We start from the raw sequence: 72,089 nt of genomic DNA, 5'->3' as shown, positions 1-72,089 counted from the left end.
ACCAATTGGCTCTGACTATAATTAATAATGACTGTATTTAATTAAAAACGTATAAATTTAAAATATATATTATTTTTTAAATGTTCATAAATCGATTCATAATTTGTTAACTTATAACGATTTATAAATATTATACATAATAATATTTACAAATAGTGTTTAATATTTATAAATTGATTAATAATTGTTTTACAAATAATTATAAATATTTTAAAATTAGTCATAACCATTTGTAAGTATTCATTTATTTACAATTTAGTTGGTGTAGTTCTATGATCAAAAGCAGTGTTGAAATCCTGTTTAAAAATAAATAAAAAAATTGCTATGGATGTGCATCTGTCTTTCAAACAAATCATTACCAGAGCCTTAAAATAGCACAGCTGTCTGTTTCGAACTAAAGCTGCCACCACAAATTCTCTCTAAAACAGACCTATAGGCAAAAAAAGAAAAGATACATGATTTATAAGCACCTTTAATCCATAAGTGACTTCCTCATGAATCATTTCATTGTATTCTGTGTGTTTCCCCATTCCGTCCCTGTGGGGAGGCAGCAGTAATCAACAGAGCCATATAGAGCAGCAGTGCTCTTACCTCCCATGTGGAAAACAAAGTGCCAATCCTAATAAGTAATGGTGCAGCTATGGCAACTGCGTTTGGCGGCTGGTGCTCGGACTCCATTCCTTCAAGTGCTCACAGCAAGGAGGTGCATTATGGGATGTGTTTTCTTCAATGTCTGGACCGCCTATGAGTTAAAGGCTTCCGCAGTGATTGCTGCACAACTGCCCGAGCCCTGTGTGTTGATGTTGCAAGCGCAGTGCAGACAGCCAGTCACGCTGGGGACTATAGAGGTGGACAATGTCAGGCCAGGCTGAATAATGGGCCCTGCATTAGCCTTAGCTCTCAGCATATGCCAAAAAAACACACTCCCCCTTAGCTATTCTCTCTCATGTTTTTGGAGCACCTCTAGCAAGTCTGCTAACTGGACATGGATGAAAGCAGGAAGGGAAAGTGGAGACTTATATTTAGTTTTCTGGTATGAAGAAAAAGGAAAGGCTTTCTTGCTCCTCAGAGATGTGTCACTGTCATTCTTTCTCTCTCTCTCCATCACTCTTTTTCCTACATTCACAAAATGTATTACACTAGTGTGGCTGAAGGGATTTGATTGAAGTTGCCCTGGATGCTGAGTGTGCAGGATCGTGGGTTCTGAGTATTTAGACTCTGAAGGTGAGGAAGGAAAAATACAAATATAATAATAACAATAACTTACCAGTTTAAATCAGTCAGATGAATTCGAAGCTTTTAGGAAACACATCCTAAAATTTAAAGGGATAGTGCACCCAAAAATCAAAACTACCCTATAATTTACTCACCCTCAAGGCATCCTAGATGTATATGACTTTATTCTTTCAGACGAATGCAGTCAGAGTTATATTAATGAATGTCCTGGCTCTTCCAAGCTTTATAATGGCTGTTGATATTTTGAAGTCTAAAAAAGTGCATCCATCCATCATTAAAAGTTCTCCACATGGCTCCAGGGGGTTAATAAAGGCCTTCTGAAGTGAATCAATGCATTTGTGATGGAAAAATATCCATATTTTAAAGACTTTATAAAACTGTAATCTCTAGCTAGTGCTAAAGGTCCTTGACACAGTTAGCAGGTTGAGGAGTGGAGATGTAGATGCAGGACACCGGAGTAAATTAATACTGATATTTATTAAAGAAAACAAACAATGAACAAGGAGTCAAACAAACAGAAGTAACATATATCGACGGACACTGGGGTGTGATCAGACACAGACGTAAATACACAGAAACAGGGGTGTGGTTACAAACAAGATAACAAGGATAGCGAGGGGGAAGTACAAATATGGGCATGACTGAACCAACTAATACAAAACCAAAAGGGGGAAACACCGGACTAAACCATTTGTACTGGAAACAGAGGGGGGGAAACACAAGGAAAACAGAACAGACAAGACTCAAAACCTGACAGTCATTGCACTCCGAGTCCGAAATTTTGGTATGCGTTTTTGGGGTTTTCTCATATTCGTCATCCTTTCCTATCAAAATGCATGTTACGGATGCAAAACGCAGAAAATCGAACCTGATCCAAATTATTTATGATGGAGGCAGTGTGTAACCTCAATTGACATAAGGTCGTATTTATTTTTTAATGTGCAAAAATGTTGTACTCAGTGTGCAATGGCCTTAACTTTATGCACATTCACAAAAGAGTAGTGTTCCTGCGATGTTCTTTTTTGTTTTATTTTTTTATTTACCACTTAGGCATGTTGACAATAATGTAGGCTACATCTTCAACACTGTCTATGACCAATAAATTTAAGATATGTTTTTAGTAGACTTTTAAATTTTGCTTTTCTTGAAAAAGCATCAACAGTTAGGATGTTTCATTCATTTGATTTAGTCGAGTCAGTTTCGATTCGACAATGTGATTTTCGGCAATTGAGATCTGGCAGCCACAGCAAAACACTGAGGACGCGCATCAATCCTGACAAGTCATTCTCTCAGATGGCTTGGATATGTGGAGCATTCGTAGCTTATATAGATGTAACGCCACTGCCTTACACTCTTAAAAATAAAGGTACTACACAATGCCATAGAAGAACCTATTTTGTCTAAATGGTTCCATAAAGAACCTTTAACATCTAAAGAACCTTTCTGTTTCACAAAAGGTTCTTTGTGGCAAAAGAAGGTTCTTTAGATTATAAAAAAGGTAAGAAAGAGATGGTTCTTTAAAGATGGCATTGCCGTGAAGAACCTTTTAAAGCACCTTTATTTTTAAGAGTGTGTCATCCTCTGAAACAACACTCTCTCATGAACACACGTACGACAGTTAGTGGAAACTAGAGATTACGGTTTATAAAGTTTTAAATATGTATATTTTTCTTACACAAATGCATCAACTCACTTCAGAAGGCCTTTATTAACCCCATGGAGCCATGTGGAGTATTTTTTGTCATGGCTGGATGCACATTATTGGACTTCAAAATCTCAAATCTTCAAAATTGAATAGAACTCTGACTGTATATCTCAAAGAAGTAGTACAAACTCGGGGGCACCACTGAAGTCCATTATATGGAGAGAAATCCTGAGATGTTTTAATCAAAAAACATAATTTCCTTATGACTAAAGAAATAAAGACATGAACATCTTGGATGACAAGGGGGTGAGTACATTATCTGTAAATTTTTGTTCTGAAAGTGAACTACTCCTTTAACATCAGTTAGAACTGAATCACGAATTTATCCTAGACCACAAAAAAAAAAAAAAAAAACACATGCAGAGAAGAAACTTTGACTCCTCAATTCAGAAGACCAGCAAACACCAGTGATTTCAGGTTTTAAGAGTAGCTTCTCTCCCATCCCACAATCACGACTGCACGGAAGGGTTTTACATATGACTCAAAGCACAAGCACACAGGGGTCTCCTTCTCCATTGAGCTGAGGTTTCTGAATTTGAATAGTTCTCTCCCTGCAGTGATGACTGCGCCCCTATGCAAAGGCCAGACAAAATATCTTCAAAGCGGTTTCGCCGAATTTACCACAGAGCACGATCTCCGTTTACCTGCTCTCTACATTCATCAAGAAGCTTTCAGCACCTTCGGATTTCAAAAGGAGTGACTCAACAGTGCTGTGTAGTATGAAATCCTGTTGGAAAACAATGCTGCATTCAGCAGGAAACATATTTATGCATGCACTGATGCAATGCTTAAAGTTGAATGAGACACAGTGAGGCGATATAAAATGGAACAAAGAGTAATATAAAATAGAACAAAGTTCTGCGCAGATGCTCAAACTTCTTATTTTCATGTTGAAATCTGAGAAACTTCAAACTGATAGCAAAGACCCCTTGACTCCTGCAAAGCCTTAAATATGTATGTATCCTATTTAAGAATTTAACGGCACCATTCCTGCACTCACTGTCTCACTAACATTCCCCCTCACCCTTGACACCACTGATACACACACAGACTTTATCCTACAAGTCCATTACCACTAAAACTGCCGGCGATGTCTCACTCCCCTAATGCAGCCCTGCTCATCCGTAAAATTATGTTTTACATAAAGGACCCGTAACTGAATGTGTGGTCGACCCCAAATATCCACAACAGCCACTCTCTCAAATGCTACTAGTTAACTAATGCTCCCCCTGGTTTAATTATTCTATTTAAAGCCACCGACTTTAAGGAGGGCTGTTTTTTGGGGATCTAGTCTGCGTGCATGTGTGCTTGAGACAGCCAATTAATTCAGCTCGTGGAGAGCGGGTGAGGAGGCATAGTAACTTCCAGGCAGTATTAGTCATGCGGCGTGGCACAGAACGCCAGTCATTGGGGAAGCTCTCATGCATTTTAAAGGTAATGGTGGAGATGTGCTCCTTCTCCTCTCTTTGCCTCCTGGCTGCGGTCCTGTCCCGTCCATGCCTCCTCTCACAGTGGCACGCCAGGGCCCCGCATATTCCCAGCACTTAAACTTGTGCAACCATGCAGCCATGTTGGAAAAGTTCAGAGAAAAATGAAACTAACTCCATATTAGTGGAATATTTTGAGAAATTAAAATCATTATTTACTTATCCTATGTTTTATCAGGGATTTGCATAATTCTGAATATAATTCACTTTTTGAAACTGAAATTAAATGCAGGTAATAAAAAGGATGCAATATTGCAATTCAAATCCAAAAGTAAAATTAAAATGAACTGAAATTCCAATTCATTTAATGACAATAAGTGTAATTTCTAATTGAAAACAGTAAGGTTGTCCAAAGAAATTTCTACTATCAACTATCTATCTATAGTTGAGATCAAAAGTTTACATTACTCTTTCAGAAATGTTAATGATTTTACCGAAATAAGGGATCATACAAAATGCATGATACTGTTTATTTATTACTGATCTGAGTAAGATATTTCACATAAAATATTTACATATATTCCACAAAAGACAATAATAGTTGAATTTATAAAAATTACCCCATTCAAAAGTTTACATCCCCTTGATTCTTAATACTGTGTTGTTACCTGAATGATCCACAATGTTTGTTTGTTTATTTAATGATTGTTGTTTATGAGTCTCTTTTTCGTCCTGAACAGTTAAACTACCTGCTGTTCTTCAGAAAAATCCTTTAGGCCCCACAAATTTTTTGGTTTTCTAGCATTTTTGTGTATTTGAATCTTTTCCAACAATGACTCTATGATTTTGAGATCCATCTTTTCACATTCAGGACAATCGAGGGACTCATATGCAACTATTACAGAAGGTTTAAACAATCACTGATGCTCCAGAAGAAAAAACGATGCATTATAAGCCGGGGGTGAAAACTTTTGAACAGAATGGAGATGTGTACTTTTTTTTTTTTTTTTGCCTAAATATAATATTTTTTCATTTAGTACTGTCCTTCAGAGGCTACAGAAGATACTTGCATGTTCCCCAGAAAGCAAAATAAGTTCAAAAAGTTTTCTTTAAGAAAATGTCACATACAATTTTAATGTTATATTTTGTAATATTGACGTTGCTTTATTTTTGTACCACGATTTTCTCATCCAGTATTATGAGAAGCCATATTATAGCTTTGCATCAAGTACAGAGTGAAATTCAGGTAAATATTAGATCCTTTTGTGTTCCATAAAATAAAAAACAACAACATATGGGTTTAAAGCGACGTGAGGGTGGGTGAATAATTCATCAACATGTGCCAGCACCGGGTAGTCATGTGCAATAACACGCATACAAACACCGTGCAATCACTACCATGCCTTGGGTAATTTCACTACTAATATAGGGAACATAAAGCAAACAGCTGAGTTAAAATTAAATTTCCAATCATTCAGGCTTGTTGTGTTTCGGCAGCAGTGTGCGCTGCCCGTAAGGATGAAAACATTGGTAGTTAAATAAGACGGAAGGAGCGCTAAGAGACTACAGCTGCACTGAGCTGTCTTTGGGCTTGCAGAAGTGTTATGAGTAATTAAGACTCGGTTGGAAGCGGTTTTGGACCACTAGAGGACTGTAACTGTACACTTATTGTTATCGACTTCTCTGCGGCTGCCAAAAGGTTACGTGCGTTACACAATACAGAAGATGATCAAGAGCAATAAGACACTGGAAGATGAGTTCAGCATTTCTAGGCCTCATGCATAAAAATTAAAGAAAATAATGAAAGCCATCTTCTTATGATCTATTCAGTTTTAAGGAACAGGCCCTCGTATGAATCAAAAGTGTTTCTCGTTTCTTACAAATATTACTGAGTGCTTCATTGTAATGCCTACGCTCACTTTATTAACACTCCTGTGTGCTTTATGAACACAAATGAAGCTGGGTATTCACTAGGCACTCAGTTGTTGTCAGTGCTCTTAAAAGTGTTTCGTAAGCCTAGTAGATTTATTGCAGTTTAACGCATTTAATGAACATAGCCAGTTGTCTTGATTTACTGGTTGTGACAAACAACAAAGTAGCAAATCATGATGCTAAATACTCACTCACACACATACCAACCGCCTTGGAGTTTTTTTGTAAATGGGTAACTATGAGAACTTAAAAGCCTGTTTTTAGAATGGAATTAAAGCCATGAAATATTTTTTTTATATCTATATTCCCATGACTATATTCACCATGTTTTGCAACACTGAAGTAAGCTATTTTCTGTGAGTATGCAAGACTTCTAAATCAATAACCACTTAAAATAACTAGAAAAAGAACAAAGTGCAGTAAATGGTAAAAAAAAAAAAAAAAACGTTTGATAGCAAATACCAGTTTGCAAATATCAAGCAGGGTTGTTTTTGTACTGAAATAACTGGAAACGGATAACGCCTGAAGCCTCGCACATTTTAGTTACAGATGGCTGCACCCGCTTTTACCTTAAAAATTAGGTAGATACTTTCACATAATTGCAATATATTTCATATATTGTGTGAAATATATTTCAGATGTGTTCCTTGCATTTTAAAATATTACTGAGTGCTTTGTTGTAATGCCTGTGCTCACTTTATAAACACTCTTGTGCACTTTATGAACACAATTGAGTTGCATATTCACCAGGCGGTGACTTTTACAGTTTTTCTCAAGCACTTTGGCTCAGTTGTTTTTGTTTTTGTTTTTTACTTTAAAAAAAACAGTTCAGGTCTCTTAACAATACCGGGAATCTTCATTCTGTGTTCACACAGAGCACATTACCGGTAATTTACAGCTTCTTATACTGGTAAATTGCCAGAACGAATTTGCCGGTATTTTTGAACAGGTCCTGTTCACACATGATCTCTTAATGGTAATTTACCGGTACTTTACAAGTAAAGACTGTATGTGTAAAAGGGGCTTATGACATGGAATGATTGCAATGTCTGTTAAATTGGCAAATGTTGGCTTTATGTCTTACTTTCTATGTACAACAGTATTGACTTTTCCATGTAAAGTTTTACCTAATGTTGAAATATGTAGCCTATCTAAAAAGCTCACTGTGAAACACAATAAATCCTAAGTGAGACAAAACTGATTTTTTTGTACAGTGTAGTAAGTCAGTGTCAATATAAAAATAGTACAAAGCAGTACATAAACATTTCCAGGGGCGAAACATCTTTCTGACAAGTGGAGCTCACAAAAAAAAGAAAAAAAAAAAAAAAGAAATTTAAATACAGTTCAGGTTAAAAGTTTACATACACCTTGCAGAATCTGCCTAATGTTTATTTCACATAAAAGATGTTTACATATAGTCCACATGAGAAAAGAATAGCTGAATGTATAAAAATGATCCCATTCAAAAGTTTACATACACTTGATTCTTAATACTGTGTTGTTCTTCCAAAAAAAATCTTTAGGTCCCACAAATTCTTTGGTTTTTTAGCATTTTTGTGTATTTGAACCCTTTCCAACAATGACTGTATAATTTTGAGATCCATCTTTTCACACTGAGGACAATTGAGGGACTCATATGCAACTATTACAGAAGGATCAAACGGCCACTGATGCTTCAGAAGGAAACACAATACATTAAGAGCCAAGGGTGTAAACTTTTGAACAGAATGAAGTGTTGTTTAAAAAATGTTTACATTTTTCTTATTTTTTTTATTTTGCCTAAATATTTTTTGCTTTTTTTTAGTACTGCCTTTCAGAAGCTACAGAAAATACTTAAATGCTTCCCAGAAGACAAAATAAGTTAAATTTACCCAGCTCTTCCATGCATCGTGTTTCCTTCTGAAGCATCAGCGAGTGTTTGAACCTTCTGTAATAGTTGCATATGAGTGCAAAAGATGCATCCCAAAATCATACAGTCATTGTTGGAATTGTATGATATATAGACACAATATCTTGGTTTTGAAACAAATGTTTTTGGTGAGTTACTACATTTTACAAACATGCAACATTGTGATGTCCCAAAAAACAGTTACTCTTACAGTTTAGAGAATGTTAATATTCTTTAAAAAAAAAAACAAATGAGCCAAAGCGAATGATAAAACCTGTAAATTGATTTAATTCTGTAGTATGATCTCACATTCTCATCCATCGTGCACGGGGCGGATCCTGGCACAAGCAGCATGTTTTCCCGCACACAGGTCTAAGACACCCACTCCACTTTTCTTTTGCTCATTCCTGGCAGTTTTATAGGATTTAGCCCTATTTCTGTTCTGCCTCCAACTTTTATTGGAAATGAATGGTGTCTTAGCTGGTGACTTCCTCTGAGCAGCACCTTGTGCTATACTATAATGCCACCCCACCCATTTATTGTATACCGCTATCTGTTTGCCCACTAAAAAAATGTCCTCAAAGTCACATGAAACAGAAGTTGCAATTGTATTTTCTTCCCTATGGTGACGATTGATTGGATTGTTGTCGCCAAAAAATTTGAATTCATGGTGACATTTACATTTATTTCATTGTTTGATTATGACTTATAATGACAAATAATACAAAACAGAAGCTATTAATATGAGGCAGAATCAAGTGCAACACAGTTTTATCATAATATGACACTATAGAGCAGTGTTGGGAAGGTTACTTTGGAAATGTAATAGGTTACCATATTTAATATGTAATAAGAAGTGTAACTACCTCAATTACTTTATTAAAGTAATGTAACTGATTACATTTGATTACTTTTCTAAATGCCTAACTAATGTAGTACTCAAAACTGATTACTGTCAGACTTTCAAAATCCTTCATCACTTAAATTAAGATTATAATAATTTAATTTTAAATCACAGCCATCACAAAATCAGACTTTAGCTCCTCTTTTTACTTTGAGATTGTTCTAGGGTTAAATACAGAGTTAAAACCATAACAAGATACAGTTTAATATTTATGATGCTGTTTTTGAAATCAAATCTTTGCATCGCTATGACGGGAAACACTGGCAAATGCCTCTGGGAGAAATAAAAAAACAGGTCATGCAGGTACATGAACCCAAATAGGAAATAAAACAGTTATCGAATAAGCATGTGTCCTAAACTCCTGAAACATAAAGCAGTCCATGCAATTTGGGAAAGAAATCAATCAAATCTGTATGTGTGTGAAAATATTCAGATGTAACCCCCTTTGTAATCATTAACAATTTCATAAGTAATTGTAATTTATTTACACATTTTTCTCAGTAAATGTAACAGATTACAGTTAGATTTATTTTGTATGATTACATTACGTAATGCAGTTACATGTAACTAGTTACTCCCCAGCTCTAGAGCCAAATTCTAAATGCATTTAGCTTTATTTAAATCAGTTTCTTTTTTTAAAGTGCAAAAAGGCAAAGTGCAAATAGGCTTGTTAGTTAGTCAAGGGCTCACAGATTTTGCAGCTTGAGTGAAAGATGGGAGCTCTTTCTACCAAGGGACAGTGAGTGTTAAAGTTTTTAATAGTAGCCTTGTACTCAATCAAGATAGATAGATAGATAGATAGATAGATAGATAGATAGATAGATAGATAGATAGATAGATAGATAGATAGATAGATAGATAGTGTACAGTCTTTACACCTTCTAATCGTGCCATTAGCAACAACAAAGTGTGTACAAGGTCATGGAAAGCTTTGTGTGAGTCCAGGGATGCAGTCTCCTATTTACACTCATCAAATATGTACTTAACCTGGGTCAGCTGATCAAAGACTCATGAGTCAAAGTCTTCAGTTGATGCATGACGGCTCCCCGTAGATATAATGGCCATGTTATGATTTACAGTGTCTGTATTTAACGGGGGATATTAATTACCGGGAGCGGAGTGACAGGAACAATGGAATGAGGAGTGGGACGTCTCTGCTCCGGCGTTCTTCAACATCTCCCCCTGCAGCAAGGCTGACAGCAGCTCACCAGGCTTTACATTTGCCCTTCAGAAGCCCTCTCCCAGCCAGGAGCATCTGCAGAGAGAGAGAGAGAGGTATAGAGATGGAAACAAGAGATCAGAAAGATAAAGGGGATGATCCATGAAAGCAAAAAAGAATCTGGTTAAAAACAAAAAGGCCTTTTGAGGAACTAAAGCACCAAAAACAAGAGGGAAAAAACAAAGGATAGAGTTAAAGAGGGAACCCAGACAGTAAAGGAGGATTGAGTCAGTGCTCATGAAAGCCTTTACGAGTCCCCGTGATCCATTTTGCCATAACTCACATAAGCAATGGCTCAATGATCAGAGCGTGGTCGCAAAATCATCTCTGTTGAACCAGAACCTTTCCCAAGGGGAGCTCGGCCTTCCTTACTCTCCTTCCAGCTGCCTGCAGCAAACTAAGACAGCTTAGGACAAGACCGCAATGACGTAGGATGTAAACATGGTATTGAAATGAAATGAAAAACCAACAGCCAGTCTGAAACATTCATATCCTGACAAGAACCTGCCAGGTTTATTCCTGTTGATCCATGCAGCCCAAATCTTATGAATTTACAGAATGTTCAGGAAATGTTCAGCTTCCTGCGTATTCTCATCCCATCAGGACCTTGAAAGGAGTCAGTCGCTGATTTAATCAGCAGCCTTTTTGTTGACTTTTTCTCAGAACAGGAGTTATTGATTAGTGATGTCACCGCGATAAGCAAAAATGCCAGATAAATGCCGGTGAAAGACACGCAGTTCGCAGACGCCTCACCTTCCTCTCAATCAAATACAGTGTGCCGAGCAAGAAGCTTTCGCGCAAACTGTGAATGTCACTTTGATTCTCATTATAGACATTTCCCAAAGGACATGCACAGTGACAGTTGTTAATATACAATCAACAAGCGCCAGTTAATAAACAATTAAAACAATGCTTCCAATAATTGAAACCTCCTCTGATAGTGTTACTGATTAGATTGTTAAATCTCTTCTTATAATGTCTCAATTATGAGAAACGTATCTATTGTTGCATGACTAAAATGAAATATATTCCCCCTTAAGTAAATCACTGTCAGCGAACTAAACCATAAAATCAAGCTTCATTTGATATTGATTTAGTTTGCATTACAGCTAATTGCACCTCCAGTGAAATTCCACAGCAAAGCAGGTGATGTAATGAGGTTACTGAATAAACCGATGGTATAAGAGATGAAGACAAATTCAGGAAAAATTGAACAGACAGGGACATGTTTGAAACACTAAAGGGATATGACATGGGGGCATTTTTGAGAGTCTTCACTGATCAGGAACCTAAGTTTGAAACACCAGGACGCCATGACATTTCTCTCACCGTGAATTTAATTACTGGGGTTACTAAGGGCAGCGGCAAAAAGGAAAAACACAGAAAGAAAGGAAGAAAGAAACTTGTCATACAACAACAACAAAGTGGAGCACTACTGCCCTCTGTTGATCTGAAACATTAAGCCATTTGATCTAATATCTGTCAGCACATGTATTTTAATACTTTGAATAGAACGATAAAACAAACTACAAAATGTACTTTAAAACAAGTTTCCAAAAAAGGTACTTGAAAGTATTTCTGTAACCTAAAAATGTTCTACTAAAATCTTTCACTTTCAGGCAATTGTGGAGTAGTTCATGATTTTTATGTAATCATGAAATGTATTTTAAATGTATGCTATCCACCTTTTATTTTCCCGTAATAGTGTCTGGCTTCCGGTGTCATCCACTTCCAGCTGTTTTAGCTGTACAAAACTCTTTTTGCGTGAACTGATGTGTCTTACCATATCATTTTAATGTCCCTGCTGAAAAAAACAGCTAAAATTAGCCTAAGCTGGTTGGCTGGTCTTAGCTGGTTTAAACTGGAAGTAGCTGGTTTTAGCTGGTCTCCCAGCCTGGCCAGGCTGGTTTTAGCTGGTGGTTTCCCAGCCTGACCAGCCTGGCCAGACTGGTAAAGTGGCCAAAACCCCTCTAAAACCAGCCTGCTGACCAGCTAAAACCAGGCTGTTTGACCAGCTAAAACCAGGCTGTTTGACCAGCTAAAACCAGGCTGTTTGACCAGCTAAAACCACCCTGCTGAAAAAAACAGCTAAAACCAGCCTAGGCTGGTTGGCTGGTCTTAGCTGGTTTAAGCTGGAAGTAGCTGTTGGTCAGGCTGGTTTTAGCTGGTGGTTTCCCAGTCTGACCAGCCTGGCCAGGCTGGGAAAGTGGCCAAAACCCCTCTAAAATCAGCCTGGTGACCAGCTAAAACCAAACTGTTTGACCAGCTAAAACCACCCTGCTGAAAAAACAGCTAAAACCAGCCTAGGCTTGTTGGCTGGTCTTAGCTGGTTTAAGCTGGAAGTAGCTGGTCTCCCAGCCTGGCCAGGCTGGAAAAGTGGCCTAAACCCCTCTAAAACCAGCCTGCTGACCAGCTATGGCGGCTTATGAATCGGAAGTCCAACACATTACCAGAAAACAACTTACTTCCACACTTAAAAATCAGGTGGATTTTATAATGTAATTTGATTGATTATTTATTCAAAATAGGTTAATTAAATGATTATCAGACATGAACATGTCACTTTAATTTGAAGAAATAGAGCAGTGTACACTACTTCTCGACTTTTCCCGCAAGAGATGAACACAAAACACTAAAGGTTTTCCCGTCTGTCTCCTCTACAGATGTGCGCATGCGTACATGTCCGATTGATTATTTACGCGAGGTTGTTTTACGCATGCGTATCGCTCAGTGTTGATGTCATTGAATGGACAGAGGCCACTTACGCCAGTTCATTTTCCTCTTCGCCGAATAACGAGTGGGCACAGTTCAATAGAATGCCAGCTGTTCGGACTTGGCAAGAATTTATAATGCTCTGAATAAATGGGTCTGCCTCTTCTGTTTGGTTTATGTTGGGTCTGTTGAACTAATTAGCTTTGAGAATAAACATAACTTTGAGGCATAATGTTTTATATTGTCTTTATTTAATCGAATAAGTGTAATAGAAAATAGAAAACAGACCATTCAGAACAAATATGTTTGATATTAGGACTCGGATGCGTTTTTCTGCTTTCTTTTTTCTTAATGGTCCAGCTTATTGATGAAATCAAATATGTTATAAGTCTCTGAGGCATGTTCACAAAGTAAAGCTCATCATGTCTAAACATTTCGGAAGTTCCGCTCCCTCTACTCTTTCTGCTCTGTCTAGACAGTACATTACTGCCATCTGTCGGAATGAGAAAAATCACCGTGACCATTTAAAACCCCTCAACACCAGAGATAACTCATCCTAGTTTATAGGGAAAATAAATAAATAAAACAAAAATAGACAAACTCAACTTCGTTCTGTTTTATAATTGATAATACTTGAGATGTATACCAAAAATAAACAAATTTCATACTGCCTAAAATAATGATAAAAAAGTCACTAGCCCAGCTGAAAAAACAGAAACCATCACAAAATTTGTAATGTTTTTTTTCTGGTTATAATGGGAATTGTACTGGTTTTAATGGAAACTGTAATGGTGCCTATTGGTCTCTGCTGGTTTTTGGTCTCCGTCTGTTGGTGGCTTGTTAAAACCACAAAATCCTAATGGAATATGTCCCAAAACCATTTTTAATGGTTTTAATGGTTAAAATTTGATAGTTTGTAGTGTTTGTTATGGTATTTGTAGTGGAAACCTTTAGAATTTCTGTGATGGGTTTTTTTTTTTTTCAGCGGGAAGGTGTTTTCTTGTTAGTCCAAGATGATCTATTAGACATATTCTTATTATTAGCCGGTATATAGCAAAGTACATTTCTAGAGAATACTTGGCAGGTAAATTTTTTAAAGAAGCTCCCATCTGCTCTTTGTAGCCATGTTCATTTAAAAAGGACAAAGACATTAATTACATAAAACTCTTCATGTGTGGATTGTGTGCAGACCTCTCTAAAAGTCACATGACAGAATGTGTTGTGAAAGCAAAGTTATTTGGAGTTATTGAATTATGGGTGTCACTGCTGAATTGTTTGCCCAGGGTCATGAGTGTGCCACGTGCCTCTCGATGTCCATATGCCATCATGACGCATCGTGTACAGCTTTACTGATGGTCATGCAAAATTATAGTTGACTTTTAGACTACCATAACACCATATAATAACTTTCAGTAAACCAACTTCAACATCTTATCACTGTTTTCTTTTTCTTTTTTTTCCCTTTTTTTTTTTGAAAGATAATACTTTTATTTAACAAGGATGCATCAAATTGATCAAAAGTGACAGTAAAGACTCTTACATTGTTACAAAAAAATTCTATTTTAAATAATTGCTGTTATTTTTAACATTTTATTCATCAAAGAATTTAAGAGAAGGATTATGTGACACTGAAGACTGGAGTAATGGCTGCTAAAATTTCTGCTTTGCCATCAAACGAATAAATCACATTAAAAATTTTAAAATATGAAAATATTAAACAATTATTTTAAAGGGATAGTTCACCCAAAAATGATAATTCTGTCATTAATTACTCACCCTCATGTTGTTTCAAACCTTTGTTCATCTTCGGAACACAAATTAAGATATTTTTGATGAAATCTGAGAGCTCTGTGACCCTCCATAGACAGCAATGGTGCGGTCAAGTCCACTGTAAAAAGATTTCACTAGTTTCAACTTAAAAACTTAAGTTCAGCAGCTGCCTTAAAATTTTAAGTTAAATCAACTTAAAACTTTAAGTTATTTCAACTCACGACAATAAAATTAGTTAAAATGACTTGTACTTTTAGGTTGATTTAACTTATGAGTTGAAAGTACTTGTAGTTTTATGTTGATTTAACTTAAAATGTTAAGGCAGCTGCTGAACTTATGTTTTTAAGTTGAAACTGGTGACAACTTTTTACAGCGCATGAATAAAGTCATTATTTTTGTTTCTTTGCAGACAATAAGTATTCTTGTAGTTTCATAAAATCACGGTTGATCCACTGATGTCACATGGACTATTTTAACAAGGTCTTTACAACGCTTCTGGGCCTTGACCGTGATAGTACACTTGCTGTCTGTGCAGGATCAGAAAGCTCTCTGATTTCATCAAAATTATCTTAATTTGTGTTCTGAAGACTCATAAAACAAGGGTCTTCTGAGTTTGGAATGACATAAGGGTGAGTAATTAATGACAGAATTTTCTTTTTTGGATGAACAATCCCTATAAACAGACACCAAACTTTTGAAAGATAGTGTACCTTCAATGACAAAAATGTGATAATTTTTAGTCCACTAATAAAGAAAACACACATTTGTGTAATCAAACTTTTGACTCAAAACTTAGTCCCTGCATGGTGACAACATCTCTTTGTTTCCCAGTTTTCATGAAAACAAAATGTTTCAAACTATGTGAAGAACTTGTAGATATGTGCTAGGCCTATCCATATGTGTTACAGTAATAACTGCAGACGGATTCATATAATATTTTTGGTGGATCATCTGAGCAAGAGTGTAGGTTATTCTTTATTGTCTTTAACATCAAAAATCTGATCAATGGAACAACTACACTGAACAAATGGTTACTACCATTGATCGCATTGATCCATCGTAATAGAATGTGGATTTTAATGAGCCCTTAGGCTCAACACAATATTACTTCCCTTCCAAAAATTAATGAGGCCAATAATTTGCTTAATTTGCGGGTAAACCCCTAAATTAGACTCAGAGTGACAAATCAGTATCTAAAGAAGCACGTCCGTACCTCGGGCTGAATTGGAATAATTACATTGGGCTGAGATCAAGGGCGGTGTAGAGATAGGCCGAGCGATTTTCACTGTTTCCCTGTGATATTGTCTATTGTGTGAAAAGTGGAAGCGTTCGATCTCGGCAGGTCTTTAATTAACTAGAGAAAAAAACAGGCGATGCACGCGTGCCCCCGGTCAAACATCATTCACCCGCGCTTGACTGAGCTCCGAAGAAAGGATCCATCGTTTGAAGCTCTTGAAACTCTTGGAATTGTATTGTAAGAGGCATGTTTTATTTACAGGCTTTAAAGTTTGCCTTGGCGCATATTGTCACCTTTAACACCTTGAACAAAGTTCAGGTTAAAGAACTATTCAAATTCTTATTGAAGTAGCCTAATGAATTTTTAACATTTAGAAGCGAAAATAACCGTTTTGTAATCATGTTAGTTGCAAAGACCAGTGAGTTTTTTTTTTTTCTGTTTTTCATTAGTCGCTCGTCACTTTTGACGTTTTCCGCCAAAACGCGACTAAACACTGTGCATCAATAACCAGGACGCCGTGGGGGCTCATAAACTGACCTTTGATATGCTCCCAATACCTTCCGCGGTCCTCCACCGCCACCCCCGTCTCAGGGCCTACAGCAGATGGGGAGTGTGTCCCTGTCTGCTCAGGGCTGCAGGCTGTTGCGCTGGCAGTAGGGTAGCGAGAATTAAATATTCATGTAAAAAATGAATGGAGAACCCCTGGACTGAGAGCGTGCCCATTTATTCAGCTCGCGCAAGCCTCATTAACCCGATGACTGGCTAGCAGGTCACGCTGATTTCCTTACCAACATTTAACATCTACCGCCTGTCTCCAAACACATACACCAACAGAGCGGCGGAGAGGAACTCCAGACTTTTCCTTTAGAGGTTCAGAAAATAATTGGCCTATTCAGATAAAACAGAGTAGAGTTCTAGCATGTTTTTAACCTTTTATTGTGCAATTGTTTTGATGTTTCTTCTATGCTCAGCACGCCTGTTTTTTGTAGCGCAGGCCTTTTTACCGTCTTCTCCCTTAAAACATTTAACCAAAATACAATTGCTGTTATTTTCCACCGCTGTCACCAAAAAGAACGTAAATAAACAACAAATAACAGAAATTTATGAAAGCCCGCTCTGCCACTGAATAAAAAATGTAAAAGAATGTTGAAATTTAGAATTTCAGAATTCTCTCAGTTCTCTCAATTCTCAGAATTGTGAGATATACACTCGCAATTGCAAGAAATAAAGTCAGAACTGAGAGATATAAACTTACAATTCTTTTTTTTTTTTTTTTTTTTGCTCACGATTGCAAGTTTATATCTTGCAATTGTGACTTTTTTATCATAAATGTGAGTTTATATCTCTTAATTCTGACTTAGACACAGTTGTGAGATACACTGGCAATTCTGAGGACATATCAGTCTTTTCATTACGCATTAAGGCCTTACTGTAATCGAATTTCTTTTCCTGGTAACTCAGTAAAGTAATGCGTTACATTTTAAATGTATGTAATTTGATTAGTTACTAATGTCAATAATTACGCTACTTAAGTTACAAATTCAGTGTAAAAAAATAATGTTAAAATCATGTTTTCAATCATCAGGGGTGTCTGCAGGACTTCTTCCTATAGGTTAAGCAGGAACGGATGGCGGACTGGCACGCAGGGCATATGCGGTTAATTTCGTTAATTTTCCGGACTGACAACCTAAGCTCCATAACCGATCATTAACAGTTCACTGACAAAGTTAAATTAGATTTAAATTAAATTAGAATGTAGTGCATGCACAAATATAGCTACACAAACTTCAGAATTAAGGATTCACATATCCTCACATCAGGCAATTGCAGCGCTTCTGTGTAGGGAGAAAAATGTAATAAAACAACATAAAAGAAATTAAATAATTATTCCTGAACGAAATTTGTTTTAGTTAAATAACAAACATATTAACAAGACAAAAAAACTGTGCGATAAGTCTACACTGAGTTCTGTTTCATTTTTGTGACCATGCCACAAGCAAGGAAACCGCTTGTTTTTAGTATTGTATACACAAATAAAATTAAACTATTTATTGTTTATTGTAATGGCTTATTCTTATCTGTATGACTAAGTCGTTTCCGCTGCTATAAGGAAAAAAATCTAAGTGATGGCGCCGAAGCCTCTTGTGGGAAACATTTGTATTTGTGCCGAATGAGAGATGGAGCCTATCAGTTTCTTAAATTCGTTTTGGCTAGACTGTTGATGTTGTTTATAATAAATACCATTATAATTTGTATGCAATAATAAATTATAATGGCATTTATGTATATTTGGTCCTATAATTGTATAGCTGTTTTTATTTTCTGATTTTGCTCTGTTCTAAATAGCCCACCATAAAATTTGATTTGCTGCACCGCAATTTTGTCTGTGTAGCAGAATTATTTTTTTAATCCATGCAGCAAATGTTTTAAAAACAACATACTTAAAAAAAAAACTTTAATACTTATAAATGTATTGCGTTTAATTTATTGCATTCCAGATGCTTTTAAAGTACTTTTTACTTATAACTTTTATGGGTATTTTGAATGTAAAACAATGTCACGAATTCGTTGTATTTCCATTAGTAAAATACAAATTAATTGTTATAGGCTCATTAAACTCATTAAAGTGAGTATAGCACAGTTTTTTTAATCTGGCGTAATAGGCCATTTAAGCAGAAAATTATCTAGTCGTGCATAAAAAACGCAGTGATATGTCGAGTGCAAAATGTTACAGTCGACATATTTTTGTCAGGAATTATAGTTTGGGAATAGTTCAACAAGTGAATTTGTACAAGTTTGTATAAAGTAAGTTTTATTTTATCAAAAACGAAAAGTAGCAGAGATAAACTTGAATCTTTCTTTTTTTTTGGAGGTGATGTGGACATTGACAAATTCGCACGTCCCAAGCTTTTAATAATTTAGATTTTGCTTTTTCTTTATTTTACAAAACCAAAAAATGAAATTTTGTTGATATTGGGAGTGTATACAAATAAGGAGCAAAGTATGGTGACGCATACCCGGAATAATACTTAGCCTATGTAATTTTTCAGTCAATAATACGTTTAATTCAATAATAAATTAATCAACGAACTGAGTTTCTCTTTGTTGTGTATGTTTTTAGGTTTGATAACTTGAAAAGTAAAATAAACTTGAAAGTAACTTGAAAGTAAAGTAATTAGAAATCTGATTACTTTTTAAATGCAGTAATCAGTAATGTAATCAAATTACAATTTTAAAGAAGTAATTAGTAATTTGTAGTGGATTACTTTTTTGGAAAAAAGTCTGAATTGCGAGAAATCCGCAATTGTGAGAAAAAAGTCAGAATTTTATCTTGAGTTTATCTAACGCAATACTGAGGGAAAAAATGTCAGAATTGTGACTATATCTGGCAATTCTGATTTTATAACTCGCAATTGCTATTATATTTTGTAATTATGAATTCTTAGAATTTATTAGAATAAAATTGCGAGTTTATATCTCACAATTCTGACTTTATTAATGTAAACTCGCAATTGCGAGAAAAAGTAAGAATTGTGAGATAAAAAATCACTATTAAACAAAATGTTTTTTACTTATTTTCAGTAAATTTAGAATTTAGGTTATTTCACAAAATATACATTTGTTTAAAATAGCCTACAAAATATAACTTAGTAATAAAGAACAGTTCACACCAAGAATGAAAACAATAACGATAACCATAAATATGGAAATCCACATCACCTTGACAGAGCTGGGTAGATTATTTACAAATTGTAATCCGTTACTGATTCCAAACTACACGACAAAAATTGTAGTTAGTTATGTAATCCGTTACATTACACATTTTAGGTAATTTAATCAATCTTTGTTGAGCTTGGGCTACTTGTTTATCACATTGATTTGAATATTATAATCTTGTACCATATTGACATAAAGAGTGGGAAAATATATTCCGTGTTGTTATTAACAACATGAAGTGCATTGAAGGTTATACGCCAAGGTTTCCCAAACTGGTGTTTGTGAATCAAAATCAATCAAAATAAAAACGACATCGTTGGAATCACTTTTTTATCATCTGATGAAATATGAAAACATGCACAGCCAATCAAAATCCACCCGATAAGCCAGCGCGTATATATAATTAACTATTTCTGCTTTAGTGTTGGCGCTAATAAAGTTATCTTTAGTAATCTTTAAAATTCTGGTTCTTGCTGTGAAAAGTAACTATCGAATTTTGTCAGTAGCCTAATTATAGTTTCCATATATCTTGTAAGAACTGAGCGTGAGGCTCGAAGAGGAGTGCTGGCCAGTAAATGAAAACGATGATGCTGTAGTGCTCAGTGATTAACACTGTCATGACTGAGGGGGGAAAAGTGTGAAAGTTAAACTATCCCTGCTCGTCGCAGCATATGGGAGACGTTAGTGTCGGCCTCTGACTGTGAGACGGGTGCCAGGGGACAACAGCTGACTGGGCTGAAGTTTGCTACTCTATTCAACCCTCATGACTAGCAGCCTCAGAGGGGCCGCCACTGTCATCACACACACACACACACACACACACACACACACACACACACACACACACACACATTTGAGCAAAACAGTCTCATGTCTAAAAGACGTTGGCCTGGACGTTATATTTCGGTTGTTTGTGTTAGACCAAGAAGTATAAGCTACATAGCCTTGCTGTTCAAAATATAATACATACACTTATTTTGGAAAGGAGTCAAATGCATCTCTGTAAACATGGATAGCTGGATTAATGGCATACATTAAACAACTTAATAAAACAAATATGACCACAAAACCAGTCATAAGGGTCGAATTTGATAAATAAGCTTTCCATTGATGTATGATTTGTTAGAATAGGAAAATATCTGGCTGAGATACAAGTATTAAAAAATCTGGAATCCAAGGGTGCAAAAAAAAAAAAAATCAAAATATTAGAAAATCGCATTTAAAGTTGTCTAAATTAAGTTCTTAACAATGCATATTACTAATTAAAAATATTTGTATATATTTACGGTAGGAAATTTACAAAATATCTTAATGGAACATGATCTTTAATATCCCAATGATTCTTGGCATAAAAGAAAAACCATAGCAACATCTCAGTAACATCTGAGACGTTTCCGTTAGTTTCAGGATTAGATATACATCGACACGACATAAATGTTATTGTTTATGTATATTAGAGATTTTAGAGACATTTTAATACCACAAGAAAATGGTAGATTTTCTGTTAACATGGTTGTTTCGTGTTGTTTCTCAGTGGGTGTCTCCACCTATGATTTATCCAAATATTGTTTAGTTTCATTGCTAAATGATTTATGACAAGACTGAAGACACTTATCAGTTTTCCTGGACTCCGCTGACGACAGGTGCGACTCACAACCTGCTTTCCACCTGCTCGTTTTATTGCCGCAAATTTTACAGTTTATTTGAGAAGAAATATGACGCTGCTATGCAAGTTTCTTGTTGGATTTTATTGGATGCCAATTCCGTTGCTTATCTTGAATAAAATGGATAAGGATGTTGGATCAAGCCCTCTGAGGTTTGAGATTTGTGTTTCATTTGTATTTTTTCTGTTCTGTTAATTTATATAAGCTACCTTTGTTCGTAAAATATATAAATAAAAATAAAATTTCAGACACATGCCACAACTGCTGTAAAAGTATAAAAATAAATGTTTTCAGTTTTTTTAATATATGTCTATCATTGTAGCCTGTATTTGAATTCACGTATTTACAGTCATTTATGTAAATGTACAAAATAAATAACAATTGGCTAAATTCTAATCTGTGTTGTGATCATTCTTTGGAAAACATCTTCCATCACTCAGTTGACATGTGAGGGGGAAAAAAACAACTCTTTATTCTATGGAAGTTTGAGCAGCCTTTCTATTGGCTGTGAGCACTCAACAGGAGCACCGAGAGGAGGAGGGAGAGGAGGTGATGCCACTATAAGGCCGACCAGGATCCTGTCTGAAGGTAAGGGGCCCACCCAAGACAGACAGATCGAGTTCAGTTCCATATTTTATTTTAGCACATTATACCAGCAATGACAGCAAAAGCCAAACTTTTGCACTGGTCAGATGGCAAATTTCGCGAACGACCGGAGGAGTTTACCCTCTCTGAACATCCGAGGTTGACCCGCAGTGACCCACGGGCCTGGATGGCCTCTGCGACCCCCGCGTACTCACCCGCAGGTGACCACTACGCACACACGTCGGTGGATGCCGCCATGGACAAGTACATGTCTGGAGCCAGTAGTCCTTTGACAGGGGAATCTGATCTGGGAGGATCTAAAGCACATGGTGGGACCAAGCAAAATCTCTCCGGACCTCAAAGACACAGACGTGTGGCCGCAAATGCGAGAGAAAGGCGGCGGATGCACGGACTGAACCGGGCATTTGACAAACTGAGGAGCGTCATTCCTTCTTTGGAGAATGAGAAAAAATTATCCAAATATGACACCCTTCAAATGGCGCAAATTTACATCACAGAACTGTCGGAGTTGTTGCAAGGTGTCGTGCAGTCGGAGTGCAGAGGTCTGCGGGACGGATGCGGGGCGTCTGGTAACCATGGTAACCTTGGACAGAGGAGTTCAGCTCAGACTTTGAGGACCAGCATCCCTTACGCAATGGACGCACCTTCTTCAAATTTTGTTCCTGAGAAAAATGATGTCACGTCTAATGCTAGTGATGGCGAGTCGTCCCATTTCAGCGACATCGAAGAAGGACAGACTGGAGGGCGCTGATGGCTTTGCTGGATTGACTTTGAGACTGTGGCACTCTGATTAATCATAATTTATTTGTCTGTGTTTTAGTAGACACTGAAAGAACCAAATAGATAGGCCCTGTGGATGACGGTTAGTTCTAGAGAATGCTTCATTACTTGATTGACAAAAACTCACAAGAAAGGGAAGAAAAGAAAGCAAACATCTACAAGCCCTTTAGTTGCACTTTAAGATTTTTGGATTTTGGATTTTTCCACTTCACATGTACAAAACCTCCACCAGTAATGACAAAAATGTTATTTATGTATGTTTGTGATTTTTTATTACCTCAAAAGTTTAATAAAGATTTTCTTTTCATATATTTATTCGAATGTTTCGTGCCGTTATTTAAGTAAACAGCATTCAAATAACTTTTCATTTAGTAAGGTATTCTATCGACTATCTTTTGAAACAGTTTTAACTAAAAACATATATTCATATACAGCTAGTCTACGCCAGATGGCGACAATTAAAGTATATTTTTGTGCTGTACAAGTCATTTAAATAATTTTCTCAAAAGATTCGCTCAAAGGAGTCATTCACGACTGAACAGTCGTCATTTAAAACGTGCATAGGATATGCGTGTTTACCTCACTCGAGTTCTCCACAAATGAAAACAAAGCAAAATTCTTCCTCCATTTTGGATGCTAAAGAAATTACTTTTGTTTAACCTAAAAAGCAACAATTGTCTGATGAGTTACAATAGTGTTTTCACTATGAGTCATCAATAGGCAATATTGGCGGCACTGAATGTAAGCAGTGCCACAGAACCGAACAGAACTCGCAAATTTAGCTGATTATTGCTGCTAAAAATGATCAGTTATTGTGATGTTTCGGGTTGTACTAATCGGCCAGGCCGGGGAAAACATTCGGAGTAGGCTACTAATACTGGAAACCAAATAACAATTTAAATGAAACCAGTGCAAAAAATGTCTGAGGAACAAAAGGCATTTGTGGTTGGCCAGACTGAACCAGGATTTCCAGGGCAAGAATCTTGACAACATATGTGTTTGTTCTTATCATTTCCGGTCAGGTATCTTAATTAATCTTTACCACCTATTAACTTTAGTTTGTCAAAATATCGTGCCCTTTCCTGCTTACTAAGTCCTCTATATAATTTAGCAACTTCCACACGTTTATTCTGTGGTTTAGACAGCGTAAATTAGCAGAACAATGTATTCATTAGTACATTAACCGTGCAATCCATTCTGTTGTTTACATCCGAGTATCTCAAATATTTGCAATAAGTGCAAACCCTCTATTCTCCAAATGTTTTGAACTAGACTGACTCACATGACTCTCCTTCAGTCGGTTCATTCTCAAATGAGTTCAATTCCAGTTTAGCAAAAGGGGCGTGTTCATTTAGTGCTCTAACCAATAAAAAGATGATTCAGAATCCACACTCAAATGCTATTAGCTCCTGCTGTAGTCAGGGTTTGAAGGCAGGAAAGAGCTTCAAATTGGATTGCACTGAATAAAACAAGTTAAAGGAATAGTTCATCTAAAAATGAAAATATGTCATAATTTTCTCGCCCTCAAGTTCCAAACCTGGGGTGCGTTTCCCAAAAGCATCGTTAGCCAACTATGGTCGCAAGTTCCGTCGTTACCAACATAGTTCAACCACTGGGTGTTTCCCAACACCATAGTTCAAACGAACATTCGCAAACAGCGTCACAAACTTACTTGGTTGGAACTACAGCTCTCGACCTGTGCATCGTTGCTTCTTAGTAACACATGTGGGCTTAATAAATTATGTTCTTGGTCACAGTTTGCAAGCTAACACGCAGTACAATCTATATCCTCAATTTTATCTAATAATAAATGCGTTTTACTCTATGTATTTTTGTGCGTCCTTTATAAGCGTTGTTTATGAATAGTGCGCATGTGCACAAATGCCTGAGGGAACCCCAGAGTATGACGTAAGAGAGAACGCGCAATGAATCAAACATCAAATAAAGCGAAATGACAGGGAACAAAAATAGTAAATTAGTCATTAGGTACCATGTTCAATATAGCTGCATTTTTGAGAGACCCTAATCAGTTAAATAGCAGAAGTTATTACTCGGTGACGTCATTAAAAACGGCCCTAAGTTGTTGAACTAATGTGGTTCAAACGACGGAGATGCGACCGTGTTCGGGAAACACTCGTGACTAGCTAGTTCGTTTCCACAACGATGCATCGCACTATGGAGGTTAACCAGCGAGTTATGTCGTTGTACGGGAAACGCACCCCTGTATGAGTTGCTTTCTTTTGTTGAACATTAAAGATGATATTTTGTCAATGGGGACCAGCAACATATTGGCAGCACTGAATGTAAACAATGCCACTGAACGAAACTCAAATATTTTGTTGATTTTTGCTGCTGAAAATGATCAAATATTGTCATGTTTTATGCTGTACCAACCGGCCAGACCAGGAAAAACATTTGGAGAAGACTATATACTGCCAAAATTTATAACAAATCAAGGAGATGAGTGCAAAAAACTACTCAACCCTACCACCTATTAACTTTGGTTAATAACAATCCATGATTTTGTTTACATCCGAGTATCTCCAATATGGCCACACATCCGGGTAACTGACCAAACCCTGATGCAAGTGCAAACCCTCTATTCTCCAATTGTTTTGAACTAGATCGACTCACATGACACTCCTTCAGTCAGTTAGCACTCTTCACCATAGACATACCATGTTTCATTCAATCAGTTCATTCACAAATGAGTTCAATTTCAGTTCAGCAAACTAAACAATAATATGATGATTCAGGGTCTGCACTCACATGCTATTGGCTCGTGCTGTAGTAAGGGTCTGAAGGGTCTGAGCTTCAAACTGGATTGCACTGAATAAAAAAAAATAAAGGAATAATCCACCTAAAATGAAAAGTCCCAAAACTGAATTCCTTTTTTTTTTTTTTTGTTAAACATAAAAGACGATATTTTGGAGAATGCGGGTAACCAAACAGTTACTGGTCCCCAGTGTGGAAAAATACTATGAAAGTCACTGAGGAACAGCCACTTTTGGGGTGAATTAAAAACTTGTATTTGAAATTCAAAATGTTTGATGTTTCATGCCAGAGACAAAATCACAACCAAACTGTTTTAAATAACTTGTGATATATTGGTTAAATATACACACTTTTACAGTATATCTTACAACATCATTTTCAATAAAGAACATAAACATTGAAATCATGCACTCTCCTTGTATGTAACCATCTTATTACATATTCTGTACATTATTATTAAAAGTTTCATGTTAAAACTTACTTAACACACACTGTAACACATATCACTCACATTAATCAGGCTAGCAGTGACACTGACCTCAATTGTAGACTATAGAAACCTTAATCAGTCATCTGCTCATCTATTCGGTCTAACTGATCACTACTTCCCCCACGTGACCTGGGCGGAAATGGGGGTGGAATTTTAGACAGATCTTTAAACAGAATGCTAGAAAGAGTCTGTTTGAAGTCGACAGGGATTTCACTGGAAGTGAAAACAGGAGTTTGTTCTTCAGTGTTAGGTTGCTCTTGATCATCACTGTCCTCAGTCTGTCGGTTCTTACGTTTAGCTGCAAAGTTCACTGTGCTATATAAATCCTCAGTGTATGGTTGATCCTGCTCAGGAGTGGTCTTTACCATCCAGTTAGTGTAGGGAGCTTCTTCTTGTGGTGATTTCCACACCTTCTCTTTATCCACGGTTATATCTGTATCCACGTTTGGTGGCAAACTGGAAGGCGTTGGAACTTTTGGGAGGTTCAGTTTTGCTCTTGGTTTTGGTTGTGGAAATATCACTGTATACACAATTTCATCTGGGCTACTTACAGGGCTTTTAACGCAAGGTGGTGGATCTGGTAAGGAGATGTATTTGCGTGGTACCGCTGGGCAAGGTCTATCTTGATTTAAATTGGCAGGAGGAAGCTTTTTAAAATTAGGCCTACTCTGTGGTTTGTTTTTAGGCAAGGGTGGCGGTGGTGGAGGAGCTTGTTGAGAGGGAGTGGGTGATGCTTTTTGGACATTCTGTTGTGTGAGAACCCCTTCAATGAGCTTGTGTATTGGCTGCCCAGGTTTTTTCAGTGCAGGTGGGCATGGTCTTCCTTGATTCCTGTTGCCTTGAAGTTGCATATTGACCTTAGGTTTGTCCCTGGCCTGTGTTTTGGGTTTTGGCAGAGGTGGTGGAGGTGGAATGGCTTGTGGAAGGGGTGTGGATGGTGGCAGCAACTCTTGGAGACTCTGGTGCGTGAGCGCCTCCTCAATGGCTTTGTGTATTTGCTGCCCGTGTTTGCATTGTAATGCTGGGCGCGGTCGATCTTGAGGATTTTTCAGCTTAGGCCTGTCCTGCGGTTTGCTTTTAGGTGAGGGGGGGTGGGACGCAAACTCTTGCGGAAGAGCGGTGGCTTGTGCCAGCAGTTCTTGGACACTCTGGTGCATGATGGCCTCCTCAATGGATCTCTTTATTTGATTCCCCTGTTTTGACAAGAATATGAACTGACCCTCTCCAGTGTGACAGCGACGACCTGCCTCGATCAAAATTCCCCCCTGAAAAGACAGTAAATACTGAATAAATCATATAAAGGAGTACAACTGTTTTCAACAATGAAAATAATAAAAAATATTTCTTGAGCATTAAATCAGCATATCAGAATAATTTCCGAAGGATCATGTAACACTGAAAACTAAAGAAAATTAATTTCACAGGAATACATTTTAGATTTGAAAATATATTAATATAATAATATTTTAGTAATATGCGCTTAACTTTGATCGTCATTAAAAAATGCACTACCAGTCAAAAGTTTTTGAACAGTAAGATCTTTAATGTCTCTCTCTTCTGCTCAAAAAGCATGCATTTATTTGATCCAAAGTAGCAAAAATAGTAAACTTTTTAAATATTTTTACTATTTAATTGTTTCATTTAATGTTACTATTTAATTTTGTTTTCTATTTGAATATATTTTAAAATGTAATTTATTCCTGTGATTTCAAATCTGAATTTTAAGCATCATTACTCCAGTCACATGATCCTCCAGAAATCATTCTAATATGCTGATTTGCTTCTCAAAAAATATTTATTATTATTATTATTATTATTATTATTATTATTATTATGTTGAAAACAGCTAAATACAATTTTTCAGGTTTCTTTGATGAATAGAAAGTTCAGAAGAACAGCATTTATCTGAAATTTGTCACATTGTAAGTGTCTTTATTATCACTTTTGATCAAATTAAAGCATCATTGCTAATTAAAAGTATTAATTTCTTTCCCAAACATTTTTTAATGGTACAACGTATAGTTAAATGCTGATCTTTGGATCTACTCATCGAAAATCCTGAAAGACAATTTACTCAACTGTTTTAAATATTGATAATAATAATAAAAATGTTTCTTGAACAGCAAATCGGCATATTAAAATGATTTCTGAAGGATCATGTGACACTGAAGGAATAAATTACATTTTAAAATATATTCAAATAGATATTAAAATAGTAATTTTAAATAGTAAAAATATTTCAAAACTTTACTGTTTTTGCTGTACTTTGGATCAAACAAATGCAAGCTTGCTCAAAAAACCATGAATAATCTTTTGACTGGTAGTGTATATCTATCCCAAACTTTTGAAGGGTAGTGTGTATATATAGTTTATACAAATTAGTTTATATGAGCAAACATGTTGAATCAGAGGGTTGCATATTTTTTTATTCCTTTTGAAGCACCTTGACTAGGCCAAATCTCCTGAGGTGCCTGTAGGGCCATTGGTGGATGGCCTGTCCGGTCCTAAGGTCCAGCAGACAAATAGCCTCTTTCTCAGAAGACAGCAGGTATGACCCAGACATCCTGCACCTTTGAGACGCATCTGTGCTCTGCACTGTCACCTGGAACTGGCCTGCGGGGTGGAATTCATAAAACCATCAAACCGAAATCTCTCTGGACAAACCCTCAATCGTTGAGGTCAGATCTCTTGAATTTAAAATGAAGACAGAACAAAAGATATCTTATAGGGGTGGCCAAGAATTAGGAAGAACTAAAGGCGTCCACTCAGAAAGAAATCTACAAATGTCTATCTACTAATTAAGCTAAAGCTAATAAAGCAACACTTGTTACTATGGGTGCTTGAATACTTTTATGCACAAACACACATTTATCGCCCCACAGCGGTACATCAGTGTGGCTCAAAAAACATTTCAGATAGAAAGACCAAAAATATGTTCTCACGGTGACCGGAATGTTTTTAAATGGGAATTTCCCAAGTTACTTTAATTAGTGCTATCAGTGTTATAATTAAGCTTGAGAGTGAACTGTGAAGACTCAAATAGTAACTCTGCAAAAGAGCATCTGTTTTGTAACACTTCTAGGTGAGCATAGTAATACTAAGAATATGAGGTATGTGCTGCCTAACATTTTTCTATGAGGAAGAAGATAGACCCCAAAACCACATTATTCTGAATAAAAGACAGAAGCTAAAAGAACAAACTGTAAGATATGATGCAACACCAAAGATGTCTGTCTGTATGAGTAGAACCTAATCAGTATAAATTAGATCAATATGACTATTTTGTGCTTTTCTTCTTTAAGACCAACATAAATGAAGGACCACAAACATGTCTGACCTCAGTAAAAACACTGAGTAACAGAAAATACATCTGCACAATTAAGACACACCCTCTTGCTCAACTGCAACAAACAGTTTGGTAACACCTAGTATAACAGCAGATAATCATTATTGTGGTTCTGCATCAGCTTTGCTGGTGGAGATGTGTATTTTAGAGTTCATTCTCACCTGCTCCCCAGGTGGAGTAGAGTTCATTGTCAGCCAATGTCGTGTATTTGTCTTTCTTGGTATCTTCAGTTCCTTGAGTCTTCTAAAAGTATAAGACAGTTGATAACATGTGTACATAATTCCTCTTTTTTATCGTATCTTTCTTTGAAGAAGAAAAAAAAAAGACCATGAACACTCTTGTGTAATCACAGACTCAAAGATGTGGTTATCAGCACTTCCTCTGTGACAGCTTAGCTGTTGTGTGAAGCTGTACCTCAAAATATAAGGTTCATTATAAATGTGTTGACTTCAAGTCACCTTTAGTCTTTTCCTTTTTCCATATTCCATGTTCCTGGATCAACATTCGTATCAATACCTGGCCCAAATTTCACTTTAACTTCAGCAGCAGCAGCTCCTGTAGCTCAAACAGTAGATCAAAGTGCTAGCAATGCCAAGGTCAATGGTCTGATTCCCAAGGAATGAATTTAATTCATTAAATGTATTCCTTGAATCTAATGTAAGTTGATTCAAATAAAAGCATCTGCCAAATATAAGTTTATCTGCTACCTTTGGATTGCTTAGACGAACACTTAAAGAGGTCATGACATGAGAAATCAAATTTGCCTATCTTTTGGCATATAAGAGGTCTTTGTACAATTAAAACATCCTGCAAGTTTCAAACTTTAAAACGTACTCCTCATTATGAACAAAGCATTTATTTAATCAAGCTCCAAAAACATTTGCATAAACACCAGCTCCAGAGCAAGACATGGACAAATAGTCATCCTCAATCGCTTGACACTTCATTACGCTGAATGCGAGTGTTGCGTTGCGTCGTATCAAAAGCAAATAGAAAATATAGCTGCAAGTAGCAATTACGGGGCCAAGCACTACAGTAGCAAGCATCAAACTGCAGCAAATGGCTGAAAAATCATATAAAACTATTAGTAATGTGATTTAATGGCTTATCACTTTTGACCAATAGGTGGCACTGTTACCAAATTGATGTGGTGTAGTCAGTGTAAGGAGACAATGGCACATACAAAGTTTGGTTGCTATACACTTTTGTCTATCAACACGAAATTCATAACTTTTTGTTTTGTTCAGCACAGTCTGAAGATGATTTTGGTCAAGATTGGACCAACGGTTGTGGAGGAGTTCAACATAAATCAAAATGGCGGACAAGAAGTTCGGCCAGCTACTACTATATAATTGGTATGTATCTTTCTAAATAGAGTTTAATTTACAAAAACACTGGACTTACAAACATACTTAAAAACACAAGACGTTTCAGTGTTCATCCAAACACCTTCATCAGTTGTTTGGTGCACAGGAAGTAACTCTGGCAATTGTAGACAAAGGAGCCACACAATTGCCAGAGTTACTTCCTGTGCACCAAACAACTGATGAAGGTGTTTGGATGAACACTGAAACGTCTTGTGTTTTTAAGTATGTTTGTAAGTCCAGTGTTTTTGTAAATTAAACTCTATTTAGAAGGAACTTCTACCTGGATGAATGAATCTCCACAGACAATTGGTATGTATGTTTTTTTAGCATTTTTGAAAATTTCATAATTAATGGTTAATGAATGGTTTATTGACCAATAGGTGGCGCTGTTAGCAAATTGATGTGGTCAGTGTGAGGTTACAATGGCACACACAGAGTTTGGTGTCAATATGTCAAAGCTTTGGAAAGATACAGCCTCAGATGCAGTTTGGCATCTTTCCAGCAAATTCGTTGATGTGTTAAACAAAAAAGTTTTCATATATCAATACAAAATCCGTAACTTTTTGCCAGCATTGTCTGAAAATGATCTGAGTCAAATATGGTGAAAATTGGACCAACAGTCTAGAAGGAGTTCGTAAAAAATGACGGACGGCAAGTTTTCACATAATTGGTATCGATGTTCTCAGCATGACCCAAGGAATATATTGTAATCACTTTCATTACAATAGGCCAATTTAATCAATTGTTATTCGAATTTTGCCCCCATACTTTTGAGTACTGTCAGGGCATGGTGCTGAACGATACGCCAATGCGTTCATAAAATATATGATTTTATGATCAAATTCAAAATGGCCGACACCCAAAATATGTATGGTTCGACTCGGCATGCTCCTTTGAATCTAAAGAGACCAGTGATTTTTGGCCAAACCATTCAGAAGGTATAAGCAAAAAATGTTTTATATCTCTGCTATATCGCTGCTCAGAAACTGTGCAGGTAGCCTCAGGTCAGGGTAGTTATAACACGCACCAAGTTTGGTCTCAATATGGCAAACTGTTGCGGCGATATAGCCTCACATACATTTTTTCATGCTCTTCGTAGAATTCGTTCACGCATTATTCGAGAACAGTTTAACATCATGGATCTCTCTCTTAAGGAGTTGATGATCTCAATCAGGTGTGTTAAATAAGGAATACATGCAAAATGTGCAGAGCAGGGGTCCCCCAGAACCAGGATTGAGAACCACTGCTATAGACTGTCAAAAGTTATAACAAATCAAGGAGAAGAGTGCAAAAAGCTGACTAAGGAACAAAAGGTGTTTGTGGTTGACCAAACTGAACTAGGATTTCCAGGGCAAAAATCTTGACAACATTTTTGTTTGTTCTCATCAATTCTGGTCATGTAGGTAAAATATTAGGCTAATATCTTCATTAATACTGCTCATACATATCTTTACCACCTATTAACTTTAGTTTGTCCAAATATTGTGCCCTTTCCCACTTACTAAGCTTCCACACAGCATAAATTGGTAGAACAACGTATTGAGTAATAAATTAACTTTGCAATCCATGCAGTTGTTTACATCCGAGTATCTCAAATATGGCTGCGCATCTAATTTATTACTGTGAAGCTGTATTGTATAAAGTGCAATATAAATAAAGTGACTTGACTGGACTGTTTGATCCAAGAGCACATCCTAGTTTGTAATTTCACCCAACCCTCCGTACCTGAAATGCTAGCTGGCACAGAATAGTTATCCAGTCCTCCTGGGTGGGAGCAGCGATGGTGTAGGTGCATGAGGTGGTGTTTAAAAAGAAGGCAGAACACTCTGTGGGACAGCTTTCTCCTGGGGCTGGAGTGATGCTCAGACAGTCTGTCAGGCGGATCACCCGTTTGTCGGTCTTTCTGAGCCCCGAAGGCCTCGCAATGGCGGATCCCATCAGCCCCCCTCTATCACGCATGTCGTACAGCTCAATACGTCCGATCCCTGCAGGGCTGGGCTCGAACAGAATCAGCCAGGACTTCCGCCATATCTTCTGCAGGAACAAGGGGAGATGTTATTTTTAATTGAGGCAACGACAGAGTAAAGAAAACGAATTATTTTGGCGTATAACACTGAAGAGTTTAACATCAAACTCTCTGGTTCAGTACTCCTCCATTGGGAGCGGTTAGATAGTTGGGTGAACATGCCAGAGGGAGCAGAAGTTCTGAAACGTTTCCTCGTTTTATCTCCCATGCATGATTCATGGCCCCTAAACGCTACCATGAAGATGGAAGCACCTCAGGTGGTTAACCAGCTGCCGTTTCCTTACTGTATTAATAATGTACAGTTGAAGATTTCTGACCACCTATAATTCCCAAGGCTGGTTGTAAATAATTAAAAGGACGTTTTAATGCTGCTATAACTGTGATTATCAATAGTATGTCCTGCCTTTTTCCTACCAAATATACCATTACTTACTCCTTAATAAATTCTAAATACATTACAAGATAGTTCATAGGGAAATTCTGTCATATTCACTCAGCCTCATGTCGTTCTAAACCTGTATGACTTTTTTATTCTGCAGAACACAAAAGATTATACTTTGAAGGAAGTTGGTAATCAAGTCAAAAGTTTACATACACCTTGCGGAATCTGCAAAATGTTAATTATTTACCAAAATAAGAGAGATCATACAAAATGCATGTTATTTTTTTTATTTAGTACTGACCTGAAAAAGATATTTCACATAAAAATGATCCCCGTTCAAAAGTTTACATACGCTTGATTCTCAATACTGTGTTGTTACCTGAATGAACCACAGCTGTTTGTCCTGAACAGTAAAAAAGACTGCTGTTCTTCAGAAAAAAATCCTTCGGGTTTCAGAAATTTAGTTTTTCAGCATTTTTGTGTATTTGAACTCTTTCCAACAATGACTGTATAATTTTGAGATCCATCTTTTCACACTGAGGACAACTGAGGGACTCATATGCAACTATAACAGAAGGTTCAAACGCTCACCGATGTTCCAAAGGAAACACGATGCATTAAGAGCCAGGGGGTGAAAACTTTTGAACAGAATTAGGATATGTACATTTTTCTTATTTTGCCTAAATATTGTATTTTTTTAATTTAGTACTGCCCTTTAGAAGCTACAGAAATACTTACATGTTTCCCAGAAGACAAAATAAGTGAAATTTACCCTGATCTTCAAATTCAAAAAGTTTTCACCCTATCTCTTAATGCAGTGTTTCTTTCTGAAGCATCAGTGTACCTTCTGTAATAGTTGAGTCCCTCAGTTGTCCTCAGTGCGAAAAGATAGATCTCAAAATCATACAATCATTGTTGGAAAGGATTCAAATTCGCAAAAATGCTGAAAAACCAAAGAATTTGTGGGCCTGAATGATTTTACTGAAGAACAGCAAGCAGTTTAACTGTTCAGGACAAACAAGAGACTAATCACTAAACAAACAAAAACAAAACCAAAAAAAACACAGCCGGGGATCATTCAGGTAACAACACAGTATTAAGAATCAAGCGTATGTAAACTTTTGAACTATATTAACATTTAGCAGATTCTGCAAGGTATGTGAACTAGTTGAGCAGGAAACAATATAAAACATACACCTAAACTAACCAATATAAAAAGCATAAGAACTATCACATCAAATAGTAGTACTAGTACTAGAATTAAATAATATACTGAACCTTTCCAAACTTCACCCCCTGCAAAAAGAGCGGACCCTCTTTAGAGATTACATCCATTGTGCTTGTTTGCCTCCAAGTGTTCTAGTTCCTCTATTTTCTACAGAAGGTGAAAAGAGAGAGAGACAGTGTATGGTGCTAAACTTTATATTAGGCAAGCACTTCCGTTAGGTTGAGGGGCCACATCATTCACCAGCAAGTGGCTGAAAATGTTGGCTTTACATTAACGTGCTTCTTCATGAACAGTCACTCAGGCTTGGTCACAAACAGGATGTTGCAAACAGATGTAACCAGAGATACAGTCTCAGAGACAAATTTTATTGCAGTTTGCATCATAAAATAAAGAGGGTGCATGAGCTGACCATAATTTATTTACACTGGATGTGTAGCAAATAAACAATTCACTGTCAAAAACATGCCTGAGTGGGTTTCAGATAAATACTGTAAGAATTCAGCTGTTACATTATTTCATGACAATGAAGCAAAACTTGCTGAAAACTGTAGGAAAACCTAACTTCTTTCCTACACGACTGTATTTTGCAACAAACAAGAGATTGTTTCACTGAAATGAATCAAAAACAAATATACAGTTGCATGAATAATACATTTTGTACAACATGACAGAAGACATGACACAACAGCCTCTCTCAAGGAAAGATCAGAAGCAGCATACAGCATTAAAAATCCATGGAGCTGTTGGCCAGGTAGTCCTTGCGGCCGATGTTTGTGACCTGTTTTGTCTGCATGGCCTCCAGTTTGGGACAGTCTGTGATCCTGTGGCCCAAACCACCACAAAATGTACAGCCTCTCTCTTCTATGATAGAAAAAAAGCACAAAAAGTAAAAAAAATCGTATACTTTTGAGCAAATACAAAACACTTTTGCAATAATTTTTGGCATGTGCTTGACTGGTTATACAAGCTTGTTTCAGCAATAAGAGCATTATTTGTACCTCCAATATCCAGCATCGTCTCGTCTCCCATTTGGAGAACCTGCAGCACAGGAGGAACCTTTTGCTTGGCTTCGACCAACAAAGCTTTCAGATCCATCAGTACAGACTCAGCTATAAAAAAATTATAATACAAAAAAAAATTTGATGTTGAATTCTATATATCTACATAGTACATTCTCTGAAATGATGAGTCATTGTGTGGTAATTTACTCTTAGAAGGAGAAGTGATAAGATGACAAGGAATGGAAATAGAAAGACTAACACCTAAGATTAATCTATATTTAAAAAAATAAAAATGCAAACTTACCACATCCTTTGTTGATAAATGTTGTGGCTATTCCAGTCTTTCCGGATCGACCTGTTCTGCCTATTCTGTGGACTGTGAAATAAAGAAAAGTGACATACATTTTAAACATACATAAATAAAATAACTATTTTCCATTTAATATATTTTAAAATAAAACTTTTTTCCTGTGGTACAGTTTTAGAATCATTACTTCAGTCTTCAGTGTCACATGATCTTTCAGAAATCATTCTAATATGCTGATTTGCTTTTCAAAAAACATTTATTATTATTGTTCTTGTTATCAATATTCAAAGCAGTTGAGTACATATAGTGCCTCCATTTTTTCACATTTTGATTTGTTGCAGCATTATGTTAAACTGCTTTAAATTACTTTTTTTTTTCACATCAATCTACATCTCATACACCATAATGACAAAACAGGTTTGTAACAACTTTGCAAATTTATTAGAAATAAAAAAACTGAAAAGATCTCGTTGCATAAGTATTCATACCCTTTTCTGGGACACTCGAAATTTAGCTCAGGAGCATTCATATTGTTTCTAGATGTTACTACACTTCGAGTGGAGTTAAACTGTGGCAAATTCATTTGAATGAGTATGATTTAGAAAGGCACACACCTCTCAGAAAAGGTCTAACAGCTGAAAATGCATATCAGAGCAAAAACCAAGTCCTGAGGTCAAGATAACTGCCTGTAGAGCTCAGTGACAGACTTGCGTTAAGGCAATGATCTAGGGAAGAGTTCAGAAAAAAATCTGCTGCATTGAAGGTTCACAGAAGCATTATCCATAATGGAAGATGATTGGAACAACTAGGACTCTAGAAAATGTCTGCCAGCCCCCATCCAAGCTGACAGAGCTTGAGAGGTGAAAAGGTGAGGCAAAGAATGGCAGATAATTGCCAAATGCAGATGTGCAAAGCTTGTCACATCATACCCAAAAAGACTTGAGGCTGTAAAGGTGCTTCAACTATGTACTGAGTTAAGGGTATGAATACTTATGCAATGTACTTATTTCAGTGTTTTATTTTTAATAAATTTGTCAAATTTGCAGATCTGGTTTTGGCTTTGTCATTATTATGGTGTATGGAGTGTAAATTGATGTGGGGAAAACAGTTTAACATAATGCTGCAACAAAACAAAATGTGAAAAAAAAATTAAGGGGTATAAATACTTTTGCAAGACACTGTATATTTGAGGATTATTTGATAAATAGAAAGAACCAAAGACCAGCATTTATCTGAAATAAAAAGCTTTTGTAACATTGTACACTGTTCAAAAGCTTGGAGTCAGTATACATTTTTTTTTTTTTGTATAATGTTACAAAAGATTTCTTCTGAACTTTCTATTCATCAAAGAACCCTGAATTCTACTGCCGTTTTCAACATAATAATAATGAATATTTTGAGGGGAATATTAGAGTGATTTCTGAAGGATCATGTGACACTTAAGAAAGGAGTAATGATGCTAAAAATTCAGCTTTGAAACCAGGAAAAAAAAAACATTTTAAAATATAATCAAATAGAAAACAGCTATTTTAAACAGCAAAAATATTTTAAAATGTTACTGTTTTGCTGTACTTTGGCTTAAATAAAATCAGGATTGGTGAGCAGAAGAGACTTTAAACATCTTACTGACAAAAAACTTTTCACTGGAAGTGTATAAAAATATGCAAATCAACTGGCATTTGCAGTTAAATTAAGCTGGAGTTTTTCTCAGAACTAAATTTTATTCTAAATTCTGTCAAATATTTTGCCTGAAAGAAGTGCTTGTATTATTGTTACTTAAAATAAATGCCTATTTATTTATTTAATATTTTTATATCTAATTGTGTGACATCTTAATCAAATTTTTAATTTAATTAAACATTTTAATCTAACAAACGACATGGTGTGTCAATTAATTAATCTAATTAATCACAATTCACATCAATTTGAGTTGAGAAATTAGTGTTAAATCTATTTATCTATAATATATTATTACTATTTAAAACAGCTGCTTTCTATTTTAATATAATTTAAAATGTAATTTATTCCTGTGATGCAAAGCTACATTTTCAGCATCATTACTCCGGTCTTCAGTGTCACATGATCCTTCAGAAATCATTCTAATATGCTAAATTGCTACTTACAAAACATTTCTTATTATAAATACTGAAAACAGTTGCTCAAAAGTCGTTTACTTGAAATAGAACAGTTTTGATGCATTATAAAGATACTTTTGAATAGTAATAAGTCTTTCTCATCTCAAATATTTGTAGTGTATACAAACCAATAATGCCAAAAAACAATAACCTGAACACCCACCATAGTTTTCAATCTCCTCTGGCATGTCATAATTCACAACATGCTGGATAGCTGGAAAATCCAGACCTTTTGAAGCAACATCAGTAGCCACCAAAACATCTTTCTTTTCCTCTTTGAACGCCTCAATGGCTTTCGTTCTCTCCTCCTGGTCTGAAAAGCACATGTCAAGTTTATTGAGAAGAGTGTGGTTGAACTGCATGACTTGTTTACCTTTATGCAGTCAGTCATATTCGTAACTAATATATATTTTGGGTAACATGAACAGCAGCAGTTAGTGCATGATCAAAGTCAAGTAAAACCACAGAAACTTTGCTGCTTTGAGGTTAAGTGAGATCAAAACTTCTGACACAGTTTGAGAACTCGTTCAGCACGCTCATCACACAGTGCTATGATAGGAGCCACAGTGCAGCAGAAGCTGACACCCGGTGGAGAGCACATGTAGCTGCAGGAAACAGGATGCATAAAGCTGATTGATGGTGTTTGTGCTGCAAGCAGATTGAGATGGATGATGTCGTACCTTTTCCTCCGTGAATAGCCACCGCCTCCACACCTTTCAGGAGAAGATACTCGTGTATGGCATCCACATCTGCTTTCTTCTCAGCGAATATTAATACCTAAAAACAATAAAAGAAGTTTGATTGTTAGAAGAGATTATGTGGGGTTATCAGATGTGGTTTAAAAAGAGCAAGAAGCTACATACCGGAGGTGGGGTCTTCTGGAGACACTCCAAGAGATAAACCATTTTGGCCTCCTCTTTGACATATTCGACTTCCTAAAAGTGACAGGATTTATACAAGTTAAATTTCTGTTCTGATATACGAGTATACCCTATTGTGCAAAAGTATGGGGTTAGTCTCTTATGCTCATCAAGGCTGGATTTATTTGATCGCAAATACAGTAAAAACAGTAATATTGTGAAATAATTTAGGGCCCTATGATTTGTGGAATCCAGTCATAATTTCATTTTTGACAAATTTTGGATGAATAAATCAAAAGTAGGCCAATCTTTAAATGAAAATGCGATATGGACTAGTGTCTGTGAATATTAAGCTGTAAAAATACTATTTAAATATGAATCCTACATGTTCTGCGTGTCTGTGTGTGAATGAATGGCACATATGTGCGGTTTTGTTTACTACACACATACTGAATCGTGAATGACACTCGCTGTTTTCAGCCTCTGCCACCTCAATACAGTGCCTTGCAAAAGTATTCATACCCCTTCATTTTTTCATTTTGTTTTGTTGCAGCATTATGTTAAACTGCTTTAAATTAGTTTTCCCCCACATCAATTTACACTCCATTCACCATAATAATGACAAAGCAAAAACCAGATTTGCAAATTTGACAAATTTATTAAAAATAAAACACTGAAATAAGTACATTGCAAAAGTATTCATACCCTTAACTCAGTACATAGTTGAAGCACCTTTACAGCCTCAAGTCTTTTTGGGTATGATGTGACAAGCTTTGCACATCTGCATTTGGCAATTATCTGCCATTCTTTGCCTCACCTTTTCACCTCTCAAGCTCTGTCAGCTTGGATGGGGGCTGACAGACATTTTCTAGAGTCCCAGTTGTTCCAATCGTCTTCCATTATGGATAATGCTTCTGTGAACCTTCAATGCAGCAGATTTTTTTCTGAACTCTTCCCTAGATCACTGCCTTAACGCAAGTCTGTCACTGAGCTCTACAGGCAGTTATCTTGACCTCAGGACTTGGTTTTTGCTCTGATATGCATTTTCAGCTGTTAGACCTTTTCTGAGAGGTTGTGTGCCTTTCTAAATCATACTCATTCAAATGAATTTGCCACAGTTTAACTCCACTCGAAGTGTAGTAACATCTAGAAGCAATATGAATGCTCCTGAGCTCAATTTTGAGTGTCCCAGAAAAGGGTATGAATACTTATGCAACGGGATCTCTTCAGTTTTATATTTCTAATAAATTTGCAATGTTGTTACAAACCTGTTTTGTGCTTTGTCATTATGGTGTATGAGATGTATCAAAATAAAAGTTTGGTTTAACTTGAAAAAAAAAAAAATGTAACATTTTATATTACTTACATGTAATGACACTAATCCAGAAAATCAATGAAAAATACAATTTGGTAAAAATAAAACTGAATTTGAGAAAAAATTAAATAGTTCATAGGGCCTTAAAACTTTCATTTTTGTTAAACTTTTAATAAATTGCTGTTAAATTATCTGAGTTTCATGATTTAAATTAATTAGACATGCTTTTTGATGAATATTCTTTTAATTGCACCATTACAACAGAGTCTAAAAAAAGGGAGGGGGGAATAATAATCCAGAAAAAAAAAAAAGCGGAATTTGGATAAAAATTTGAATAAAATGGATTTCATAGGGCCCTAGAATAGGGTGAGCATATTTTAGTTTTCAAAAAAAAAAAAAAAGAGGATGTAGGATGAGAGGAGGTTGGGGTCCTAGTTTTGGTATCAAAATATGTCATACCAAAACTACATATTTTACAGTCAGCCATTTTTCACAAAACTAATATCTACCACAGTTTTATCACAGGTAGAATGTAAAATGTTTCAATACAAGCATTTCAGTCAAATGGAATTTATGCAATATTTTAAAATCAATCCCGCCACAACAGTTTAAAATCAGCCCAATGCAGTAAACTCGTTTATTTCATGTACTGTGAGTTTAGCATGTGTTTGGAACTGCTGACAGCTAGCGGTTTAAATGCGTAACATCACTGCAGTCCAAATTCAAAATATCTCTATCAAAATATATAAGTGTAGAAATTAGGAAAGAAGTTTGTAATATCCCTACTGTAGTGTAAAGCAAAAACAATATACATATCAAATATTAATTTTCATTTATTTTGCAATGCAATTGTTTACAATGTAGGGCTATTACTGTCACTGGTATTATTTTTATTATATTCTAATTTGTTTGGCTGTTTGTAATTGTAATTAAATTTGTAATTTAGACTGAAACAGTACACCACAAATAAAAAGAGGGTTGAGTTCATTTTAAAGCTAAGATACAAGTTAATTCACTGGCTTTTCTTAAGTTTTCTTAGTTAAGAACATGAGTTGGAGCTCTTATTTTTAAACTCTCAAAGTGCATTAGATTAGAAGAATTTGACATTTTTTCAAATTCTTAATTTGTCTTTTTTTCCCCCTTCGCAATAATTATTGTATCGTGGACTTCATATCAATATTATATTGTGAGATTTTGATATTGTTACATTCCTATTACCATTTAAAATAACCATTTTATATTTTAATATATTTTAAAATATAATTGATTTTACTCCAGTCTTGAGTGTCACATGATCCAGAATCATTCTAATAAGCTGATTTAGTGCTCAAAAACATTTTTTCTTATTATCAAATATCAATGTTAAAAACAGCTGTGCTGCTTAATATTTATGTGGAAACCAGAATTTTTTTCTTCAAGATTTTATTTAATTGAAAGTTGAGAACAGCACTTGTTTAAAATATAAATCTTTTCTAACATAACAAATATCTTTACTATTGCATTTGATCAATTTAATGCATCTTTGCTGAAAAAATGTACTAATGTATAAAAATTAAAAAGAAAAATGACTGACCCCAAACTTTTGAAGCGGTAGTGTGTGTTTCACAATACTTCAAAAATCGATCTTGGCAAAGCTCACAAAACAACTAAAGGGATTAAACGGAACATGAGGAAAGAATAATGCTGGTCCTTGTGTGAATCTTAATGCCTTACCTGGATGACGTCCAAGCTTGCAGCTCCAGCTCTGCCCACATTAATGGTGATGGGTTTCACTAAAGCACTTTTGGCAAAGTTCTGGATCTTCTTGGGCATAGTGGCACTGAAAAGCAGTGTTTGTCTTTGACCCTAAAGTAAATCATAGTAATGAGCAAAAAAGCACTCTGGTTATTAAAAAGAAAAGAAAAAAAATGATCTTTTAAAACAGTACTATATTAGTTCTAAAATCACTAAATATTCAGGAAAAAACTGAAAAAGGGTGGGGTGGAGGGGCATTTTACTATATTTGCTGACTAAATGTACTGCTCTATTATTGGATAACCTAAACAATATTATGAGATTTGCACAAAAGTACCTTAAAGTAAGAGAAAATGGTCCTGATGTCCTCCTCAAAACCCATGTCAATCATCCTGTCAGCCTCGTCCAGAGCCAGATAGCGGCAGATATCCAGACTCACCATCTTCTTGTTCAGCAGGTCCATCAGTCTGCCTGGAGTGGCCACCATCATGTGCACCCCACTAGAACACACAATAATTTCACAATAAAGTTATGTACAATGTCCCAGTCATTTTTTACCTTTTCCTTTTTAAATGTTTTAAAGGGACAGTTCACCCAAAAATGAAAATTCTGTCATGAATCACTCTCATGTTGCTCCAAACCCACAAGACGTTCATTCATCTTCGGAACACAAAAATATATTTTGGATGAAATCCGAGACCTTTCTGACATGTTCAAGGTCCATGTGACATCAGTGGTTCAACCTTAATTTTATGAAGCTACGAGAATATTTTTGCGTGCATAGGAAACAAAAATAACAGTTTTTTCTCTTCCACATCAGTTTCTGATGCCATTCATAAGAATTAATGTCAGAATTTTCATTTTTGAGTAAACTATCCCTTTTAAACTCTTCAAAAGAAGTGACTTACTGTTTTACCACCTCCATCTGTTCTTTGACAGACATGCCCCCAATACACAGGGCACATCGCATCTGAGGAGCCCCCTCATCCTCTAGGAGTTTACAGTAGTATTCAATGATACTATGTGTCTGTCTCGCCAGCTCCCTCTACAGATGGAGAGAAAGACACGCAATAAATAAATGACCAGACTGTTGCTGTCTGTGCTGTCTGCCTCTTGACTTATGATTTGTATGATGAAATACGGTGAAATATATAGCTTCTCATTTTTCTACCATATTTCTGGCAGAGGACACAGGATGTGCCAGAGACAGAGTTGGCTTACAGAAGGACAAATGATGAGGCCGTAGGGTCCCTCTCTCTTACAGAAGGGTAGCCGTTTCTCCTGCTCCAGACAAAACATAATGATGGGCAGCGTGAAAACTAGGGTCTTCCCTGAGCCGGTGAAGGCAATGCCAATCATGTCCCTGCCGGAGAGACTAAACAAACAAACAGAAATGTTACAAGTAACACATTTAAATAAATGGGCCGTTCTACAGAATTGGTGCAAACTGCTGTCCCACAACCAGAAAACACATATAAAAGCATTTAAATATTAGATGCTTACTAAGATCCTTTTATCATCTGTTGAAACCCACAGTAATATTTAAAATATCATTAAGCGTAATATATATCAAATCATTATTTATTTGGTACTTTCAATTGGGAGGTGGCTGTCCCAACCCCTAAACCCTAAATTTCAATTTATAAAAATGATTTTATTCCATTGTTGTTAAAAAAAAAAAAAAAAAAAAATTATAATTTATATAATTTATCAACTAAGATGTTATGATAGTGTTTGGCTCAATCTATATTCAAACTAATGAATCCCTAACTTTGAAATCAGTGTGAACAACTTTTTGCCTTTTACAAAGAAAAATTGGATTCAAAATACAACAAATCTCATATATCACACTTGAAATATTGTTAGAATTGTAATAGTTTTTGATTTACCTCTGAAAACATTTAAATATATATATATGTATTCACAAGTCAGATGTAAGCAAAATTTAAGAAGGTCAATATAACCCTTCTTATTAACTTATATATTACTGTTTTGGAAGTGACAAGTTTTGGGGAAGAGGACAAATATCCCAAAAAGTTCTGAAAATACAATATGAGATTTAACCGCACAATTACTAGAAATGTGTAGCTTGGAAATTATACAATTTGCATACATATAAAATTTGTGGAAAAAGACATTTTCAAGATGTTTGCAACACCAATTCTGTAGAATAGCCCATATATATGACCACCTGATCTGTATGATAATGACTGAATGTAGCCTCAAGCAAAATAGCCCCACATGCGACTCACATGGTTGGTATTCCCTGAATCTGAATGGGTGTCGGGTGAACGATTCCTTTTTTCTTCAGTCCTTTCAGGATGGCTGCGAAGACCATTAAAGTTGAGAATGGGCCATTAGCATGAAGCTGTGAATGAGGTGCTGCATGTAAAATAGGTGAGATGGATCTTACCCTGAGGAAACTTCATCTCTCTGAAGCTCTTAATGGGTGCTGGAATGCCTTCACCTTCAACAAGAATATGGTACTTCTTCCGTACACGTTCGTGCCGCGCTGCCGCCATGCTGAGAATGTAACGTGGTGCTTTCCAGCTGAAGAGAAAATCAGTTAATAGCTGTTGTCTTTGTTTGCAAAAAAACCACAAATCTGACAAACGAATGGAGAGTTAAAGGCAGCTCACCTTGTTTTTATTGGGTCTTCATATGTGATACCTTTGGCCATTTCCTTCACAGACATTAGAGCTGACAAAGAAATTGAAAGATGCATGTTTGTAATGAAATACTTCTGATCAATAAATTTAAGAACCTGGCAAATTATTCCATTTACGCTTACCTCTGCCTTCAGCAACGCTCTCCAGAATCTTTTCTTCCTCTTTCAACTGTTTCTCCTTTGCAGACTCCTTTCGAGCTACAATTATTAATATTTGAGATAAATAACAAATGCAATATGCAATATATATAAGCAAAAATCTTTAACATTTTCTCACTTAAAGCATTACATTTTATTGTTAATTTCTTAATACACTGAATCTTTATGTATTTCCAGTGTTAAATTCCGTTTTGAATCCTTCATTTTCACACATAGGTTAGCCAAACTATAACATGTTAATAATACTCTATTTACAAATATTAAAAACTGAATATATCTCAATAAAAAGTTTGAAATGACTCTAATTGGTTTCGTACATCATTACTGTCCAAACACTTTTATTAAGTACTACTACGCCAGAGGTTCTCAACCAAGGTGGCTCAGTAAACTTCTAAGGTGCAGTATGACTTAAAATTTCTTAATTTATTATTAAAACTATTAATTAAATGCTAAAAAAATACAATGATATGAATCATATTTCTTGCCCCTGTACATTACCACTCAAAAGTTAAGACGGTAAGATTTTTAATGTTTTAAAAATCAAATAAAACCAAGCCTGCATTTATTTGATCCTGAAAATACAGCAAATTTGAAATATATTTTACTGTTAAAAATAACTGATTTCTATTTGAATATATTTTAAAATGTAATTTATTGCTGTGATCAAAGCTAAATTTTCAGCATCATTACTGCAGTGTCACATGATCCTTCAGAAATCATTCGAAATATGTTTATTTTCTGTTCAAGAAACATTTTTCTTCTTATTATTATTAATAATATTGAGTAGATTTTTTTTCAGGATTCTTTGATGAATAGAAAGATCAGCATTAATCAGAAATAAAAAGCTTTTGCAACTATACACTATACCATTTAAAGTTTGGGGTTATAGAATTTAATACTTTTATTTAGCAAGGATGCTTTAAACTGATCAAAAGTGATAAAAAAGACATATGTTACAAAAAAATTTCTATTTCAGATAAGAAACTTGAATAAAATTATATTCAGCTGTTTTCAACATAGAAATAATAATAATAATAATAAATGTTTTTTGAGCAGCAAATCAGAATATTACAATGATTTCTGAAGGATCGTGTGACTGGAGTAACGAAGCAAAAAATTTAGCTTTAAGATCACAGGAATAAATTACATTTTAAAATATATTACAAAACAGATATTTTAAATAGTAAAAATAATTAAAAATTTTACTGTTTTTGCTGTACTTTGGATCAAATAAATGCAGGCTTGGTAAGCAGAAGAGACTTCTTTAAAAAACATTAAAAAAAAAAAATCTTACTGTCCAAAAACTTTTGACTAGTAGTGAATCTATTTTGAAACCTCTAGAATTATAAAATGAACTGTGTCTGCTTAATTTAATTGACACTTTGATTGAGAGCCACTGCATTAGACAGTAAATAAGTAATAAAGCACAGGGGAGTGTGTAAAGACCTTCAGCTTTCTCCTTGAGGTGTTGGTGCTGATCCAGCAGACTGACATTGGACCTGGGACCCAGACCCTCATCCTCATCTTTCTGCTCTCCACCACTGTCTTTCTGTTCCTCCTCTGTGAGCCCTTTCCCACGGAAACGCATCACCTTCTGGAGCTGAATGTCACATAAACATCTGCAATTAGGATGCTTGGACTTATGTTAGCAAAAGAATGAAATATAATTCCTCAAAAACCACAGTGTGGTGTGCAGCAACAGCAAAGGCAGTAGCAGTAAAAAAAAAAAAAAGCCACCACAGGAAACAAAATAACATTTCTCATGAAAATGAATGGCCATGCTGTAATCTTAATAGAGGTTGCTTACCATCTGCTGTTTTCTGATCTTAACAGGAACATACGGCACATAGTCATCATCTTCTGAGCCCTCTGATCCAGACTTTGAGTAGTTTCTCTGATAATTCATAAGTCATTATGAAAAGCATTACATATAATACAAACTGGAGACATGTCATACAGCAGTTCACAAGCACATATTCTCTTCTTATAGTTTTATATGTGACCCAGGACCACAAAACCAGACTTAAGTAGCACAGGTATATTTGTAACAATAGCCAAACATACATTGTATGGGTCAAAATTATAATTTTTTCTTTTATGCCAAAAATCATTAGGATATTAAGTAAAGATCAGGTTCCATGAAGATGTTTTGTAGATTTTCTATCGTAAATATATCAAAACTTAATTTCTGATTAGTAATATGCATTGCTAAGAACTTCATTTGGACAACTTTAAAGGCGATTTTCTCAATATTTTGATTTTTTGCACCCTCAGATTCCAGATTTTTAAATAGTTGTATCTCGGCCAATATTGTCCTATCCTACCAAACCATACATCAATGGAAAGCTTATTTATTTATTATTTCTGATGTGTAAATCTCAATTAAAAAAAAAAAAAAATTACACTTATTACTGGCTTTGTGGTCCAGGGTCACATATTACTTACACTTAAGTAGAGTAATTTAAGTTAATACGGATTTACATATAAACTCTATTAAAACACACAGACGTTTAATTGCTGCACATTGTAATTCGTTAACGTTATATAAAAAGCTAAAACATCATGTTACATTAGACAAGCTCTACAGAAATATCTTAACGAGATATAATCAATCGCACGTTTTATACCGTTAATGTGGTTTATTATTTTGGACAAATCTATTTACTTTATTAAAACGCTTTTATATAACGTTACATAGCAGTAAAACTTACCTTTTTGGGTCGGTTTTCCGTTTCCATGATGCTCGACGTTACTGGCTTTAGGGTTATAATTTAGCTTTGATATTTAGTACAGTAATGTCAGATAAATGTTACATTACACCCAAACAAGCATTGTTTATACTAGCTAGCATGTAACGTACGCTGCTACTGCTCAGCGGAAGCGTGACGTACAGGTTACGTACAATAATACGGTGGCCCGAAAGGGACTATATCATCCCGAAGTATTTCGGAAATGTACAAAAAGTAAAAAGTTATTATTTTTCACTATGTTGTTGTTTCAAACCTATATGACTTTCTTTCTGTGGGACAAACTAGGAAATGTAAGGCAGGATGTGCCTCAGTTACCATTCACTTGCACTGAGAGAGGAAGAAAAAGCAATGAAAGTGAGCGGTGACCAAAACAGTCACGTACTCTCAAAGAAATTCGGTCCAACATCTTAAGTCACACGGTTTTACGAAGGTAATTATTTACAAACTCTTTCTTTAAGTTTGAAAAATAGGGACATAACTGTACTGTGACTGCAAAAACGAAATACTCACATTTATGTTTCTTATATTGCCACATTCGCATGGTACCACAGGTTTAGAAAGCAAACACAACACATTTTTCTTTTCTCAAAACTGTCATGTTTTAATCTTTCGGCATGAAAGATTTTCACAGTATCAAAAGTGAATAATAATAATTATAATAATAAAAAACAACAAAATAAAACAGAAAGCCAACATACACTTGGCCATTAATGGTATAGTATAAATCTACATTCCAAATGTTTAAGATAATGTTTTCTAGTTTAATATAACCTGGATAGACTCGGAAAAATATGAAAAAAAAAAAAAACTCAGAACAGATTTCTCAAGGGATCTCAATCCTTCAAAGGAGATTTAGTCTATCATAAAACCCAGAGACCCTAATTTCCAGAAAAAAATGCCATGTCTGTATTTGGGATTTTTACCAGAAGGGGCTTAGCTTCAGGGATACACATGTAAAAAAAAAATATGACGCAGACATACAAAGCTATGGAAAGGGCCACCAGATGTTACAAGCGCCGTACCACTGAAGGGAATCTTGAAGCCCCTTAAAAATCATAAAATGCGATTGCAAATGTAACGAATGAAAACAGGTCTGAACTTGTTACGCACCAGTGGACTGAAACTACAAGAGCAGAACTACTGCAAGTGTCTGGGATGTATAAATTCAGGTCTGATACCATCATGCAGCCAAAACAAGGGTGCACTGCTGGAGAACCAACTACAAACTTAAACTCACAATAACAGCATCGAGAACGTGGTCACAGCACAGAACTATATCCAAACCACCACATGGGAGGATCAGCAGGGATACTACCATAAGATTTCGGCCAGGGAATTTTGCCAACAGTCAGTGTGGAACAGCATTCCATACAGAGTCAAAGGACAAGGGAGAGATTGGTAGTTGCCTATGCTTGTCAGTTTTTACGCATCATGCAAAGGAAACGTAGCTCGTCTGCTCAACCTTAGATTTCATGTATAAAAGTGACACAGTCAACGGATACAGGTCTTTAAAATCAGTTTCTTTTTAGTGTTGATTCCTTTTTTCTTTTCTTGAAAACGTCCAAAGTAATAAAACCAAACAGTTCCACACATCATACATTGTAAGCATAGGTACTGATGTTGTCATTGCTCTAAAAGACAACAAAGTCCATGTGCACGGTTCACTTTTTGTGCATATAAACTCTCACAGCTGCACTTGGCCTTACAAAGTCGACTGTGAAATGACAGGGGTGTAGTATAATCTATCCAAGTCTTTGTATTTCACGTGGACAGCTCTACAAACTAAAACACATCAGTGAACACAACAGTCTTTGCTGCCTTTTTACCTCCATTCAGACATACAGCAATTCGAATTTTGTATTGTCAAAAAACCCACATTTTTTCGCATCTATTCTAAGACTACAGTATATTTGCAGGGTGAGTAAAGTCTGCAAAAATGCATGATGGTGCAACCGCAGAAGTACCTTTTAAAGAAACAAAGCATGATGGGTCAAACCGCACCATTGTTGCGAATTTAAAACATTTTTATTGTAAAACAACTGTGTACATACGACATATAAAGCATGTAGATGCACTGGATCAGTACCCGAACGTGTTTTAGCGATAACAAGATGCAAGTTTTCGGACTGAGGTCAGGATGCAGTGTGATCCCCCGTGAACAACAGGTAAAAAATGAAAACGTGTTTGATGACTGGTGGTCAAAATCAAGGTCCCGTGGCATAGAGGCAGAAAGGGCTGTGAGAGGGAGAAACCTTAGGCCGATCAGGTGTTAAGTACAGTAACCAAAGGCCAAACTGGTTTTTAGTACAGTCTTGCTGGGAGGGGTGGGGGGTCTGTTTACCATCACCCATCTGTTACTGAGCTGCATTTGAGGGCATCTTTTTGAGGCTGAAGTTGGACCAGTTCACGGCCACCTTCTGTCGAGTTTGTTTAGCAGAGTCAAGGCAAAACCTAAAAAAAAAATAATAATAATAATAATTGGGAGATTAATAAATGTTAAGCAACAAATTAAATTTTTACATCTATATAACATTCTGCCAGCAGATGGCACTTTTCGCCAGGAATATAACCATTTCCTTGGTAACCACAGTAAACAAAGCAGCAGCACCTGACCTTGAAACTTGCAGAGCTAATATTTAATAGCCTTGTGGAAGCTATATCTCAATTTACATGTAGGTCTATATTTTGTTTTCTCCTCCCACTTCTACCAGTGATTCTTCCCGCGGTACTTACTGCGCAGATTTCAACAGCATCACTGAGTTGTAGGTTGCCAAGTTAAGGGCACGAATGGGTTAAAATTTGTATGTGTCAATTGTGCATTTCATACACAATCTGGCAACTGAACAATCTTGGAATATGTTGATGTGATTATTCATATAAGGTTTGGGCCATACGAATGATGGGAGTTATATTGGCAAATTTATCAAACATATAAAATACACCCAGTGAGATTTTTTTTTTATAGAAAGATTAAAAATACTGGAAAACATTCAAATGATTTGATAGCGAAATAGAATGGTATAATACGGGAGAATACCAGGAAAAACAGGAGGGTTGACAGGTATGTTCCCTAGCTGTATCTTTATCACTTGGTTTCTATATCTGCACTTGGTAAGCCCCACTAACTTTGAAATCTCCCTGGAAAAAATCTGATGCTTATTAACATAGTACTTCAACCAAACAAAAATTTCTCTATTGTATCTTAAAAGGATAGTTCACCCCAAAATAATAATTCAGTCATTAATTACTCACCCTCATGTTGTTACAAAACGTAAGACCTTAATTCATCTTCTGAACACAAATTAAGATATTTTTGATGAAATCTGAGAGCTTACTGACCCTGCATAGACAGCCACACAACTACCACGTTCAAAGCCCAGAAAGGTATTAAGGACATCAATAAAAAAGTCCATGTGACATCAGTGTCACATAGATGTGACATTCTTTACAAAACTTTCGCTAGCCTAACTTCTGCACAGACTGTTGTGAGCTGATACAGTGACAGCTTCGCCGTTCTCTCCTTTGATTGTGGACAATTAAAAAGTTTCCACAATCTGCTTTTGAAGAAATCTACTATATTTCGTGCTACAGCGTAACGTTACATTCTGTCAGATACAATTCTGCCGCCTCCGTCTCAATATACTGTACAACGCGGCATACATTCACATCAGATGATAACTCAGCGGCAGAGTTCCACTCACGCAGGGGCGTAATTTCCACTCGGGACACACTTTTCAAAATCCCATTGGTGTCCTCCCACTTTCAAATGGTTTTGTTGAAGTAATCTCTTGTATTGTAGAAAGCACGCTCCGCGCCGTCGAGAGTTTTGCACGATCGTTAAAACGAAACCAAAAGTAAAACGCGCACGTGCATTCAAAAGCAATTTTAATACCCTACGTTTAGAGAGCGACTCCCCAATGCGTGCAAATTAGGCTACATTAAATATCTAGGCTGTTATTAGTATGTGGGCTATAATAAGTTGTGTAGTGTCTATATCTCTGTATCATGCTTGAAAAATTCGTTCTCTATTTGCACTTTGAATATTGAAAGAGTAGCCTACTTTGATCATGCCTGCATTTATTGTTGTTTATTTTTTGTTGTTTATACTGTAGACTGTTTAAAAATGCAGTGGTTGCCTCTAATTTAAATGGCTGTACCTATAATAGAGAAAACAAACATCTTGTTCATGTACTCATATTTTCATTCATTCTTGTCCCTTGTGTGGCGTAAAATAAATATATAAAAAAGGCTTTCAGAATCAGCCCATTTGCTTGTAAAACATCTGCAATCAGAATCGACCATGAAGAATCAAGATTGGCGCATTACTAAAAAGAAATTAGTGCTCCTAAAAATTTTCGAAGTTGGGAGCACCAGTGCTACCAAGTAAAAAAGTTAATTTCGAGCCCTGTAGGGTCATGTGGAGGAGATGAATGGTTGAATCAAGTCATTATTTTTGTTTTCTTTGCACACAAAAGTATTCTCTTGGCTTTGTAAAATAACAGTTGATCCACTGATGTCACATGGACTATTTTAACCATGTTCTTATTACCTTTCTGGCCTTGACCGTTGTAGGACCCTTGCTGTCTATGGAGGGTCAGAAAGCTCTCAAATTTAATCTAAAATATCTTAAATTGCATTCTGACAAAGGGGTTTGGAATGACATGAGGGTGAGTAATTGATGACAGAATTTTTATTTTTGAGTGAACTATCCCTTTAACAGAGTGGTTTGCCTGCATTACCTCTTGAAATATTCAACCTCACGATCAATCTCGTCCATTTCCGTAGGGTCGACGTCTTTGGGAAGGAACACGTCATCTATCAGGAAGAAAGGAGAAAAAAATTATGAAGTGCTATAAATTGGTCTGATCTATAAGATCAAACCAACTTGCTTTTGCCCAAAGGTCACTTACCGATTGTGTTACTCGGTTTTTCCGTCTTGTTTTTGTTCTTGTTTTTAGTCTTTCCCTTCGGTTGTTGTGCTTGCTGCTGTGAACTGGGAGTGTTGGAGGTGGTTTTAGTGTCTACGTCATGCTCCGACCTGTTTCCCCGTGTATCCGAGAGGTCATTCTTCCCCCTCTGCGTGTTAGACCCTGTATTATGGTGACCGTTTGAGGCTCCATTGGATGACTGCTTGCAAGCTTTGACCTCTTCTGCTCTCTTATTTCCTATTTTCTGCGAGTCTGCCTGCTGCTGAGTCTGGTGGTTCTGTTTGGATCCACCTTTGGTGCTTTTATCTGAATCAGCTGCCCTTGTTTCCTGCGCTTTGTGCGTCTCAGTTTTTGCCGTTTTCATACTGGTCACCTGCTCTTGAGTCACCTGGTCTTGGTGCCTCTGATTCTGCTGTTTCTTACCCTTCTTTGTCTTAGAATTGACTCCAGTTATGGGCTTGGTTTCAAGGACTGCATCACTTGGCTTGGGTGCAGATGCGGTGCCAGGCTGGATGGACTCTGAACCCGTGGCTGGGCTTCGTTCTGGTGACCGCACACGGATGAGTTTGGAAAGACTTGGTGTGGAGTGGAGCCTCTGGATGTCTTTGGCTGCAGTGGTGGAGTCCTCCCAACCGTTCACTATATCTAGGTCTCTCTTGAAGTTCCTCAATGACAGTGGTGCCAGATCCAAGTCTATCTGCTGTAGATCAGAAGATCCATTGAGGTGAGACAGCAGATGGTTTCCTTCCAGTGTCGCTGCCTTCTTCGGGAAGTCGTTGACGTCCAGGTTAAGGTCGTACATGCTGAAGGAGGCACGGATGGAGTCTTTTATGGTGTTTTTTATCTCCTCCAGACGGCTGGTCAGGAAACTGTTAACTCGCTCCAGCTCCAGCTGAGGCCACTCCAACAGTCTGTTTGCTTCCCCATCTGAAGCTGAATCTTCTATGGGGTCGGGGGGAGATACCGAGCGGGGTTCACTGATGGCTGCCTCGACACTGCCCTGAAGAGCCCTCTCCTTCTCCTGATCAAGATTGTTGAGAAATGAGTCACAATCATATTTTTTAAAGAAAGCTGAAAGAGCAAATGCTGCATTTGCATAAAGAATGCAATGGCAAGTTGGCTTCAAAATAAACTATTTTTGGAAATCAAAGGCAGAGCTTCGAAGCCCGTTTCATCATTACAACAGTGGCTTAACAGAAATGGAAATTCAAAAAAATTATTTTAAGGCCCACCCTTAGTTTCTTTTGCTAATCCAGGTTACAAATAATATTACTACAAAAAAAACTTTAGTTTAACAAGTGTATGCAAACTTTTGAACAGGTCATTTTTATAAATTCAACTATTATTTTATCTTGTGGACTATAACTGTAAACGTCTTTAATGTGAAATAACTTATTCAGGTCAGTACTAAACAAAAAATAGCATGCATTTTGTATGATCCCTCTTATTTTGATCAAATAATTAACATTTTCAATGTGAATGTAAACTTCTGACTTTGCTGAATCGGAAACACTGCACCTTTTTCTTCTGTTTGTGCCGTGCCCGTTTTGCAGCCTTGGCGCTGTTGACGGGCTTGGGCTCTGTGCTGTTGATGAAGTCTAGGAGTTCGTCCACATCTCGATGGTCTATGGCACTCGGTGCTGCCGGGTCTAGATCCTGCCTCTGAGGAAGTTCCTCTTTACGGCGGGTCAGCCTGGACCGGAGCTTCTCCCTGATCTCAGCATAGTTCCGACTGGTGGGGGCGGCCGGAGGCTGTACAGAGAAAAACAAATAATTTTTAGTCATGGTAGAGAGAGCACAAACATAATGTCAGTGCAATGACTAAACATTACAGATGGAGGGTTATTTCACCTAAAAATTAAAATTCTCTCATTAATTACTCAGCCTCATGTCGTTTCAAACCCATAAGACCTTTGTTCATCTTCAAAACACAAATTAAGATTTTTTTTACATAATCTGAGAGCTTTCTGATCCTCCATAAACAGCAAAGCAACTGACACATTCAAGGCCCAGAACGGTAGTAAGGATATTGTTAAAATATTCTATGTGACTTGAGGTGTTTAACCTTAATTTTACGAAACTATGAGAATACTTTTTGTGTGCCAAGAATGATGTCCTTACTGCCTTTCTGGGCCTTGAACGTGGTAGTTGCATTGCTGTCTATGCAGGGTCAGGAAGCCGTGCATACAATTTTTAAAAAGAGATGTTCATTTTGTCACCCAAAATTGAACATTTTGTCATTAATTACTCACCCACAAGACCTTTGTGTATCTTTGAAACACAAATTAAGATATTTCTGATGAAATCCAAGAGATTTCTGACCTTGCATACAGTCTTAAAAATAAAGGTTCTTCACAATGCCGTACAAGAACCTTTTTTGTCTCAATGGTTCCATAAAGAACCTTAAACATCTGATGAACCTTTCTGTTTCACAAAAGGTTCTTTGTGGCAAAAGAAGGTTCTTCAGATTATAAAAGGGTAAGAAAGAGATGGTTCTTTAAAGAACCTTTGACTGAATGGTTCTTTGTGGAAACAAAAATGGTTCTTCTATGGCATTGCTTGAACTAATTTTAAAGCACCTTTATTATTAAGAGTGCATACAGCAACGCAACTACCAAGTTCAAGGCCCAGAAAGGTAGTAAAGACATTGTTAAAATAGCTGGATTTCATAAAAATATCTTAACTTGTGTTCCGAAGATGAATGAAGGTCTTACGGGTTTAAAATCAACATGAGGGTGAGAATTATCTTATTTGGGTGAACTATCCCTTTTAGAAAATCATGACTTTATGAATTTAAGACTGTTTGCACCGATTTAAGACCTTACGACCCACAAAATACCCTTTAAAAAAAAAACATACCGCATTGTGGCCAAAGAACTCGCAGTAGCAACAGTCACAGTATTTCCCGTCCTTCTGATTGTTGGAGGAGGAAGCACAAGAGCTGCGCTCAGAGCTGCTGTCTTCATCATCTCCTTCTTCAAGCTCACAGGGCGGAGCATGACACAATGACCCGTTGGGCAACTTGTGCCCTTTACACGCCTGGTCCCTGCTCATACAGAACACCACAACTTAACACACACAAATATTAAGTGATAAACCAAACCGATGCTCAGTGTATGTCCACCGGTGCTCACCTGCACGCCCCAGATGTTAGATGGCCAGCATTGGGGGAGGCTACAGAGCTGCCATTACTGTGTCCGTTGCACGGGTGATTGCATCCTATTAGAGAGTTGCTATGTTTGCCGTGTTGTGGGTTACCAGCGGGAATGTGGGAGTTTTTGCAAGCGCTGGGCTTGTGTAGCGCCACCGGACTGTCCGCCCCACTCGAGTGCTTAGCTGCGGGAGCATGAATGTTTGGTACCAGCGGGGAGAAGGGAGCGTGCGAAGGCAGCCCCGAACTAACGGAGTTGACGTGAACGTGCTGACTGGAGTTTTGCTTGGGAGGCAGCAGCGCGGAATGCTGGGATGAGAGACCAGTTGGACTGTTGGGCGGCACTGACAGGTCTGCAGCTTGGTGGTGGTCATTTGGGTGGAACGCCTCACCTGTAAAAATTGCGTAGTTTAATTCTTCCATATTTAGTTAAGCAATGTTTATTTAGTTTAAAGTTTGAACATACTGTAACATGGCCAGACACAAGTGATAAATCATATCTCTTCCAAGCTAATTTGAGTGACAGCAACAAGCAACGGGACATTTTATCGGTTGCTTGGTTTCTATTTTTGCTGCGACCGGTGGTACTGCCCACTGAGACTTCATCGATTCATAATCTCAGTTTACATAACAGTTTATTAAACATCAAAATGTTCTGATTGGATGTGATTGTGTCAGCAACATTTTCTATTGTAGTCTGACACACATTGGGTATGGTTAGGGCATGGTGTAAACTTAAAAGCTTTGCAGTTTACACCCATTACATACGGTGGTGGCATATGAGTTAAGTGGTTAAAGAATATAAATTAAAATGCATTAAAATGTTAAATGTCACCATTTACATTAAAGCTGTAGTGCATGCATACATATTCTCCCACACCACCTCCTTTAGTCTGTCTACTGCAACGCTGTGCTAAAATTAGAACAAGCGCTTCAACCCTTAATCTATTATCTTCTATCCCTAAACAACATCAATAGAAGCACTGAGATTAAAAAAAAACTTCTGATACACTATGTTTTGTAAATATGGCTAAACAAAGTGGTAAATTAGAAAGAAATCAATACTTTACTCAGCAAGAATGCACTAAACTGATTGAATGTGATAGTAAAGCAATTTAATGTTACAAAAGACATTATATTTTTTTATGTTTTTTGAGCATAAATGAGCATATTAGAATAATTTCTGAAGGATTAAGTGACACTCAAGGCAGGAGTAAAGACTGTAGAAAATTCAGCTTTGCATCACAGGAATAAATTACATTAAAACTGTATTAAAATAGAAAACAGTTATTTTTAATTGCAGTAATATTTCACCGTGTAATTGTTTTTGCTGTAGTTAGATCAAATAAAAGCAGCCTTGGTGAGCATAATAGAAATCTTTTGAAAACTCTGACCCCAAACTTTTAAACAGTAGTGTATACCAATACATTTTTCACATTTATTTTGTATATGGTCCATTCTACAGAATTGGTCAAAAGTCAGAGTTGAAAACGTGAAAAGAATTGTCTTTTTCCAAAAAACAATTGTATAATATCCACGGTACATTTTCTTTAGTAATTGTGTAGTTAATTCTCATATTGTATTTTCAGAAAGTTTCAGAATTTCTCTGCCCAAATTTGTCACTACCGAAACAGAGTAATATATAATCTAATACTGACTTAAGATTTCACTTACATCTACATGGTAAACATGTATTTTTTGTTATTTTATTTATTTTCAACAATATTTCAAGTGTAATGAAAGGTGTTCGATAGTGCCGTTCCTTAAAGTTACACACAGATTTTTCAGACTTTTTACCTCAAAATGATGTGGCCTATCTACTGATATTATTGTGGGTTTCAATAGATAATAGAAGGATCTTAGATCCTTAATGCATTTTAAATGTGTTTTTCGGTTGTTGGACAGCAGTTTGCACCAATTCTGTAGAATGGCCCAAAAATTAAAATTAGTAAAAGTCTTATAAATGCAAATGAATTAAAAATAGCATATTTACAAATTAATATGCTCCTAGACTAATAAATGCTGCAAAAATTGTTGTTCGCTTTTAGTTCATAGCACCTAATGCATTTATTAACTAATGTTAAAAATTAAAACGTAATGTAAAGTTTTACCCATTTTTCATATAATGGCATGAACTGTGCTCTTACCTGGAGGAGTTGGTCGTCGACACATTGTCTTGAAGTGCTTGGGGTTGGTCTTACATAGATCAGTGGAGGCAGACAGTGTACCAGGAGAAGCCGCATTGGAATTCTGGGATGCGGGATGACTGTAGGGACAGACTTTAGTTCCGAATGTTTTGGCAGCCTTCCCGGGAGCGTCATGAGAAGATCTCTTCTCATGGCAAGCTGGTCCCAATGTTCCACCTATCAGGACAAGAAATAATACAGTTAGTCAGTCAAATTCTATTAAATACTTCCTGTACATCTGAAAAAGGAAAGGAAAGGAAACGAAAAAGGAAAAGGAAAGGAGGTGAAGTGATGCCAAGTATGGTGAGCAGTTGGGGGATCGGTGCCTTGCTCAAGGGACTCACCTCAGTCATGGTATTGAGGGTGGAGAGAGTGCTGTACATTCACTCCCCCCACCTACAATCCCTGCCGGACCTGAGACTCGAACCTGCAACCTTTGGGTTACAAGTCCGACTCTCTAACCATTAGGCCACGGCTGCCCCCTGTAAAAGGAACACTCCATCTAAAAGCTTTTCTTTTTCAGAAGAAGTCTTCAACTCCCCCCGAGTTAATAAATTGAGTTTTACCGTTTTGAAATCCATTCAGCCGTTCTCCTGTTCTGGCAATATCACTTTTAGCATAGCTTAGCATAGATCACTGAATCCTATTGCACCAATAGCATCGCGTTCAAAAATGACCAACGAGTTTCCATATTTGTCCTATTTAAAGTTTAAAGTTTGCTGCTGTAATATGGATGCAGCAGGCGGAGTAATATCACGCAGCGTCAGAAATTAGTTCTCAGCTAGGTTAGCATTTCCACATGCGCTGCGTGATATTACTCCGCCTGCTTCGGCCATATTACGGCAGCAAACTTCCTTGACTATTACGCCGGAATGGAAGTGTAGTTCCTAATCTTATCAGCCTAGAAAAAAAAAAGCTTTACACTTTCCGCCTGTTTTAGTACACGATATAACTACAGAAGAGTCAAGTTTTAAATAGGACAAATATGGAAACTCGTTGGTCATTTTTGAACACAATGCTATTGATCTAATAGGATTCAACAATCTATGCTAAGCTATGCTAAAATTGATATCGCCAGAACAGGAGAACGACTGAATGGATTTCAAAACGGTAAAACTCAACTTATTAACTCGGGGGAGTTGGAGAATGAGCCTATTTCCAAAAAAAGTGGAGTGTTCCTTTAAAGAAACCCACTCAGCAGAATACAAGAAAAGTTTGATCAGATCTTATATCAACCCCATAAACCCTTTATTTTGTTACAATACTGTACAATATCTCTCTTATTACACAGCTAAAAACAAAATAAATAAATAAGAGAACATGACATATGTGACCCTGGTTCACAAAAACAGTTATATGATTTATACATCATCTAAAAGCTTTCCATTGTTGTATGATTTGTTAGGATAGGACAATACTTGGCGGAGATACAACTATTTGAAAATCTGGAATCTGAGGGTGCAAAAAAAAAAACCTAAATATTGAGAACATCGCCTTTAAAATTGCCCAAATGCAGCTCTTAGCAATGGCACATGATCTTTACTGGCATTAAAAAAAATATATAATTTTGACCCATACAATCTATCGCTCCAAATATACCCGTGCTACTTAAGACTGGTTTTGTGGTCCAGGGTCACATATTGATTTGAGTTCATAATCTGAGAATAAAGACGAAATTATAGAATAATATGAAATACTAGCACTGTTACGTAGAAAACTGGTCAATTCAATGGTTCTTATACAAAAATATCAGGCTGCAACTAACCAACCAGAATAAAGTGATCCAGAGCACTGTGTAATGAAGTAAAAGAGACATACTCTGTGAAAGCGTAGGTGTGCTGTGGTTGCATTGAGACCCTCCGTTAGAATGAGCCGAATTCCACAGGCCAGACAGCTTGCGTGCGGAGAGGAAGGAGCTGGGGTCCCAATCCACTGAGCTATGCTCGGGATAACCGTTCCCACAGCTTTGAGACTTACACGAGGACGAGTGGGACAGCGGCACCTGGATGACAACACATTCATCTTTTAGACATGAGACAGAAAACACCTCAAAATGCACGTCTACAGAAACTGCTGGGGATCTACAGGGTGTATGGAAAATTGTAGACATGTCAGTGCTATCAGATTTGTTTCGTCTCTTTTGTGTTGTGTACACAGGATTGTCCTCAATGACATACTGAGCTTTCCGGTTTAGAGAAGAGGACAGTTTTGGTAACAGATGTGGCACAGTGTTCTTAATCCAATAAAAAAATAGAAGCAAATTTAACATCAGCAAACCTGAATGAACACTGGTCAATCAACTAGTGCAATCTTCCAATAAAAATTTAAGCCTAAAAATGGATCACTTACAGTACCAATTTACAACTGTAAAATTATTTGGACACACACTTATTATTGATACTAAATTAATTTATTTTTGATTCTTCAATTATTTTGTATTTCACATTAATTTCTTTTTAAAAACTCAATCCATTTAATTTTAAGGAAAATAGCAAAAGAAAATGATTTACAAAAAAGTTTGGTATTTGGAAACATTCTGGATGACATACTTCAAACTAAATTTGGTGTAGAAACAAATTTCACAATTACAAAGAAATGCGGAGAAACACATTAAATTAAATGTGATATTTTTAAAGAGATAGTTTACGCAAAAATGAAAATTCTGTCATTAATTTCTCACCCTCATGTTGTTCCAAACCCATAAGACCTTTGTTCATCTTTAGAACACAAATTAAGATATTTGAGATGATATTTTGACGGTCAATGCCCAGAAAAGTAGTAAGGACATTGTTAAAAGAGTCCATGTGGCATCAGTTGCTAAACCGTACATTTTTGAAGCTACAAAAATAGTTTGTGTGCGCAAAGAAAACAAAAACAACAACTTTATTTAACGATTTCTTCTCTCCCGGGACAGTCCTATTTAAACAATGTCTTCACTATGTTTCTAAGCCTTGATTGCTGTCTATGGAAGGTCAAAAAGCTCTAGGATTTTGATCAAAAATATCTTAATTTGTGTTCTGTAGATGAACAAAGGTCTTACGGGACATAAGGGTGAGTAATTAATGTTAGAATTTTCATTTTTGGGTGAACTGTCCCTTCTGAAATCGTATTTTCTTGATAAATTCAGTCCAATATTTTTGTTTGATTTATAACTTCAATAAATATTTTTTATGACGTATGTTTGTTAACACCACTATAAACTTGAGGGGAACTGACTTCATATAGCCACTAAAAATCACTGTTATATTGGCTGGTTAAAAGCAACAAATTACCAAAAATGGTTTAGAAAATCAAATTTAGTTTTTAGAAAAGCTTTAGTATGATTTGTTCATTACTCTGCTTTAAATTTTGTATTAAATGCAATGAAAACTATAGTCTATACATTATGGAGTACAACTTATCCACCTTTTTCTTCCCATAAGAGTGGGTGCTGCCATTTGTCAATTTTAATGAGTCGGGCTGCTTGATATTGCAAATTGGTGTGTTTGACCATATTATTTTAATGTATTATCCTAAAGATGAAGTTCACTTCCAGAACAATAAATTACAAATAATGTACTGACCCATTGTCATCCAAGTTGTTCATGTCTTTCTTTCTTCAGTCGTAAAGAAATTATGTTGTTTGAGAAAAACATTTCAGGATTTTTCTCCATATAGTGGACTTCTATGGTGCCCTGAGTTTGAACTTCCAAAATGCATTTTAAATGCGGCTTCAAACTATCCTTTTTTTGTTTTTAATTACAATTTATATACTTTTTAACCTCGAGCGCACGTCTTGACTTGCTCTGCGTGAGCTGTTTTTTCGGGTTCAAGATTAGGGTGTATCGAAAAACTCCCAACTTATTTTCTCCCTCAACTTAAAAAAATAATTTCAAAACCATCAAACATTGCTGCAGAAGTACAGCCCCAGTGTTTGCAAAGTGAACATGTAAAGAAGATCAAACACCCTTAACAAAAAATGTCAAAACAGCAATGTAGGGTGATTTTGAAGTTGAGGGAGAAAGATGAGATGGGAGTTTTTCAACATACCCTAACTGTCTTAAACCGGTAATTGTAATAAAAAAAATAATAATAACCGATCGTTTCGCTAAATAAGACCCTTCTTCCTCAGCCGGGATTGTTTACAACAGAAGTTGGGAACGTTTGAAGCCGCATCCATAATGCAAAATGCATTTTGGACGTTCAAACTCAGGGCACCATAGAAGTCCAGTATATGAAGAAAAATTTTGTTTACCTCAAAAAACATAATTTCTTTACAACTGAAGAAAGAAAGAAAGACATGAACATCTTGGATAACAAGGGGGTGAGTACATTATCTGTAAATTGTTATTCCTATAGCAGCTAATGAACCCGAATTCTCAACCATAGGCTTACTTCACATTAAATAATAAGGTGGATAGATTATATATTGTAAAGTTATAATGACATGTTTTGACTGTGTCTATAAACACTAATTGATAAAAACTGAATTTCTACCAATTACCCCACCGCTAATCTCAATTACCTGCGCAGTTTGCTCCTGAATCGTTCTCCTCTCCTCCTCTTCCACACTCTTCCTGCAGCTCTGGCAGATCCACAGCGGTACCTCACCCAACAGCGACTGGGAGAGCGAAGGCACGGCGTCTGCCAGCTTTCGGCCTGGAACCTCCCTCAGCAGGGCTTGGGAGAGAGCAGGTACAGCCTCTGCCAGTTTGGACCCGTGACTGGGGAGCCCGTTCACCTGGCCTGCCCCCCAGTCTTTAAACTCCCGGTGGCACAGCAAGCAGCAGGTGTGCATGGGCTGTAGGACGAGAGGAAATTAGTTAAAACAAACAGACAGAGTAAAAAACAGACAAGCTAGCTACATCCACAACCTTGTAAAAAATTAAAACAATCTGACTAGAATAACTGCTCATTTTCATGAATCTTCAAAGGTTTTTCAAAACTTTAGCAATTGTAGATATAGTGTTGGCCAAAATTATTAGAACACTAGTATTTTCACCAGCTACAAAAATGGTTAAGTTATTTCTATGTTTTGCTGTAGTGTGTCATTAGGAAATATCTGTTTACATTTCCATTTTGCCATTAATTTTAATAAACCAGTGAAATTTTTGTTTGCAGAAGGAGTCTAACAACAGCCAGTGCTCCACACAGAGATCTGATCTCATCCTCATCCAGTCTGCCTGGAATGACATGAAGAAACAGAACAAACTGAAACAGACTAAATCCAGAAGAACTGTGACAATGTCTCCAAGACGCTTCAAGAGACTTACCTGTATAGCTACTTGAAAAACTGCGCAAGTACACCTAGGGCAAAAGCCTTTAAACACAAAGGTGGTCAGACCAAATGTTGATTTAAATTAGCTAACCGACATTAAAGGTCCCATATTGTCAAAATCGAAATTTCCAGGCTTTTTTCATGATAACTGAGGTCTAGGGGCTATGTAACTACCATATGAGTTTCAAAACAGTCAATCCACAGTAAACTGCACACAGCCTGCTTAAAGGTTGTATCAGCGATTTCTAGCCTGAAACATAAAGTGTCAAATTCAGCTGACCTTTCATCACGATCCGCTCGCTGCCTGCCCCATAAATTGTCTGTGAAAAAACCGCGTCTCTCTGGTCAGCCTAGGGTCCGAGATATGCCAAAAAAACAAATGGCACTACCAACCTTTCCACAGATAAACAAACAGTGTTCCAACCAATCAGCGTCAGGGGTTTGGTGTTGTGGACTTTCGTACTGGTTCAGGGATGTGAGGGAGGCGGAGCGAAAGTCCACAACACTAGAAGGCTAGAAATCGCTGATACAACCTTTAAAGTAGCTGTTCATTTTCACGAGCCACTGTGACTTCCGTAACGATGTGACGTCCGATCTACTCAGTCACCGCCTTCAGTCACCACCTCGAGCACCAATCACGTCCCACCCTCCTTTTGTCAAACCCAGACAATATCGTGTCCATAACATTGCTAAGCAACAACAACACGGAAACTAATCTAGAAAACCCTGTTCAGTCTAAAGATGTCGAAACTACATAATTGCACAGGCTTCAGAACAACGTGAATATAAGAGACCAGAGGCACGTCAACTTCAGCCTCTTTCACACAGCGATTGCGGTAAATACACGGATAATGTGTCCCATGATTTGTTCCGGAATTGTTTAATTTGGTTCATTCACAGTTGTTTTCCGGAATCTGTGCGTGCTTTACACACAACCCATAAAGACATGTGACGTTTGGATGTGAGATGTAATGCGTCGCGTACGTTTCACTAAACTGAATCTAACCTGAACAAACTGTGCTTCAGCGCTGATAGTGTGTATTTTTTTGTCGTGAAGAGTCGCAGGGTAATGTGCATCATCACTACAACACTGCCTTTATGGTTCTGGCTTTTGTTCACACAGCGCTCGTTCCCGTAATTTTCCAGAATCAGCGCGCATTGTGAAAGGGGCTTTACTGAAGCAACAGTTATGTAGCTTACTGCATTCGGTGTTTGAAAAAGAAAAAACATTAATGATCATTCTGAAATATCCTGTTGAGTATCAGCAAGCTAGGCTCTCTCTATGGCTCTGGGTTCGGCTACAACGATACATGACCGTAGTTACCTGTGATTGGCCTGGCTGTGCGTCACTCAGAAAACAACAGGCCAATCAGAAGAGAGGCTCATGAATATTAATTAGATGGGCCAAAATCTACCTGTTTTTGACAGAGCTCCTAAAAAAGGAGCTGTAAAAATATATTGAGATGGATTTTGGCACTTATACCGCAAATATATATTCTTAAGGACATCAACAACTAAAATAAACCTCCAGAAATGTGTACAATATGGGACCTTTAAATGATCAAGAAAATCTATTTATGACATTGACATCATCCTCATTTGCATTTTTCCACAAGTGCCTAACTTTTACCAGTACTGTGGCTTTGCAGGTAGGTTTCTTGAAGCATCTTGGAGACGTTGCCACAGTTCTTCTGGATTTAGTCTGTCTCAGTTTGTTCTGTTTCTTCATGTCAATCCAGACAGACTGGATGAGGATGAGATCAGATCTCTGTGCGGAGCACTGGCTGTTGTCAGACTCTTTGTGCAAATAATAATCTCACTGGATTATTACAATTAATGGCTAAATTAATGTTTGAAAATTTAAACTGATATTTCCGACTGACACACTACAGCAAAAGATAAAAATAACTGACGCAAAACCATTTTTTAGCTGATGAAAATAATAGTGTTCTAATAATTTTACCCATCTCTGTAAGTGGCCCAGTGACTGCTAGAAAAAAAAATTGTAAAAAGCATCCAGTGGAGTAAAATTAAGTTAAATAAGTGCACAAATTACATTTTTGCTCTTATTACGGTTCATTTTCTACAAGGAAATGGCACTGCAGACATTAAATATTTGTTTGGTTATGTCTAAAGCTCATTTTAATTTGTTCTAGATCATTAGAGATAATGTTATGGTGCTTTTTAAATCCTGTCTAAAAGCAGTGCATTAAACTTTACACAAAAACACTGTCAAGTCACTGACTGCATGATCAGAGGGACAAGCTTTTTATAGCAGGAACTCAATAATTAAAGCATGATACTTCGCAAATGAGAATCATCACAAATATAAATCTCATCACAAATATACGTTTTCTACATAGAGCTCTTCCAACTTGAACTGCAAGGGTCCATAAAAACTCTACTGTACACAATCCAATCAAGTTAAATACATCAGCTTAAACTGTATTTATGTTTTTGTGCACTGCAAACATTTACAGTATTGAAAGTATCATATTAGCAGGTAACCAAGAAAGGCTACCAGAGCTCATTCGTATGGCAAGCATGCAACTCTTGGCACATAGTATATGTGCCACCTCAGTCATTAAAGGCACAAACACATGCTAGTTATGTCAAGAAGATAAAGTGAGACTCCATGGCTGGGTTAGTAGCACCGCGTTAGCCTGATCTCCACAGGAATAATTTAGTAGCCACAGCAGTAGACGACAGCAACACACTGCTAGCTTTGTGCTTCACGTATTTTCGTTTAGCTTTATTTGACCAGCTAAACATATAGAATCAGTGTCGTATGAAACATTTAGATGTAAGGTACCGCAGAGCTTAGAGCTATCAAAATGCTTTGAAGGCAATGTATTTATTTATTTATATCTTTGCATAGGTGGCGAGCGAGCTAGTGCTGCTCCGCCCGAGCTAGCGTAGTGATGGGAAATCCAACTCATTTCCGCGAAACGATTCATTCGAACGATTCGTTTCAAAGAACCGGTTCAAAAACTGATTCAGAAATTCTTTACGTCCTGACGTAAATACGTCCTTGGCATCTCTTTTATGCCAAAAAAACATTGTTCCATTAAGATATTTTGTAAATTTCCTACTGTAAATAATTCAGAACTTCATTAGAGGTTATTAATATGCGTTGCCATTTTGAAGCTACCTTCACTTGGACAACCTTAAATGCGATTTTCTCAATATTTTGATTTTGTTTGCACCCTCAGATTTTCAAATACCTGTATCTGAGCCAGATATTGTCCTAACAAACCATACATTAATGGGCTTATTTATTCAGCTTTTAGATGATGTATAAATGTCAATTTTAATAAAAAGCCCTGTTTTATGGTCCAGGGTCATATATATCTCTTAGCTCACTGTTCAATTAGTAGTCAGTTGTTTTGATTCGAGGACCGTTCTGACAGATTCAGTTCGCTTCGTAAACGATTCCTTTGGTGAACCGATTCACAAAAGGATCCGAGTCGTATATGAATCGGACATCGCTAATCAGGCGCTACAAAACGCAAAATAAGCGCGAAAACACAAATAACTGCACGTGCAACAGAGCCCCAGATAAAGCGCCGGTTAAAATCATTAAAAACCAAGTGGCTAACAGCGCGAACCGGCTGAAGGAGGTGTGTTGTTGGATGTACGTGTTAGCATTAGCTACCTGATTGGTCCTGCTCGCTCCTGCATCTCCTCCACCGCCAGCGCCGCCGCCTGCTGCTGCCGCCGCCGCTGCTGCTGCTGCTGCTCCCGCATCGCCGGGCTTCTTCGACAGGCTCTGCTGCTGCTGCTGTCCCGACACTAAATCCTTGGCCCCGACGCCCTGCTGCTTGCTTTTTTTCCTCGCCATCGCTTTAGTCCGTATTATGCCCGTCGGCTGGTATCCAGGTTCGGTGTAAAAACACAGTTTCGGTTCTTGTAGGCAGTCGCGAATGCTCCTGTTCTTTCTCAAGGCAAGACAACAGTGAATATGGCGGAGGGCTGGCTCACACACACTCGAGCAGGTTCAGGGGTCACACGTACTGATGGCAAACGGCTTCAGTAGGCTTAGGAGAAGCACTGGGCTCCATGTTTAATGAGGGCAAGATTTCCAGGTGACAGAGTACAGTCGGTCAAACTACAGTAGCGCAGGATTGAAGGAGAAATATCAACATAAACACGTGCAGATTTAATACATAATGAATTCATGCAAATACGCTGTTTGATTGGAGGCGACGCGGTAAAATGATACGTTAAAATAAAATATCCCTTTTATGCGCCTATGTTGTTTTAGAATATTTTATAAACATTTCAATAATAATTTATATGTACCATTCACAAAACTGCTGTCACACAACTAAAAACATTTAAAAAGCATTTAAGTATTCAAATCTTAGATGTTTACTAAGATCATTTTATCATCTAATGAAACCCACAATAATATTTAAAATATCAGTAAGCTTAATATATATAAAATCATCATTTATTGGGTACTTTCAATTGAGAGGTGGCTGTCCCAAACCCTAAACCATACATTTCAACTAAATGATATTGAAATAATTTTTGGCATTTTCATTGTTGTTTTTAAAATAAAAGTTAATAAAAATATTTATTTTATATTTTCTTAGTAAATTATCAAATTTGTATTTTCATGTCACTACCGAAACAGTGTATGCTTTAGTCCATTGGCTGAGACTGATTTTAACTACACCCCCACATTTATGATCTGGAAATATTTGTGTGTCACTCTCTCTTATGGTGAGTAGATAGGCCTCATCATTTTAAGGGAAATGTGTTCAAAAGTCTGAAAATCTGTGTGTAACTTTAAGGAACGTCACTACAGAACACCATAATTCTATAATTAAACATAGGTATTTCTTTGGGAGTTATTCCAAAATATTTAGTTTCTATGTACAACTTTTCAGAACTGTGTTAGCTAACCATGTGTTGATTAGCATCTTTGAGCTAGGTTCAAAAGGATCTAAAATTGTCACAAATGAAATATTTGGTGAAGTTTCAGTACTGACAGATTTTTTTTTTTTTTTGGGTGTTAGTCCCTAAAATTGTCACTACCGAAACAGTCACGGTCGAAACATGTCATCACTGATTTGCTAGTCAAAAAGGGAACACATAATCCTTTATTTAGGGGAAATCAACAACATTTTAGCAGTTATGCAAATTTTTATATTTAAGTTTTTGTAGTGTTTTAGTATACAGGTGTGTGCCCAAAAAATTTAATATCGAGGAAAAGTGCATTTATTTCAATAATTTGTTTCAAAAAGTGAAACTTGTATGTTCTATTTGTTCACTACACACAAAGTGAAATATTTCAAGCCTTTATTTGTTTCAATTTCAATAATTATGGATTAAAGTTACATCCAAAAAAAACTAGGGATGCACCGAATATTCGGCCACCGGAAAGATTTTTATCACCGAAACAACACGGCCGAAACAGTATGTTGACGCAAACAGAAACCGCAGCCTGCACGTGCTTGTCTGGAGCAACACGTCTGCAGTGTGGACGTATTTCAGTATATCTGAGAAAGACCCACAGATAGCGATTTGCAAAACTTAATGGCAAAATTTCAAAAGGGGGTGTCTGCAGTGGTGCGTGCAGCCAGTGATGAGAGCAGAGATGGGCGCATTGCGCAGACAGATATAGCTTTCAGTGAGTGAAAATCAGAAGCGTCTGTGCTGGGCTAAAGAGAAAAAGTACTGGTCTGTTGCCCAGTGGTCCCAAGTCCTGTTTTCAGATGAAAGCAAATTTTGCATTTCATTTGGAAATCAAGGTCCCAGAGTCTGGAGGAAGACCGGAAAGGCACAAAAGTCAAGCTGCTTAAAGTCCAGTGTGAAGTTTCCACAGTCAGTGATGGATTGGGGAGCATGTCATCTGCTGGTGTGGGTCCATTGTCTTTTATCAAGTCCACAGTCAACGCAGCTGTCTACCAGGAAATTTTAGAGCACTTCACGCTTCCTGCTGCCGACAAGCTTTTTGGAGATGATGATTTTATTTTCCAGCAGGATTTGGCACCTGCCCACAAAGCCAAAACTACCAGTACATGGTTTAATAGCCATGGAATAACTGTACTTGATTAGCCGGCAAACTCGTCTGACTTAAACCCCATTGAAAATCAATGGGGTATTGTCAAAAGGAAGATGAGGGAACAGAGATCCCGAAATGCAGACGAGCTGAAGGCCAATATCAAAGCAACTTGGGCTACCATAACACCTCAACTGTGTCAAAGGCTGATCGCCTCCGTGATGCTGTAATTAGTGCAGAAGGAGGCCCAACAAAGTACTGAGGACATAATACAGTACATTAACACACTTTTCAGAAGGCCAACATGTGTTTAAGATCCTTTTTTATTGGTCACATGAAATATTCTAATTTTATGAAATACTGGATTTGTTTTTTTGGTCTTTAATCCATAATCATCAAAATTGAAACAAATAAAGGATTGAAGTATTTCACTTTGTGTGTAGTGAACTAATATAACATACAAGTTTCACTTTTTGAAACAAATTATTGAAATAAATGGACTTTCCCTCGATATTCAAATTTTTTGGCACATACCTGTATGGGTTAAAATTCTGTCATGTGATGTGGTCGCTATCAAAACATTGCTGTCACTACCAAAAATGTGGATGTTTAGTCAAAAATAAAGTATACTGAATTATCAATTAAGATGGTAAGGTAGTTTTTGGTTCATTGTATATTCAAACTAATGAATCCTTAATTTTGAAATCAGTTTGATCAGCTTTTTGCCTTTTTTTCTAGATTTCTAAATACAACAAATCTCATAAATCAGACTTGAAATAGTTAAAATTGTAATTTTTATTGATTTACCTCTTAACGCTTTTTAATAAAATAGACAAAATATATCTACAAGGAAGATGTAAGCAAAATCTTAATAGGTCAATGTAACCCTTATTAAATTATATATTACTGTTTCAGTAGTGACAAATTTTGGGGAGAGGACAAATATTCCTAAACATTTTGAAAATACAGTATGAGAATTGATTGCACAATTATTAAAAATGTGTACCTTGGATATTAGACAATTTGCATACATTGTTGGAAAATATATATATTTTTAAATACGTTTCCAACAATTCTGTAGAATGGCCCATACTGTGTGATGTTTTTTTCTAAACTCTTATGACATTTTATACACCTAAAATATTTTACATATTAGTGTTCCCTATATTAGCTTGGTCTCTGATTCTCATATTGTCATTCTGATATTTCACTGTCAGCATTTAAGTTAGTTCAAAAGTTTATTTTTTCAAGAAAAAAAGACATCTACTTAGGATTGTCTTTTTATTTTTAGAGTGGAGAAACAAATGAACGGCTCATGAAGAATACAGTGAATACTGAACATGATACATCAGACAAAGTGACAGTAGTAATAATTAAAACATTTCAGTCTATTGAAACACTAGGATTGTTAGCTGTTACTGTAGTAGTTGGCAGTGATTCGGATTTAAGAGTTTGCAACACATGCAGCACTGATTTTTAAACAGTTCACAGAAAATATATTTTGAATTGTGGTCATATTTCTTGCCATCAGCACCTGAGTTTTGTCTCAAATGAGTACCAGTCATTGCTAAAGATCTGGAAAGTACTGGAAATATATGACTTGATCAGTTCTCAAATAACAATTTGTAAAACATTATTATAGATTTTTTTTTCTGAGATATAGCTGCAAGATTAAAACAATGGCATAGCCATGACAAGGCCATTTTTCTGATGCATTATTTGATAAAAAAGGCAAATATTTGCTCTAAAAATTGAATGCATATCAAGTTAATTCATTGCCGGACAATTCAATTCAATCTTTTCAAAGATCTGCTTCATTAAGAGGTTTAAAGACACCTTGATGTGTCAGTGAATTATGGTTTAGAGGCACTTTTTTTTTTTTTTTCAGTGAAATATGTTTCAGTCATCATGATGTAAATGAGTAAAGGCAGTGAGGTCAGGAAGACAAGGTTTTGTATGGGTTAAGTACATGTAACTTGGCTTCAGGTCACTCTGAGTTTTGAGGTGTACCAAACACTACAACTGCTACACACCGACTCCCTTTGGTAGCACCAGGTTTAGTTCCAATTACACATTCTTCTGTAAAAATCACAGTCATCATATTCAGTGTTTTCCATCTCCACATTACACTTTCAAAATCCAACACTTCTTGTTAGTAGTGAGTACCAAAATCCATGGCTATGAGCTGGAATACTTCTGAAGGAACCGGTCGTAGGCGTCATAAATTGCTTGCCTAGAAGTGAAGAATAATGGATGAAATTGAAATGTTAATGCATATGTTTCAAATCGATGAACCATACAGTTCAAGCATTGTGTTACAATTACCAAATAATTAGTATTAGTAATTGTGTTGGTAAGAATTCTCTTATGCTCATCAAGACAGCATTTATTTGATTCAAAATACAGTTCAAAAATAACTCTTTTCTGTTTTATTGTATTTTAAAATCATTCCTGTGATGCAAAGCTGAATTTTCAGCATCATTACTTCAGTCTTTAATGTCACATGAACATTCAAAAATCATTCTAATATGCAAAACAATTCACTTTATTATTATCAATGTTGAAAACAGCTGTGCTGCTTAATATTTCTGTGGAAACAGTGATACATTTTTATTAGGATTCTTCGATCAATATTAAGTTCAAAAGAACAGCATTTATTTGAAATAGAAATTTATCAAAGCATTATAAAAATATTCACTGTCTTGACTGTCTGATCATGTTTGATCAATTAAAATGCATCTTTGCTGAAAAAAGTATTCATTTATTTAGAAAAAACAACTTTTTTGAATTTCAATGTTTTTCAATGCAATTACAATGACCAGAGACTGGTCATTTTTTAAATATAGCTGCAAGGAGCGTTTACCAGGGTTTGAGAACTTTAAGGCATTTAAGCAAATATGGAAAAAGACATTACATATTGTTTAGCAAGCCTATAACCACCTAAATCAAAGATTGAAAAAAAAAAGAACATATTTTTGCCAAATACATGACTGATCTCCTTAAAACTTTGCATGCTTGTTTAAAATCACCTGTTGCGTGTGCTCAGGTTTTGTGAAGTTTTGAGTTTTTCTTTAGGCTTTATAGGATTTTGGGTAAATTTGGACAGGCCCCTTTTCTAAACGACCCTGTTATAGCTTCTCAAAGGGTAAATTTCAACTTTTTTTTTTTTTTTTTTTTTTTTTTGATAATTACTGACCTGGTAATTTTACTGCAGAGT

At 36.5% G+C, this 72,089-nt stretch overlaps 5 protein-coding genes across 5 annotated transcripts in view; 1 reads left to right on the top strand and 4 right to left on the bottom strand.

Annotated features, from left to right (window-relative positions):
• Positions 1-22,011: 22,011 nt before the first annotated feature.
• atoh1b (atonal bHLH transcription factor 1b) lies at positions 22,012-23,110 on the top strand. The gene has a single exon (XM_073821166.1). The coding sequence runs from the start codon at positions 22,070-22,072 to the stop codon at positions 22,766-22,768; it is 699 nt and encodes a 232-aa protein (XP_073677267.1). The 5' UTR covers positions 22,012-22,069; the 3' UTR covers positions 22,769-23,110.
• Positions 23,111-26,133: 3,023 nt separating this feature from the next.
• On the bottom strand, positions 26,134-34,518 carry dok3 (docking protein 3). The gene is made up of 5 exons (XM_073820206.1): positions 34,462-34,518; positions 32,501-32,809; positions 29,570-29,651; positions 28,506-28,675; positions 26,134-27,327 (listed from the first exon to the last, which is right to left on the bottom strand). The coding sequence occupies exons 1-5, from the start codon at positions 34,516-34,518 to the stop codon at positions 26,134-26,136; spliced, it is 1,812 nt and encodes a 603-aa protein (XP_073676307.1).
• Positions 34,519-34,734: 216 nt separating this feature from the next.
• Positions 34,735-47,462, bottom strand: LOC141288360 (probable ATP-dependent RNA helicase DDX41). The gene is made up of 17 exons (XM_073820486.1): positions 47,302-47,462; positions 46,398-46,484; positions 46,037-46,190; positions 44,555-44,629; positions 44,403-44,463; positions 44,177-44,313; positions 44,016-44,088; positions 42,985-43,138; positions 42,672-42,808; positions 42,101-42,263; positions 41,743-41,874; positions 38,718-38,789; positions 38,535-38,631; positions 38,018-38,167; positions 35,717-35,788; positions 35,410-35,520; positions 34,735-35,272 (listed from the first exon to the last, which is right to left on the bottom strand). The coding sequence occupies exons 1-17, from the start codon at positions 47,326-47,328 to the stop codon at positions 35,136-35,138; spliced, it is 1,839 nt and encodes a 612-aa protein (XP_073676587.1). The 5' UTR covers positions 47,329-47,462; the 3' UTR covers positions 34,735-35,135.
• A 1,379-nt stretch (positions 47,463-48,841) lies between these two features.
• On the bottom strand, positions 48,842-66,795 carry fam193b (family with sequence similarity 193 member B). Its single transcript, XM_073820403.1, has 10 exons — positions 66,518-66,795; positions 62,110-62,385; positions 59,424-59,607; positions 57,567-57,782; positions 55,403-55,811; positions 55,128-55,314; positions 53,787-54,020; positions 52,251-53,289; positions 52,080-52,155; positions 48,842-49,791 (listed from the first exon to the last, which is right to left on the bottom strand). The coding sequence occupies exons 1-10, from the start codon at positions 66,701-66,703 to the stop codon at positions 49,695-49,697; spliced, it is 2,904 nt and encodes a 967-aa protein (XP_073676504.1). The 5' UTR covers positions 66,704-66,795; the 3' UTR covers positions 48,842-49,694.
• Positions 66,796-70,139: 3,344 nt separating this feature from the next.
• abhd18 (abhydrolase domain containing 18) overlaps positions 70,140-72,089 on the bottom strand; it is a 14,227-nt gene continuing 12,277 nt past the window's right edge. The window contains exon 10 of the mRNA XM_073820505.1: positions 70,140-71,105. Within this exon, the coding sequence (XP_073676606.1) occupies positions 71,051-71,105 (55 nt within the window). The 3' untranslated portion in view covers positions 70,140-71,050. The remainder of the gene's footprint in view (positions 71,106-72,089) is intronic.

Source organism: Garra rufa, chromosome 16 (genome assembly GCF_049309525.1).
Source record: "Garra rufa chromosome 16, GarRuf1.0, whole genome shotgun sequence".
Lineage (NCBI taxonomy): Eukaryota > Metazoa > Chordata > Actinopteri > Cypriniformes > Cyprinidae > Garra > Garra rufa.
This window is presented reverse-complemented; position numbering and strand designations above follow the sequence as displayed.

Coding starts and splice junctions, on each gene's coding strand:
- atoh1b (XM_073821166.1), top strand. CDS start 22,070: ATGACAGCAAAAGCCAAACTTTTGCACTGGTCAGATGGCAAATTTCGC.
- dok3 (XM_073820206.1), bottom strand. CDS start 34,518: ATGGATGTAATCTCTAAAGAGGGTCCGCTCTTTTTGCAGGGGGTGAAG. Junction 29,652..32,500: donor TGTGCCAGCTAGCATTTCAG/GTACGGAGGGTT, acceptor TTATACTTTTAG/AAGACTCAAGGAACTGAAGA. Junction 27,328..28,505: donor GGAGATTTGGCCTAGTCAAG/GTGCTTCAAAAG, acceptor CTGTCTTTTCAG/GGGGGAATTTTGATCGAGGC.
- LOC141288360 (XM_073820486.1), bottom strand. CDS start 47,328: ATGGAAACGGAAAACCGACCCAAAAAG. Junction 46,485..47,301: donor CGGAAAACCGACCCAAAAAG/GTAAGTTTTACT, acceptor ATGAATTATCAG/AGAAACTACTCAAAGTCTGG. Junction 46,191..46,397: donor AGATCAGAAAACAGCAGATG/GTAAGCAACCTC, acceptor TGTGACATTCAG/CTCCAGAAGGTGATGCGTTT.
- fam193b (XM_073820403.1), bottom strand. CDS start 66,703: ATGGCGAGGAAAAAAAGCAAGCAGCAGGGCGTCGGGGCCAAGGATTTA. Junction 55,315..55,402: donor CTAACATCTGGGGCGTGCAG/GTGAGCACCGGT, acceptor CTGTATGAGCAG/GGACCAGGCGTGTAAAGGGC. Junction 53,290..53,786: donor GGCACAAACAGAAGAAAAAG/GTGCAGTGTTTC, acceptor AATCTTGATCAG/GAGAAGGAGAGGGCTCTTCA.